Raw genomic sequence first — 72,089 nt, 5'->3', positions numbered from 1 at the left:
TTTACTACAAACAGCTTGGCAATTGTGGCATACCTGGGCAATGTAACCTCCTCTTCCCCGCAATTCAACACTCGCACGGGCACCCTCTCCTTCAGGACGCCGACTACCCCCCTGGCCGTTAATACCGTTGGCCAATGCTCTGACGGCAGGGGTTCTACCACTGCCTGGTAATCTTGTCCATGGGAGCCTACAGCTGCCCTGCACCATATCATCATCTCACTCTGCGGGGGCACTATAAGAGGGGCCACATCCATTACCCGTACACCACCTATTTCACCTCTGGAAAGATTTACCTGTTGCCGCTGCAGGAGTGCTCGGATTTCACGTTGCAGGACTCTCTGCCACCCTGCTCCTGCAGTCTCAGATAGCTGTTGAAGCAAAAACAACACTTCCCCTATACAGTTTTCAATAACATTTGTGCCAAAAATGATCTTAGGGTTCCGATCACTAGGGTCATTTTGCACGACTATAAGGCCTTGCCTTGCCAACTCTACCCGGCCCACCTTAATGGTCACCTCTTTGAACCCGATTTGAGTCTCTGGTAACCTATTGACAGCGTAGATGGTAATGCTGTCATCTGGTGGGGTGAGTTCATCATCCAGCCAAAACGTCTTATACAGTACATAGGGAATAGTTGTTACCTGGGAGCCGGTATCAAGGAGTGCAGAGGTCAGGATCTCATCCAGGGTGACGGAAAAGATGGGTCGTCCCCCCACATACTGCTCTCGTCAGTCTGCTGGGCCTTGAGAGTTTATTCCTGGGGATTGGCCCTTGGCCCCAGGGGTTGCCCGTTTAAAGGACAGCTCCGTGTGTAATTGTCAGTCTTATTACACCTTCTATAACAAACAGGTTGTCCATACCGGCCTCTGTTCCATCCTTTATACGCCGGGGTCCTTTTCCTCAATCAGGGGACATCCTCCGGGCAGATGGTCATTTGGATGTCTCTCAACGGGGTGGCCTTTGACTTGAATTGCATCGCCTCTAAGATCCTTGCGATGTCGCTACTCAGCTGCTGTACCTGTGAAGACAAATCGCTGGTTCTGCCCATGGGCACTATCAGAGGGGTTGGCTCCGGCAGTGCTAAGGCTTTACATGCAACGGAGAGGTGCCAGCTTGCCAGGACGGAAGTGGAGAGTCAGGAGCCTCCGGGGGCTGCAGGGCTTTGATCGCCCGCTCCTTCAGGATAGCAAAGTCTAAGGTGGGATGTTCCAGGGCCCACAGCTAGATCTGCTTACGGTCTTCCACTGATCCCATGCCCTGCAGGAACTGCTCCACCAGCATCTTGTTCCCCTCTGGCTCACCGATGTTGTTGATCAGTTTCAGAGTCCGTAACGCCGCTTGCAGTCTCAGGGCATAATCTCTAATGCTGTATTGGGGGCCCTATTTACAGCTGTAGAATGTCATCCTTAGCTCAGCTTCAGTGTGGGTCTTCAATGCAGCTCCCAGCCGTTTAAAGATGGCGGGTACCGAGACCTCCTCAGTCCATGTCTCTACTTCTAACTCAACAGCGCCTGTCAGCTGACCGAGAACCACAGACGTCCGTTGCCGACCGGTCAGGGCGTACATGTCAAGGACATTGCAGATCTTCCACTTGAACCCCTGTAGTGCACCGGGTCGGCCATCATACTGTGGGAGCCAGGTGGCGCCAGGCGCGTAGGGCAATGTGATCGGCATGATAGGCGCGACCGCCTCGGCCGCCAGTGCCGCCGCTCCTGCGGCCAGAGGAGGGCCTGCAGCATCCGCATTACCCTGGTCGGGTGGAGGTAGCACAGCCACGCTTCCATCATCTGGCGTGGATATTCTCGCGCTCCCCCTTGGTTTTTGCCCACCACTTACTGCTGTACTGTGGCCCTCTGGGAACTTCCAGTTCTGGGCAGACTCTCAGGATGAAGGGCGGGGCTCCTGCTTCATGTGCTTTTGGTCGAGAGGACAGCGTTTTGGCTCCAAAGATGGCGGAAATGGCGGGAAATGGGATTCTTGACTCGCGGTTTGATTCGCAGGTAAGTGGGTCCTGCTCGTATCCTGTTCATGACGCCAGAAATTTGAGGTGTGCCGCCCCCGTGGAAGCAGCCGAGCTGCTCGGATCCGGGTTCACTGTGGCTCGAGGGTCTCCAGACCCGGGGTCGTGCGGCAACTCAAATGAAAGGGAGTATTTACAGTGGAATTGATATACTTTGTGATGCCACCCGTGGTGTACGGTAATTTGGGAGTACCACCACTGCCATTGGGATTACCCGGGGTGATGAAGTGGGGCAGCAATGTGTCGTAGCCCTCCATGGGTAGGGGGGATGCCCCAGGACTCGGTGTGGGGTGCCGTGGGATGCAGGGGTGACTCTCATACTCAGTCAATAAGCAGACACTGACAACCGGATAAACCAACTCTCTGGGTGCCACTGCCGCAGAGGGGAGCTTGTCCGGGTCCCGTCCCCTATAGTGTTGCCTGGTGATCCGTGACCTGCCTCCTGGCACTAAGTTTAACTTCAACGTGGTGGCCCAGTAGTATGGAACTTGCCGGGCCCTGGTCCACACTGTGGCTAAGTGTGGGAGCTTGCTCTCAGGGCTCACGCTTGGGATTTTCTGGATCGTTTTGGATTGGAAAGTCCTATCCCCCTCGTTGCGCTAATGCTCCTATTCTGGAGCGGGTGGGAACAGATCATAAAGGCTCCTTTCTCCTCAGATGAATTGTCGGGTTGCCTGAAGCTACTCCCCGACCTAGGGTTCGTGTACCCCGTCGTGCCTTCAGTTCCGGACTGGTGATAGTGCTAGGTTGCTGGCCGTCCTCCTCGACAGATACAGGCACCTTGCCACAATCACCTGCGACCAGTGGTCTGACTCCTCTAGGCCCAGACCACCATCTGCAACCTAGACAGCTTCACTTGGGAGCCACCACTCCCAACCTCCTCTGAGCTCATCACACCTCGAGGGTTCCTCACTCTCACTATTCTCTTTTCTCTCCACACTACACTGACTATCCTCCTCAACTCCCCTCCCTGACCCCCCAAGTGGGTGACTCTATTCCACTCAAGCCATCCACTGGTGTGCCTGGTGGGTGTGGTGCTGGTGTATCTAGGATTTGATTTGCTGTTGGAGGCAACACTGTCAGATAGGGAACCAGAACCATGAGGGACTTGGAATACTGCACGGAAGGGCAGTTTGTGCAGTATCCTGTGACGACCTGATAGTCCAGGGGCGTCACACATGTCTCTGGCTCTCTGTGGTCTTGGCCATTACAATCTCACTCACGTCAATACCTGGAGTCCTGACACTGCTGATGTTTCTAAGACTGGATGACTTGACAAAGGAGTAGAATGAAATTCAAACAGGAAGTGACATTTCTGTACATGCAATATGTGAAAAAATCCAGCACTTGATATTACTTCTAAAAATAGTACTTTTACTGGCCTCCAAATGTAAATACCAGTTCTACCGGTAATTTACCAAACACGTGGCAACTGTATATGTCGGTGAAAGGCCCAAGAATTTGTGTGTTTTGTGTTTGTGTATATGTACATATAATTTGTGAATGATGTGTGTGTGTATATATATATATATGTGCTGCATTTTGGGTGTGTGCACTAGACATTTTGTGGGAGTGGAGAGACAGATGCAGTTCAGATGGCAAAAAACAAGAGTAAGGTGTGGCAATGTGTTACATACAGTGCCTTACGAAAGTATTTGGCCCCCTTGAATTTTTCAACCTTTTTCCACATTTCAGGCTTCAAACATAAAGATAAAAATTTTAATGTTATGGTAAAGAAGCAACAACAAGTGGGACACAATTGTGAAGTTGAACTAAATTTATTGCTTATTTTAAACTTTTTTAAAAAATAAATAACTGAAAAGTGAGGCGTGCAATATTATTCAGCCCCTTTACTGTCAGTGCAGCAAACTCACTCCAGAAGTTCATTGAGGATCTCTGAATGATCTAATGTTGTCCTAAATGACTGATGATGATAAATATAAGCAACCTGTGTGTAATCAAGTCTCCGTATAAATGCACCTGCTCTGAGATAGTCTCTGTGTTCTGTTTAAAGCGCAGATAGCATCATGAAGACCAAGGAACACAACAGGCAGGTCCGTGATACTGTTGTGGAGAAGATTAAAGCCGGATTTGGTTACAAAAAGATTTCCGAAACTTTAAACATCCCAAAGAGCACTGTGCAAGCGATCATATTGAAATGGAAGCAGTATCATACCACTGCAAATCTACCAAGACCCGGCCGTCCATCCAAACTTTCATCTCAAACAAGGAGAAGACTGATCAGAGATGCAGCCAAGAGGCCCATGATCACTCTGGATAAGCTGCAGAGATCTACAGCTGAGGTGGGAGAGTCTGTCCATAGGACAACAATCAGTCGTACATTGCACAAATCTGGCCTTTATGGAAGAGTGGCAAGAAGAAAGCCATTTCTCAAAGATATCCATTAAAAGTGTTGTTTAAAGTTTGCCACAAGCCATCTGGGAGACACACCAAACAAGTGGAAGCAGGTGCTCTGGTTAGATGAAATTAATATCGAACTATGTTGACACAATGCCAAACAATATGTTTGGCGTAAAAGCAACACAGCTCATTTCCTGAACACACCATCTCCACTGTCAAACATGGTGGTGGTGAGTAGAGAGCTGTGGAAAAGAAGCGCAATAGGGTTTTACCCCAATAACACAGGGGTAAAGACAGGGAGCAGTAATACTCACCAAATGAAGTTGTGAAAGTCACAACTACTATATAGGTGGTGGTAGCATCATGGTTTGGGCCTGCTTTTCTTCAGCAGGGACAGGGAAGATGGTCAAAATTGATGGGAAGATGGATGGAGCCAAATACAGGACCATTCTTGAAGAAAACCTGTTGGAGTCTGCAAAAGACCTGAGACTGGGACGGAGATTTGTCTTCCAACAAGATAATGATCCCAAACATAAAGCAAAATCTGCAATGGAATGGTTCACAAATAAATGTATCCAGGTGTTAGAATGGCCAAGTTAAAGTCCAGACCTGAATCCAATCGAAAATCTGTGGAAAGAGCTGAAAACTGCTGTTCACAAACACTCTCCATCCAACCTCACTCAGCTCCAGTTATTTGCAAAAGAAGAATGGGCAAGAATTTCAGTTTCTCGATGTGCAAAACTGATAGACACATGTCGCGGGCGGGGAGGGGACGCTGCGCTCACCCACTGCTCGGGTCCGGCTCTGCTGCTGCTTTTCTTGCTGCTCGGTCAGTGGCTTGAGCGGTGGGCCGGATCCCGGGGACTCGAGCGGCGCTCCTCGCCCATGAGTGAAAAGGGGAATGGTTTTGGGGATTTATTGTCCGTGACGCCACCCACGGTTGTGGTGAGGTTGTGACACCACCGCTGCTCTGGACGGGGATCCCGGGAGCGATGACAGGGAGCAGCTTAGATGTTGTTCTTCCCCTCCGTAGGTAGGGGGTTGGTTGTCCCGGGGCCCAGTGGGGGAGGAATGGCAGGTGGGTTACGGGGCCTGGTGAAGTGCATGGTCGCGGGGGCAGCGTGGTGCCGCACAGCACAGTGGTACTCACTCAGCCAATGATGAATGCAAAGTCTCCGGTAAAACAAACGGCTGGATGGACGGGTCCCACAGACGGCTGCGGTGGTTCTTCTCCCGGTAGGTTGGCGGTGACTGCCTTTCCCTGCACCTGTGTTATGTTCTCAGTTCTGGTGGCTTCCCACCGGTAACCCGCTCCCCAGCTTGGATGGATGCTGAGGGAGCCCCTTTTGCCCGCAGGCTCTGGCCCTGGGAACTGTAGCCTTGGCGGTGACTGTATTTCCCTTCACGGTTTGAGCGGTTGCCTTCAATCGGGTCTTGACTGCTGGGAAACCCCAGAGGTTCCCTTCGCTAACGGATTTGACTGGTTTTACGGCGACTCCAAGCCTGGTCGGGGTCCGTAGGCCCTGCCGAATGGTGCTGGCTTCTCTTCACTCCCCGATCCGGTACCGGCGGGCCACTGCCCGTCCCTGGTCCTTACGGTTCACGTCAATCAGCCCCTCCTGTAGACGGTCACCACCATCTGCCAACCTTGCTGTATGTGCCCGGGCCACGCACCCGGACACGGTCAGTCTGCTCCACTACCACCTCACTCTTCCACTCTCCAAACTGCACTCTACTCTCTCCTTCCTTTTCCCGCCTCCAGGACTGTGAACTCCTCGGTGGGTGGGGCCAACCGCCTGGCTCCACCCCCTGGTGTGGACATCAGCCCCTGGAGGGAGGCAACAAGGATTTTTGTCTGACTTTGATGTGCCTAACCGGGGTGTGGGGTGTGTTGTTGTAGTACCTGTGACGTCCTGGCTTGTCCAGGGCACCACACACATACTCCAAGTGACTTGCAGCTGTAATCGCAGCAAAAGGTGGCGCTACAAAGTATTAACTTAAAGGGGACGAATAATATTGCACGCCTCAATTTCAGTTTATAATTTTTTACAAAAGTTATAAATATCCAATAAATTTCGTTCAACTTCACAATTGTGTCCCGCTTGTTGTTGATTCTTCACCATAAGATTAAAATTTTTATCTTTATGCTTGAAGTCTGAAATGTGGGAAAAGATTGAAAAATTCAAGGGGTCCGAGTACTTTCGCAAGGCACTGTATTTTTCCTTTTTTCCAGTACACTATATAGCAGTGTCGTTCAAAAGTGCAACTTGTTCTACAAAAAGCAAGCCCTCATATGGCTATATTGATTGGAAAATAAAAAGTTATGGCTTTTGGAAGAAGGAGAGGGAAAAATGATAAACGGAAAATCGCCAGATGGTTAAGGGGTTAAGTATCACCACCAGCAGCTGTTTACACAGGGCTTTATTCAGCAACAGGTCACCTTTTCGGACAAACTGATGCCACTACTGATTCCTCTATGCTATTCGTTATTAAGTATATTAAGGGGTTAAGAGCAAAGTACATTTTAAACAATAAATCTTGGCATAATAGTATGTTCCACAATTGCATGTGTTATGGTTGTGTAATAGCTGTGTCTGACTGTACAGGGACATGGTCTAAACATACCACATCTCCTGAACAGGGGAGGGCACAAAAGATTATACAGATATTACAGTAAGGCATCACAGCTGATTCTTTCTGTGAGGTAAAGCATTAGCTGCTTGTATTTAAACAGGCAAGGAAATGTTTTGTCTCACAAAAAGCAGCAGTTGTGATCCAGTGCTGTCTTGCCTTTATACTCATGCAACCTCCCTTGTCCAGAAGATGTGGTAAGACCAGACCGTGTCCCTGTATGATCAGACTCATCCATTGCACAGCACATAGCAAGGGCATATTTATAAGATTATAACAGCACTAGAACATTTTAACACATCCAGTTGTGGAACTTATTTTTATTCCACCGTCAAAGGGTTTGTCCACTACTAGGATACTTATTCCCCATGTTTGACTTGTTAAATAAAAAAAGCTCATACTCACCTCCACTGCATGCACCGTTCCAGCCGTGTCAGCACTCACTCTCCCAGGGCGACTTTGAACAGAGTGTGATTTACATAATCAGCTCGATTCTTTCGGATAGGCAGGAGTTCCACTTGCGTATGACTCATGCGAGTCTTACATCGGTATCACCCGGTACGGCCGTACACTCTCCTGACTGGAGCGGGTCGGCTACATGTATTTCCATGCAGCTGAGACGCTCCTGTCCGGAAAGCATCAGGCTGTGCCAGGTGATACCGAAGCGAGACTCACACGAGTTATACGCAAGTGGAACTCCGGCCATAACAGTATATACAGCCATCTAACCTAAGCCATATATAGGCTTTGCTATCTAGGGCAGCATGAGCGGTAAATATGGCTCAGCAGGTTACTAAGGCCATTCAGTATCTGTCCACTCTCATCCATAAAATTTTTCATCCTGTGTCCACTGGCACAAACTGACATCTATCTTATTTGAGTATTAACCCCTTAACGACTGTGGCACCCCTGTGGCTTCTTGCGTCACAGCGTACTGCACCTCACCCGGGGTGTGGTATTCATCTTGGATACGGATGAGGTCATCGCCGGTAAACCACCACAACACATCCAACACACAACTCGGGAGCTCTGTCACTGGGACTGGGCCAGGGTAGGTGCCAGGGGTGGCCATCATGAGATATGGGACCTCTTGCCCACTAGTTCAGCAACCGGGGGGGGCGGTGCACCTGCAGGGGAAGTGAGGAGCTATCTCACACAGCGTTCAGTTAGCTTCTGGCGCAGCAAGCGTCAGGTCAGAGTCAGGAAGAGACGTTGCAAGACACTGCACAGAAAGAGGCCCGGAAGCTGGAAGCTCGACCCAAGATCTTAGGAGAAAGGGGGATCCCAGGGTTTGTGGAGAGTGCAGCAGGCACCCGTGACCCGTTCCACGGCCCAGGAGCTGGGGTGGAGGGAAGACCACTGGAAAGGACACACAGAAGGAAACACCGGCGTTGACCTCTGAACTATCCGGAATGAGCTGAAGCCCAACACAGCGGAACATGGCACTCCAAAGGCGGTGTAACTTCAGTGAGTAAAGAACTTGAACTGCACCCTCTGTGTCGTCCCATTATTGCCAGTGCTCCCATCATCGCTTCCCTGCGCCATAACCGACTACTACTCCCATCCTCTCTCGAGCCTAACTCTACCTGTGGAGAGCTGTAACAACCGAGCCGCGTCACCATCTGCCCCAGAAGAGAGAGACTTTCTGCAGCGGCGACTAATAATTAAATATAAACACACACATACACGCACACACCCTAAGGCCTCTTTCACACATCCGTGAAAAACCACCCACGTTTTCCATGGACGTGTAAAAGGTGCGTATGACCCTCAGTGTGCCGTGATTTCGGCACATGAGTGCTCTCCGTGTGTTGTCTGTGATAACATACGGAGAAAAGGGACTTTGTGCTCACCTGCCCTGGCACTGCTGTCCGTGGTGCTGATGTTTTCCACTCTGCAGTCTCTGACCCTGCTGACTCCCCACTACTGCTGCATCCAGTCCTCGGTGCAGTCAATATGCAATGAGCATAATGATCGGGTGTCGGAAGCAAGTGACAGCAGCGGCAGAGACATCAGGCTGGAGAAGGTGAGTATAGAAATTAATTTTATTTCACCGAAACGTGGTTTTCTCTGGTATGTGTCATACGGGTCACATCCGTGTGACACCTATGCTGCTTGAGAAAAATGGACATCTCTACTTGTGGAGCACATGGGCACACATATGCTCCACACGGACACACGGTCCATGGGAAAACACGCACGTGTGCACAAACCCATTGATTTTAATGGGCCTACATGTACCCGTGTCTCCGGTATGTATGAAAATGGACAACATACACGTACCGGAGACACGGATATGTGAAGGGTGCCTAAAAGATATATACAAAAATCCCCAAAAGCTGTATCACCTCTACAAACGCAGTTTTTGTGCAAAAATAAATAAAAAAATATACACCTAATTTGTATTGGTGTATCTGTAACGACCCGGACAATAAAACCGTCACATTATCTATTCAGGTTGGGGAACACAGTAAACAGAATTAATAAAAAGCATTGCAAAAATGTGGACACTGACACAAAAAATGAATGAAAAGCGATAAAAAAGTTATATGTAAAAAAATGACATTAATGAAAATGGCAAATTTTCCAGTAACAAAACAAGCCCTAATGTGGATCTTTTGGCAAAATAATAAAATACAATACAATTCTCAGAATATTGTGTTGGTAAAACAAATTCATTTTTGTAAAATATTCATTTTAGTGTGCAAAAGAAACAAAGCATAAAAACAATATAAATCTATATTGCTGTAATTGTTCTAACCAGAAGAATAAATCAGTGTTATCACTTTTACTTCATGGTGAACTGAATTGCTGGGTTTTTTTTTCAATCTGTGTCTGAAAAATCTGAGTACAAAGTGCTGAAAAAATGTCATTTACCCCAAAATGGTACCAAACAAATCTTCAATTTGTCCCACGAAAAATAAACCCGCAAAAACTATTTTTTATTAAAAAAAAAAAAGCAATATTACTGTGTGGTAGTAAAAAAAAATATAAAAACCTCAATAAAAATCTAGTATTGCTATAGTCGTGATGATCTAAAGAATGTAGCTGTCTTATCTTTTATACCGCATGGAGTATAAAGGGTGCTTTACACGAGACGAGCTATCGTGCGATGCATCGTTGGGGTCACGGTTTTCGTGACGTACATCCGGCATCGTTCACGACGTTGTCTCGTTTAGCACCTCCGAGCGACGCAGTATCGCTCACAAATCGTGAGTCGTGTACTCGTCGCCCAGTTTCAAAATATTGTTTATTTAAAATGGCGCCGGTTGTTCATCGTACCCGGGGCAGCACACATCGCTCCATGTGACACCCCGGGAACGCTAAACTCAGCTTACCTGCGTCCGGCGGCACCCGACGGCTATGCGGAAGGGAGGAGGTAGGCAGATGTTTACGTATCGCTCATCTCCGCCCCTCCGCTTCTATTATTGGCCGGCGGCTGTGTGACGTCGCTGTGACGCCGAACGTCCCTCCCCCTTCAGGAAGAGGATGTTCGCCGTCCACAGCGACGTCGCTCAGCAGGGAAGTACGTGTGACGGGGGTTTCATGACTTTGTGCGACACGGGCAGCGATTTGCCCGTGACGCACAAACGACGGGGGCGGGTACGATCGATCGTGAAATCGCACAATCGGTCGACTCGTGTAAAGCAGGCATTAGGCTAAGTTCACATTTATCCTGACCACTGAGCACTTAAATTAGTGTTTCCATATAGCTTCCTAAAAAATGTGATTCAGACAAAACTTCCAACTATTATGAGACAGGATAAGTCACTTTGGACTCTGTCTGGCCTCTGTTCTGGCTGTGTGGTAGACCACAGTTCTGTGCACACCTAAAAAGATGGGCAACGCTGGAACAGAGACCAGGCGAATGGAGTCCAAAGTGTCTCTTTCTTGGGAAACCCTACTCAGCGTAGATCACAATATTATGATCTCAGCCTTATACTTAGGCGGGCTTTGCACACTACGACATCGCAGGTGCGATGTCGGTGGGGTCAAATTGAAAATGACGTACTTCCGGCATCGCATGCGACATCGTAGTGTGTAAAGGCTCGATGATACGATTAACGAGCGCAAAAGCGTCGTAATCGTATCATCGGTGCAGCGTCGGCGTAATCCATGATTACGCTGACGTGACGGTCCGATGTTGTTCTTCGTTCCTGCGGCAGCACACATCGCTGTGTGTGAAGCCGCAGGAGCGAGGAACATCTCCTACCGGCGTCACTGCGGCTTCCGTAGGATATGCGGAAGGAAGGAGGTGGGCGGGATGTTTACATCCCGTTCATCTCCGCCCCTCCGCTCCTATTGGCCGCCTGCCGCGTGACGTCGCAGTGACGCCATACGACCCGCCCCCTTAATAAGGAGGCGGGTCGCCGGCCAGAGGGACGGTCGCAGGACAGGTGAGTCCATGTGAAGCTGCCGTAGCGATAATGTTCGCTACTGCAGTTATCACAAGGATATCGCAGTTGCGACGGGGGCGGGGACTATCGCGCTTGGCATCGCAGCATCGGCTTGCGATGTCGTAGTGTGCAAAGTGCCCCTTAGGCCTCGGTTCCACTTGCACATAACTTCCGATATGCTAATGACCCTCTGCTGAGAGTGTCAGCTGAGGGTCATGTGACTGTGATGCGATCTTGCGATCGCATCACAGCTGCAGAGAAGAGGGAGGGAGCAGTTTCTCCCCATCTCCTCCCCGGCTGCCTGTCTCTACGTATATCGCAGTGCACTAGGGTGATATGCGTGTACAGTGTGATGTTTCACGCACTCTCATAGACTTGTATAGGGGTGCATGAGCCGAGAATCGCTGCCAAACGCAGCATGCTGCGATTCATTCCGCATACCGCTATGGCATTAGAAATCACCCGCAGATGGACACTGCCCCATAGGTTTTCACTGGTAGGTTTGCACTGGTAAAACATTGGATTGCACTCGTACATGAAAATCGCAAGTGGAACAGAGCCCTAAAATTAAGAAAAGTTATGTACCTTAAAATATTTACCAATAAAAATCCTAACTTATCCCGCACATAACAATATATAGGTCTTACCACTTTACTGGTAAGATATAGACTCTGAAAAAGCAACATGGCTCCTCGTGCCCCAAAAAAAGTACAGTGAAATCTGAGCTCCTAAATCCACATGCCACCCTCTCTTCTGAGTTCCACTGTGCCTAAACCATAGTAAGTGGCCGCATGTTTGGTATTACTGTAGTGAGGAGAGCTCACTTAACAATTTGCGGGGTGCATGTCTCGAGAAGCACAAGCTGGGCGCAATGTAGAAGCACTAAACTGGCATATTTCCATATGTCCAAAAGAATGAATGACAATTCATTTGCAAAATGAAAAGACGTGTTGGGCCAAAATAGTCACTGCTGCCATAAATGAATTCATTGAGAGGTGTATTTTGTAACATGAAGTTTTTCTACTGCTCTGGTAATTTCAGGGTTCTGCAAATGTTGCCCTCAAAATAATCTGTGCTACAAAAACCAAATAGCACTCTGACATTCTCAGCCATGTCCTGTGACCCAACATTAGTTTCTAACAAAACTGGGAGCTTCAGTTTCAGATATTACTCTTGTGTAACTAAAAAAATTGAAGCAATTAAAAAATAATGATATTAACCACTGAAATGTTATATTTCCACATACCAAAGATATAATATTCTATGGGGCACCTGTGGATTGAAACTACTCACTGCACCCTTAGATGAATCTCTTAAGCAGTCAAGTTTCCAATATGAGGTCACTTGTGGGGGTTTCAGCTGTTCTGGCACCTCAGGGGCTGGACTAATGGGGCATACAATCTATTCTAACAAAATCTGTATTCTTAAAACCAAGTAGCGCTCATTCCCATCTGATTCCTGCTGTGTTGTCAAACAGTAGTGTTCAGTCACATAAAAGGCACAGCCACATTTCGTAAAAATTGCATACCAAATGTGTACTGTTCATTTTCTCCTTGTAAATTTAAATTTTGAGGCTAAAGTAACATTTTAGTGGGAAAGTCAATTTTTTTTACCTTTTTTTCCCATTTTTACAGCCCAAACATAAAATTCTATGATGAAATTTGTGGGTTAAAAATGTTCTCCACACACCTAGATGAGTTTCCTATGGGGTTTAGTTTGACAAGTGGGGTACGTTGTTGATGTTTATGGGGGGGGTTGGCACCTTTGGTGCTCTGCAAATGTAACATGCTGTCCAAATTCTTTTAGAACACTTTGCCAGGAAAGAAATATATTTTTTATAATCACTGCCAAATGTTATAAAGTTATGCAAAGCAGCTATGGGTTCATAGTGCTCAACACACACTAGATGAAGTACTCATGGGATCTAGTTTCCATTGTGCCATCACTTGTGGAGGTTTCTGCTATTTTGGTACCTTAGGGGCTCTGTAAATGCAACATTGTGTCTGCAATTTGTTCCAGCCAAATTTACATTCCAAACACCTAATAGTGTTTGTATCCTTCCGTGCCCTGCCATGAGCCCAATCAGCAGTTTTTAACCAAATATGGAATATTACTAAATTTGGGAGAAATTGTGTGCTGCATTTTCAGGTCCATTTTCTCCTATTGCCCCTTGTGAAAATGATAAATTTGCAGCTAAAACAATTTTGCTGTGGAAAAATGTAATTTTTCATTCAAATTTTTCTTTAGCTCCTAAAGGGTTAACAAGTTTCCTTATAGAAGGTTAGAATTAGGCTATGTGCCCACGGGCGCTCGTACCTGCGGATGTATCCGCAGGTACGAGCGCATGTTTCCCGCAGCTGCCCACCGGCGTCCACAGCTATTTTTAGCTGTGAGATTCCAGCGGAATAGCTGCGGAAAACATGCGGACATTCATGCGAATTACCTGCGGACGTCCCGGCTTCTATCTCCATAGCGGAGGGCCGGGACATCCGCAGGTAATTCCGCATGAATAATTGACATGCAATTATACGTACGGATGCGGACATCCGCAGCATGTTCGGCAGCTGTACTTTCCGCAGCGTGGACACAGCACTCCCCATGTCCCATAGGATAACATGGAGAGTGACTGTACATGCTAAAACCTGCGGATTTATCTGGAAAATCTAGAAAAATCCGCAGGTTTTCCGTGGCAAAATCCGCACAATCAAGCTCCCGTGGGCACATAGCCTTACTTGAGATGTGCAGATTTTAAAATGGTATCACTTCTAGGGTTTTCCCGATATAGGCCCCTCAAAGTCCCTTCAAACTTGATTATGTCTATAAAGCCTCTGTCACACATCCGTGTTTCCTTTATGTGTGATGTCCATTTTCACACGTACTAGAGAAACACACACATGTACCCCCAATCATTAAAATCAATGAATCTGCATTCATCTCTGTGTTTTCACACGGATGTGTGTCCGTGTGGTGCACATGGGTGTCCATGTTCTCCACACAGCGACATGTCTGTTTTTCTCTGGCATTTTAAATAAAATTATTTTCTATACTCGCCTGTCTCCAGCCCTCGTGTCTTCGGCACTGCTGTCACTTGATTCCAGGCGCATCGTTATGTTCATGCATATTCACTGAACCACAGACCCGGAAGCAGCAGCAGCACTAGAGACAGTAGCAGCGGGAACAGGTGAGTATAGGAGTTCATGCTGTCTATGTGCTATCCGGATGTCATACATCTAGCACACTAACACCACACGCTGAACACACACACACACACATATGCATCTACACCTTGGACCGTGCAATATGTGTGTGTTTTGCACGAACATGTGAAAGAGGTCTAAAAAATAGGATTTGTACATTTTCTTGAAAAAAAAATTGCTGCCAAGTTTAAAAACCTTCTAATATCATAATTAAATAAAAGGATGTTTGAAAAATAATGATGTAAAGGAAGACGTATGGGAATATTATTTATTAACTATTTTGTGTTGTATGACTTTCCGGTTTAAGGGTGGCTTTACACGCTACGAGATCGCTAAAGCGATGTCGTTGGGGTCACGGAATTTGTGACGCACATCCAGCCACTTTAGCGATGTCGTTGTGTGTGAAACCTATGAGCGATTTTGAATCATTGCAAAAACTTTCAAAATCGCTTATCGGTGACATGCCCCCCATGTTCTCAATTATCGTTGCTGCTGCAGTAACGATGTTGTTTGATGTTCCTGCGGCAGCACACATCGCTATGTGTGACGCCGCAGGAACGAGGAACCTCACCTTACCTGCGTCCATCGGAAAAGGAGGAATGAAGGAGGTGGGCGGCATGTTCCGGCGGCTCATCTCCTCCCCTCCTTTTCTATTGGGCAGCGATTCAGTGATGCTGCTGTGACGTCGCTGTGACGCTGAGTGAACCGCCCTCTTAGAAAGGAGGCGGTTTTCCGGTCACAGCGACGTCGCAGAGCAGGTATGTGCATGTGACGCTGCCGTAGCGATAATGTTCGCTACGGCAGCGATCACCACATATCGGCCATGTGATGGGGGCGGATGCAATCGCGCTCGACATCGCTAGCAAATGCTAGCGATGTCGCAGCGTGTAAAGCACCCTTAAGGCTTGCTTCAGAGTTTGAAAAGTTTTCTAAATTTTCATCAAATTTCAGATATTTTGAGAAAAAAAAGAAAGACTTAGGCTACTTTCACATTGCGTTTTTACTTACGTTCAGTGGTCCCATCGGGGAATCCGTCCAAACCACCCCTCCCCCACCTGGCAAAACTTGTTTCGCATGCGCCGATGGGGCCGTTGACTATGATGGAGCAGACTTCGTTACCGTGTGCTCTGTCTTGCACCATTTTTGCACATATATGTTTTCTGCCGGCGGACACGTGAACGTAGTCGACTACGTTCGGGTGTCCGCCTGCAGAAAACGTATATGTGCAAAAATGGTGCAGGACAGAGCACACGGTAACGAAGTCTGCTCCATCATAGTCAATAGCCCTGTCGGTGAAGGCATCCGAAATATGTTTTGCGGGGTGGGGGAGGGGCAGTTTGGACGGATGCCCCGACGGGACCACTGAACGTAAGTAAAAGCGCAATGTGAAAGCAGCGTTATCCAGCTAAATTTACTACTAACATAAATCTCAGAATCCTGGGATATACAGAAGTATTCCACAGTTATTACCACTAAATTGTCACTGGTCAGATTTGAGAAACAGGCCTTGGTCTGTAAGCTCAAAGTTGGCTTTTTTACTAAGGGAAGAAAGGAGTTGTGCCAAAATAAATATACAAATAAAAGCCGCAAGATGTCTAGGATCTGGGGGAAACGTTGAGAACCTCATCATCAAAATCGTGTGTTCCCCTCTTTGGTTGGAAAAAATCAGTGATGGTTTAAAATGAATAGATGACTAAATGTGAGTAAAAGCATGAAGCAAATGTGCTAGAAATAAGAAATACATTTTTAAAATCCGGTTAACTATACTAAGTGTTCACAGCTGGATTATAGCTTACACCTACATTACTAAAAATAACATTTTACATTATTCACACTGTAAGAAAACCTAATGAGACAAATGAATATACAACTAATGTGATAGCAAAATCTCCATAATAGCAAAACGTATTATGATATAATCCATATAGCACAGAACTAAAAGGTTGAACAACTATATAAATGCAATATCAAAAATTCTATTTCAAACAGAAATTCACAATAATATCAAATACAGTATAAACTATCAAATGTCATTGCCACAAAACATGGCAAAGTTGTATGTACTGTACAAGGCTGGAGTTACACTTGCGTATGCATCCAATATGATATGTTAATGACCCTCAGCTCAGACTCTGCTGTGAGCATCACCTGAGTGTCATTACTGTGATCTGATCTTGCAATCAGATCACAGCTGCAGAGAAGAGAGAGAGATTAATCTCTCCATCTCCTTCATTGCCAGCCTGTGTGTGTATTGCACTGCACTCGGATGTCAGCCGAGTGCAGTCCGATATTTCACACACACACCCATAGAGTTGTATGGGTGTAAGTGAGCTGAGACTCGTTGAAAATCACAGCAGGCTGCAATTTTTCTCCTCAGTCCTATTAGGGCTGAGGAAAAACTCTCGGATCTGAGTTGTGTGATTGATTAACATTGGGCAATGGGAGATTTTCTCTCATTGCACTTGTGTGAGTCATGCACCAGTGTGACACTGGCCTAAGAAAAGGTATAAAATATTTTTGGGGAAGCCCTTGGAAACAGAGTTATTTAACACCTCCACACTGTTAGACATCTGACCTAATGGCATTCACACTGTAAAGGAAATTTGTCATCAGATTCATGCTGCTCGGATCACGGCCAACATGAAGTACAATGGCATCCATTATTATTGTAGCCTTGTGTGTCTGTCATGTTGTGGTCTGCTCTTTACTCAACAGGTGTCATGGTGACTTCTGACCCTGCTGATACTGAAGAGTCTGACACGCCACCTGGTGCTTTTCAGTTGTTCACTAAGAGCCAGGCTTTGGCCACTGTTGTACTCACAGGTGATCAGTTTATCAGCAGTAATTTCCTGCTGTCCTGTGAATTGCTGCTGTGAGCACAGGTTTCTGAAGACCTATCACAGCCGCCTCTGCCCTTTAAAGATGGTGGAACCTGTTCCTCTGTGCCGACTATAGCTCTAGCAATACCGGTCTTCGTGCATTGAGATCCAGCTTTTGGTGAGTGTTATTTAGTGTGCTGGGGAAATATCCTTGTTGTTTGCTTATTTCCTCTCTGTACTATATTTCTCCCTGATCACATATTGTCTTTATTACTGTGCGTGCTTGCAATGAGTTTGTGCTTTGGTCTTCCTCTGCCATTCTGTTTCTGTGTGATTAATCACTCCTGTCACGGCCCTCCCCAGGGTGTGAGAGATGGGGTATTAGACCAGGGCCTGAGCAAAAGTCAGGGCTACGCTGGCGGTCCAGACCTCACCACCATCAGATGTACCTCTGGAATAAGGGTTAGCTTATGTCCCCTAGTCTGAGGGCCAGTCTAAGCGCCCGAATTCCTAGTTACCGTGTCACACACCATGATAGTGTCTTCCTATGAAATGTTGCTATGTCCAAAGAAACCATACTTTGAAAAGTTGGGTGTGTATACACACACACAACTGTCAATGTATGGTGGTGGGAAGAGGCCACCAGGGACCTGCCTTGGACAAAGCATCTGAGGTGTATAATCAGGGACGTATACATACACGGTGTGGCAGCACACTGCCCTTAATAAATGATATTGATGTAAACGTGAGAAATGTAGGGTACTTAGGTAGCATTTTTTTTTTTTTATCAAAGAGCGCAAAACGCAAAAGCCATCCAACAACTCCACAGTCTGCTTTATGATATAGATAATCATGTATTCATTAATCACAGTGTGCTGACGCACCGTGTATTTCTGTATATTGCCACATTGCGTATTTGTGCAACTCTACATTAATGCTAAAGGTGTCCAATAAGATGTTCGCCTCTGCTTATAATCTTTGGTGGGCTTTTCAAAGTGTGTGTTATCTGAAACACTAGAGTATTAGGGTAAAACGTACACAGCTACCATAAGGCAGCGTGAATAACATTCACCCTGTCCGTGGTTCAGGGTACATAATTATAACTCATCCAAAAGATCAAGAAAAGTAACAATTCATATGTTGTATATAAATGAAATTCAAAATTCATACATCAAATATTCATAAAATGTATTCCAATTATAGGTGTAGTATACAAAATTACCAGAAGATGGCAACAAATAGTCATCCACGAACTTTAACTGTGCTATAACCCAAAATACTGCAGAAAGTAGAACATTTGAACGATTTTTAGGTGCAAAATATTTGACATCACATACGTTTTAATGACATATTAGAACAGGTAAAGGACAGTTGATTGACACAATAGCCCTACAATGAATGTTAGGTTTGGTTTGCCTGATTATCATTTTGGTGCCATCTTGTGCTGATGTTAGATACTACATCTTTTAAGCAAACCATAGAAAGTATACAAGAAAAAAAAACACTTGAGCAATGCCTACTTTAATTCATTATTCTCTTTTAATATAATTGTGTTTCTTATTGCAACTATAGTTGTGTTCCACCCAATTACAGATTTGTAGGAAAGACAAGGGAAGTGGGTGGAGAGGTGTGGGGTTGAGATGTTAACGTTGGTACAAATAGATTTTTTTTTATATTTAAAGGGGTTGTTCTCTCCTTGTTTTATATTTTTCAAACTGGTTCATCATGTCGTAAAAAGAAAAACAAAAATACACTTAACCAAAAATCTGCAACTACTGATTGGCTGCAGTGGTCACAACGAGCCAACCCTGCCAAAAGAGGAAGAAAGGAGATTAGGTAGCAGTGCAGAGTAATGACAGGAAATCAGTTGATGAATAGAAGTGATTTTTAGACTGTCTAATGGAACTTTACTACCTATTATTTTAACTCTTTAACGACTGACGATACACCTTTTAACTAGAGTTGAGCGCGCTTCGCGGTTCGAGGTTCTCCAGTTCGCGTCTCGAGTGATTTTGGGGGCTGTTCTAGATCGAACTAGAACTCGAGCTTTTTGCTAAAGCTCGATAGTTCTAGATACGTTCGAGAACGGTTCTAGCAGCAAAAAGACAAGCTAATTACTAGCTGGCTTTCCGTTGTAATAGTGGAAGTCACTCTGTGACTCACACTATTATGAAATTTCAGTGTATAGTGTGCGGGAACAGCGCATTCAGATCACTGCTGTATGGATAATGGCGATCGCCATTTTTTTTTTTTTCCCTTGTCTTCCTTCCCTAAGCGCGCGCGTGTAGTGGGGCGGGCCAGCATGTCAGCCAATCCCAGACACACACACAGCTAAGTGGACTTTTAGCCAGAGAAGCAACGGCATGTGTGATAGGATGTCCATGTCACATGTCCCTGCATTATAAAAACGGACATTTTCCTCCAGCACGCCATTATCTGCCTTCTGCGTCCTTGGTGTCAGTCACCGTTGGCGCAGCGCCTATCTCCGATACTGCTGTGTACGCTCTATTCACAGCGCTGTACAGAATAGGGATAGCACTTTCTATCAGTCCTTTTAAGGGCTAATACCGGCAGAGTCAGAGCCATAGGTGACAGGTCCGTGAAAACAGAGTTTAACAGCTACACAAGATGACAGTGTCTGTGTAGCTAAGGTCAGGGATTTCCTCGCTGCATTTCCCCATTAGGAGGGATAGAAAGGCAGGCTTCCTTTCCTCTACCCAGACCCACAACCCTGCCACTGTACCCTCCTGCCCTTTGCACACTCAAACTCATTGTTACTAAGCCATTATACTAGCAAACACTGAGTGAACTTAGTGGCATCCTAAACGTGGCTGTTGGACTTCAGTATTGTCCCACTAGTGCAAAGATATTTGCAGCACGTCTGCCTGCATTGCACACTCAAACTCATTGTTACTAAGCCATTATACTAGCAAACACTGAGTGAACTTAGTGGCATCCTAAAAGTGGCTGTTGGACTTCTGTATTGTCCCACTAGTGCAAAGATATTTGCAGCACGTCTGCCTGCATTGCACACTCAGACTCATTGTTACTAAGCCATTATACTAGCAAACACTGAGTGAACTTAGTGGCATCCTAAACGTGGCTGTTGGACTTCTATATTGTCCCACTAGTGCAAAGATATTTGCAGCACGTCTGCCTGCATTGCACACTCAAACTCATTGTTACTAAGCCATTATACTAGCAAACACTGAGTGAATTTAGTGGCATCCTAAAAGTGGCTGTTGGACTTCTGTATTGTCCCACTAGTGCAAAGATATTTGCAGCACGTCTGCCTGCATTGCACACTCAAACTCATTGTTACTAAGCCATTATACTAGCAAACACTGAGTGAACTTAGTGGCATCCTAAACGTGGCTGTTGGACTTTTGTATTGTCTCACTAGTGCAAAGATATTTGCAGCACGTCTGCCTGCATTGCACACTCAAACTCATTGTTACTAAGCCATTATACTAGCAAACACTGAGTGAACTTAGTGGCATCCTAAAAGTGGCTGTTGGACTTCTGTATTGTCCCACTAGTGCAAAGATATTTGCAGCACGTCTGCCTGCATTGCACACTCAAACTCATTGTTACTAAGCCATTATACTAGCAAAAACTGAGTGAACTTAGTGGCATCCTAAACGTGGCTGTTGGACTTCTGTATTGTCCCACTAGTGCAAAGATATTTGCAGCACGTCTGCCTGCATTGCACACTCAAACTCATTGTTACTAAGCCATTATACTAGCAAACACTGCTGCCAGTTTAAGGGCCGTAGTTGCATTGTCAGGGATAATTATTGTTGTTTATTCTGCTGTTAATAAAGATAGACCACCGCTGAAATCTTCACCACCTCTCAATTTTTACTGCCACATTTTAAGTGCACAATCTTGTCGCTATCAAAATGAGTGGCAAAATGACAGATGCTGGTGGAAAGGGGAAGAGGCGTGTTGGAAAAGGAAAAAAAGGGTTTGTCCATGGGGAAGGTGGCAAAGCTCCATTAACATCTGCTGAAGATAGACCATCTTCCAGCAAAAGTAAGATGTCTACTACTTACCGTGGACAATCCGATGTGCTCCCTATTTTACGGACACAAACAACTGGAACAAAGGTAGATGATGGCCAAAAAAGGAAAATGCTTGAATGGATCTCAAGTGGTCCAACAAGTGCCCTCTCCGCCACCTCAACTACCGCATCCAAAAAACACCAGTCCTCTGAGTTGTCATCCCAATCAAACTTGCTTTCTCCCAGCTCTGAAGTCTCCATCCGCCCTGCACAGTATGGTGGAACTGAAATGGCTGAGTCTGCAGAGCTGTTCAGTCACACTATAGCCTGGGAATCAGAGGTCTGCTCCCAAGCTACAGTGAGTACAGACCAGTAAATGGTCTGCGGTGATGCCCAGAACCTTTGTGACTCTGATTCAGGCCGTGAGGACCAAGTTTCTGAGCATAATGTTGACCCTTTTTCACAAACTGTAACACCTGTTGTTATAGACAATGAGGAACATACTTAGTTACATAGTTACATAGTTACTTAGGTTGAAAAAAGACCTAAATCCATCTAGTTCAACCTTCCTCCACCAGTTGTACATTTAGTCACTAAGTCATTTATAACCAACAATGTTGTGTGTACTGAGGAAATCATCCAGCCCTTTTTTAAAAGCTGTTATAGTATCTGCCATTACTACCTCTTGTGGTAGGGCATTCCACAGTCTGACCGCTCTAACTGTAAAGAACCCTTTCCTATTTAGGTGTCGGAATCGCTTTTCTTCCACTCGCAGTGAGTGCCCCCTGGTCCTTAGTATTGTTTTCGGAAGAAATAAGTTATGTGCCAGTCCTTTATATTGACCACACATGTATTTATACATATAAATGAGATCTCCTCTGAGACGTCTTTTTTCTAAGCTAAACATATCTAACTTTTTCAATCTGCCATCATATGGGAGGCCTTCCATTCCTTGTAATAGTCTAGTTGCCCGCCTTTGAACTGACTCTAACTTCTGAATGTCCTTTTTAAAATGTGGAGCCCAAAACTGGATCCCGTATTCCAGATGTGGCCTTACAAGTGATTTATAGATGGGTAACAATACGTTGGGATCACGGGATCTAATCTCTCTTTTTATACACCCTAGAATCTTGTTTGCTTTAGCAGCTGCTGCCTGACATTGAGTGCTGCTGCTCAGCTTATTTGTAATGAGAATACCCAAGTCCTTCTCCTGTTCTGTAGTCCCGAGTTTACTTCCATTTAGGAAGGCGCTGATGATGATGATGAGACGCAGATACCAGATTGGGATGACAACTTAAATATTCGGTCAGGGCAAGAAGAGGCTCGGTCTGAGGGTGAGGGGAGTGCAAACACAACAATTGATGAGGAAGTTCTAGATCCCACCTACTGTCAACCCACAGTCAGGCCCTCGAGGAGGTCAACAGAGACGGTGGAGGAGGATGCAACTGACGACGAAGTTAACTTGCGCCTTCCTGGACAGAGTAGGAGTACTGGTAGCACGTCTACAACTGCATCCTCAGCCACCACTGTGCCTCTGAGCACTAGTCGGGGTGGATCAGCAGGTCGCATGCCCTCTAAGCCTTGCCTAGCCCGGTCCTTTTTTGACATAGCAAAAGATCGCCCAAATTATGTGATCTGTAAAATTTGTCGTGATTCTGTTAGTAGAGGGCAAAACCTCAGCAGTTTGACAACTTCTTCCATGAATCGTCACATGAATAAATATCATATGTCCCAGTGGGAAGCTCACCGTGCTGCAATGCGGCCTAGCGGAGCGAACCATCCACCGCCTGCTCCTTCTAGTGCATCTGCGCGCTCTTTATCTTCTAGGACTGTGGGGACAGCTGTCACACCTGGTTTTCCACGCACAACTTCCACCACTGTAACCGCAACAGGCAGTTTGCTTGGTAGGTCGTCAGTTGGTTTGGAAGGGGAAACAAGTACGTGTGTACAGCTCTCTCAGACATCGATAGCACCAACGTTGGATGAAGGCGACATCATGTCTACGCCTGCACTTTCCTCACAAAGCTGCATTTTTCCAGGGACACCCTACTCAACACCGTCTACACACAGCAGCCAGATCTCTGTCCCTCAGATGTGGTCAAATAAAAGGCCATTTCCTGCGACCCATGACAAAGCTAAGAGGTTGACTTTATCCCTCTGTAAGCTCTTGGCTACCGAAATGCTGCCTTTCCGCCTGGTGGACACACAGGATTTTAGAGACCTTATGTCTGTCGCAGTGCCCCAGTACCAGATGCCCAGTCGCCACTACTTCTCTAAGAAAGGTGTGCCCGCGCTACACCAGCATGTCGCACACAACATCACCGCTTCCTTGAGAAACTCTGTGTGTGAATGGGTGCATTTCACCACCGATACTTGGACCAGTAAGCATGGACAGGGACGTTACATGTCGCTGACTGGGCACTGGGTAACTATGGTGATAGATGGTGAAGGGTCTGCTGCACAAGTCTTGCCGTCCCCACGACTTGTGTGTCAATCCTCTGTCTGTCCAAGTTCCGCCACTGCTTCTGCCTCCTCCACCTCATCTGGGTCCTCCACCTCCGCCCCAAGCCTGCCTCGTCAGGCCACCAGCGTTCGCACTGCGCAGAAGGAATCACGCTCCCCTCATTACTATGCTGGCAGCAGAGCGCAACGGCATCAGGTGGTCTTTAGCTTGACATGTCTTGTAAATAGGAGTCACACAGCGGCTGAGTTGTGGGCAGCTCTGGAGACTGAGTTTAATAAATGGTTGTCTCCACTCAACCTGCAGCCTGGTAAGGCCGTGTGCGACAATGCTGCAAACCTGGGTGCGGCCCTTCGCCTGGGCAAGGTGACACACGTGCCTTGTATGGCTCACATGTTGAACCTTGTTGTCCAGCAATTTTTAACACACTATCCCGGCCTAGATGGCCTTCTGACCAGGGTACGAAAACTGTCTGCTCACTTCCGCCGTTCAACCGCCGCAGCTGAGCGACTTGCATCGCTCCAGAAGTCTTTCGGCCTGCCGGTTCATCGCCTGAAATGCGATGTGCCGACATGCTAGAATTCGACTCTCCACATGTTACAGCGACTGTGGCAGCACCGCCGAGCCCTGGTGCAATACGTCATGACGTATAGCCTTGGCCAACGAGATGCAGAGGTGGGGCAGATCACCCTGATGGAGTGGTCTCAGATCAAGGACCTATGCACCCTTCTGCACAGTTTCGACATGGCGATGAATATGTTTAGCGCTGACAAATTCATTATCAGCATGACAATTCCAGTCATTTACATGCTGGATCACACGCTAAACACTATTCGGAGTCAGGGGGGGAGACAACAGGAAGGGGAGGAACTACAAGAGGATTCATATGCGCAAGACACAACAACATCACCAAGGTCCAGACGTTCATCATCACCAACATGGCAGGCATGGGACCATGGGGGACAGGGAACAACAAGGGCGCATGGTAGCAGGCGAAATGTTGAGGAAGGTGCAAGAGAACATGAAGAAATGGAGGATGAACTGTCCATGGACATGGAAGACTCAGCGGATGAGGGAGACCTTGGTCAAATTTCAGTTGAAAGAGGTTGGGGGGAGATGTCAGAGGAAGAAAGAACGGTTAGCACCTCTATGCCACAAACACAGCGTGGACTTGGTCCGCATGGCTGCGCAAGACACATGAGCGCCTTCTTGCTGCACTACCTCCAACATGACCCTCGTATTGTCAAAATTAGAAGTGATGATGACTACTGGCTTGCCACACTATTAGATCCCCGGTACAAGTCCAAATTTTGTGACATAATTCCAGCCATAGAAAGGGACGCACGTATGCAGGAGTATCAGCAGAAGCTGTTACTCGATCTTAGCTTGGCTTTTCCACCAAACAACCGTGCAGGTGCAGGGAGTGAATCTCCCAGTTGTAACTTGACAAACATGGGACGGTCTCGTCATCTTCAACAGTCTACCCGTACCAGTAGCACCGTATCTGGTGCTGGTAACAGCAATTTTATGGAATCTTTTCATAATTTTTTTAGACCGTCCTTTGCAAGGCCACCAGAGACAACAAGTCTGACACATAGTCAATAGCTGGAGAGGATGATACAGGAGTATCTCCAAATGAACATTGATGCCATGACTTTGCAAATGGAGCCTTGCTCATTTTGGGCTGCAAATCTTGAAAAATGGCCAGAGCTCTCAACTTACGCCTTGGAGATTTTGTCGTGTCCAGCTGCCAGCGTTGTCTCTGAACGTGTCTTCAGTGCTGTTGGGTGTGTGCTGACAGATAAGCGCACGCGTCTGTCCAGTGACAATGTGGACAGACTAACGTTCATCAAAATGAACAAGTCATGGATCCACAAGGAATTTACTACCCCTGTGTCATCCTGGGGAGAGTAAATGCTTGTGGATTTGGAATGTGCTTGATGCAAATCAAAACATCCTGTTTGCAACTAGGGCACAAGTACTGCCACTGATGGGGTGAGTGTCTGTGGGGCACAATTTTTGGAAAAAAAGGGAGACTCCGCTTGGAGTAACCCTTGCTTGCTGTGTTTTTTAAAAGGAGCCAAGATGAACAAGTCATGGTTCAGCAAAGACTTTGCTACCTAACCCGGGGTCATCCTGGGGACGGTTAAGTATGGTGTATTTTTGAATGTGCTTGATGCAAATCAAAACATCCTGTTTGCAACTAGGGCACAAGTACTGCCACTGATGGGGTGTCTGTGTGGCCCAATGTTTGGAAAAAAGGGAGACTCCGCTTGGAGTAACCCTTGCTTACATTGTTTTTAAAAATGATCCAAGATGAACAGAGCTGGGATCAGGAAAGACTTTGCTACCTACCCCGGTGTCATCCTGGGGACGGTTAAGAATGGCGTATTTTTGATTGTGCTTGATGCAAATCTAGCTGTGAAGTGTACAACTGGGGCACAACTGCTGCCACTGAAGGGGTGGGTGTGTGTGGGGCCCAATTTTTGGAAAAAAAGGGAGACTCCGCTTGGAGTAACCCTTGCTTACATTGTTTTTAAAAATGATCCAAGATGAACAGAGCTGGGATCAGGAAAGACTTTGCTACCTACCCCGGTGTCATCCTGGGGACAGTAAAGAATGGCGTATTTTTGAATGTGCTTGATGCAAATTTAGCTGTGAAGTGTACAACTGGGGCACAAGTGCTGCCACTGAAGGGGTGGGTGTGTGTGTAGCCCAATTTTTGGAAAAAAGGGAGAACTCCGCTTGGAGTCACCTTGTGGTGTTTTACATGATTTTAGAAGGGCGTGCCATGCCTATATCTGTGTCTCCGCCTCTATTTTCCTTGTCCAGCTCTTTTGTTTTCGCATGAGTATATGTCCTTGTCACTTTCCCATGTGTTTGTGTTGTGTTGTGAGTTGTTTGTCACCTTTTGGACACCTTTGAGGGTGTTTTCTAGATGTTTTTATGTGTTTGTGATTGCCTGCCATTGTTTCCTATGCGGTTCGAGTTCGGTTCGTCGAACGTTCGACGAACTGAACTCGAACGAGACCTCCGTTCGACGAACCGAACTCGAGCCGAACCACGACCGGTTCGCTCATCTCTACTTTTAACGGCACTCAGGAAAAAGGGTATAGTGCCCCCAGCATCGGAAAATCTCTGGGGTTTTAGCTAAGGAGAGTAGCTGAGACCCTGAAGATCACGATCCAGGTTGATTTTTCCGGTCCCCGGTCACATGATCACCACTATACACCGTATAATAGTGGCCATGTGAAAGTTAATGCAGCGTCGATAAAAAAAAGGATTTATCTCCCACCTGTCATGATCAAACATGTCAGATATGAGATAAATGTCCTCTCCCAGTCCCCCAGTGTGGCCATAGTCTCCCCCCGGTTCCCCTCCTCCTGCCAATCATCTAAAATGGCGGGCGCACGAGTGGCGCACCGGCTGCATTCATCCTCCTCTGCTTTCTGTCTCATCAGCTGGCTATCAAAAATGGGGGGGAACCCACAATCGTTTTTTTTTATTATTTAGTTATTTATTTATTCATTCATTCATTCATTCATTCATTCATTCCTTGGCTAAATACACAACTAAATACCCTTTACTGCCACATGGAAGTCACTAAAGGGTGCCCGCTTAGAATATGTTGGGGGGTGGGACATTATATATGTGTTTTACCTCTATTTATCTACCTATCCTAGCTTTTTAAGCTTGATTAGGGTTTGCAGCGTTTTGGACGTAGAGGAGTTTCACTGCTTCAAAAATGCTGTGTTGTACAGTAAAGCACAGCGGAAGGTTTTTTAGAAATTCCACTGTGCTTCTTTTCTCTGTAGTATAAAGTGACATGCGGTGTAGCTTTCCGAATCTCAGCATGTCAATTTATGCTGTTGAAATGTGGGGGCTCTCTGTGGGGAGAATAGAGCTAAAATCCGCAGCAGCCCAAACCATATCATGGGCATGGGCAGCTGCGTTCTCACGTGGACAACACTTGCATCTCCGCAGGAGGGCTGATGCCCTAGACACCGTGTCGTTGGATTGTGGGCACATAGCCTAAAAGTGAGAAATTTGCTGCTACAGCAACATTTTTGTGAACTATTGGTGGGTTCAATATGCTCACTATACCCCTGAACAAAATCCTTAAGGGGTCTAGTTTCCAAAATGGGATCACTTTTGGGGGGGTTTCTGCTGTATATGTACCTCTAGGGGTCCTGCAAATGTGACTTGGTGCCCAAAATTTATATCAGCTTTTCCAGAATTCAAATGGTGCGCCTTCCGTTCCCAGCCCTCCCATTTGTCCAAATATAGGTTATTGACCACATGTAGGGTATCCCTGTACTCATAAAAAATTGGAAAACAAACTGTGGGGTCCACATTTTGGTGTTTAATCTTAAGAAAATGAGAAAGTTGGTGCTAAATCAACATTTTTTGGAAAAAATGAAAATGTCAATATGATGACCTAAGGTTGTCAAATTCTGTGAAGTAGCTGTGAGTTCAAAATGCTCCCTATACCCCTGAATAAAATTCTTTAGTAGTCTAGTTTCCAGAGCAAGGTCACATGTGGGGGAGCGCTACTGTTTAGACACCTCAGGGACTCTCCAAACACGACATGGCGTTCACAAATTATTCCAGCCAATTTGCAGTTAAATGGTGCTCCTTCCCTTCTGAGCTCTGCCGTGCACCCAAACAGTTGATTTCCACCACAAATCAGTGCACTCAGGAGAAACTGCACAATAAAATGTATGATGCATTTTTTTCTGTTACCCTTGTGAAAAAAGCTATCTGGTTGAAGTAACAATTTTGTGGTAAAATTTTTTTATTTTCATGGCTCGACATTATAAACTTCTGTGAAGACCCCGTGGGTTCAAGGTGATCAAAAACATCTAAACAAATTCATTGAGGGATCTGGTTTCCAGAATGGGGTTACTTGTGGGGGTACTCCATTGTTAGGCACCTCATGGGCTCTCCAATCGCGAAATGGCATTCGCTAATGATTCAAGGGACTTCCCTTTCGAGCCTTGCCATGCTCCCAAACAGTTGGTTTCACCATATATGAAGTATCAGCATACTCAGGAGAAATTGCACAATAAATGTTATGGTGATTTTTTCCTGTTACCCTTGTGAAAGAAAAGTTATCTGGTTGAAGTAACAATTTTGTGGTAAAATTTTTTTTTTTTTATATTCATGGCTCAACGTTATAAAATTCTGTGAAGTACCTGAAGGGTTAATAAACTTCTTGGATGTGGTTTTGAGATCTTTGAGGGGTGCAGGTTTTAGAATGGTGTCACTTTAGGGTATTTTCTGTTACCTTGGCCTCTCAAAGTGACTTAAAAATGATGTGGTCCCTAAAAAAATAGTTTTGTACATTTTGTTGAAAAAATTGGAAATTGCTGATGAACTTTGAGCCCTTCTAACTTCATAACCTTAAACATTGACGCGTTCCAGAGTTATAACCTCCTAAAGTGACAGTACTGACATTTGTAAAATTTTGCCTGGTCATTAGGGACAAAATTGGCTTTGTCCTTAATAGGTTAACCATTCAGTTGGCTTTCATTCCCTCAGAAATTTTCATCAAAATTTTGGCACGTTGGGCTCCATTCATTATTGTTTTAATGCTATTTTTGTCAAGTTTTTGGTCTTATCTGCCTTGTTTTTGCATCTAAATCTTTTGTTAGTTGGCGCATTTTAACTTTATTTTATGTGTTTGCCTGTTAATTTTTGTTGTCGTCATGATGGGCATAGTTTGGAATTTCCGAATGTTTTCACATGATTCACGAATTGCGACTTTTTAAGTCACAACATTTGGTACAAATGTACTCCAGTCCATTCCAGTGGAATGATTTCATTTTAGCCAGGTTTTTTTTACACACATTTTTTACCAGTTAACTAAAGGTGGATCTTTTTGCCCTACCAAGTTGAAAAACAGGCCAAAAACAAAAATGGGGAGCATTCTTGATGAACTGTGTGTGCCATTTTGCTAAATTTGGTGCAAAAAATGGCATTACATTCCATAAGACAAAGTGACTTAAAAAAAAAAAGAAGAATGGTGGCCATAGTGTTTTCCTTCATGCATTTTCTCACTATGCCAAACCCTGTTATAGGGTGAATCAGTACAATATCACAAAAAGTGCTGTAACAAGAGATCAAAACATTATTTCTATCCCAATAAAAACATTTTCTCACCAGCAAAAAACCAAGCCCTCATATGTGTATGTGGACGGAAAAATAAATTAAAAAAACTTATGGCTCTGGGAAGAAGGGGACAAAAAACAAAAAAAGTTGGCCTCGTCATGAAAGGGTTAATGGCTTTATGAATTAAGCGCTTCTTACAACTGCCGTGCAGCTATGACAGAAATGTTATTACAGTCAGGGACTGAAGCACCAGTAAGGCTATGTGCACACACTGCGTTTTTGATGCGGTTTTGGTGCAGTTTTGTCACAAATTTGCATGTCAGCTATGCCAGCTAAGCGGTTTTGCAGAAAAGAAAGAGCTGTTACATTTGCAAAATTAAATTATTGTTTAATATGAATTTGAGCAGCACAGGGGCTACTGGCTTGTGCACCTATCGCCTGCATTGTGACTGCATCATGGCCGTGTTGTGACCTCTACAGCTGGCTCTACGCTCAATGCGCTTTGTTACCTTCCATTTGTGGCACTTCTGGATGGTTTTATGTCTTATGCATATTATGTCTTAATTCACACATCAGTTTTTTTGTTGTATGTAGTCTGCTCAAACATTTTAATTAAAGGGAATCTGTCACCAGGTTTTTGCCACCTAACCTGAGAGCAGCAATAACATAGGGCAGAGATACTGATTCCAGCTCAGTATATGACACATCGCTAGAATCAGGGTCTCTCTCTCTACATTATACTGCTCTGAGATTGGGTAGCAAAAACCTGGTGACAGATTCCCTTTAACATTTATTAGACCTTGTCCCATATCACACAATCAACAGAGCAAGAGATGGGTGAACAATTCAAAGATCCTTTATTTCATGGAAATTGGAAGATCTATAAAATAATCCACCACACAAAGGGTAAAATAGTTCAGGAACCCGGTTATAGTCCAGTAAGGAATAAATGTCCGAGTCTCTCTGGGGAGCTGGCCTTCCTCAGCTTCAACCACAGAGGTAAATCTTCCTGCTTCTCTCTTGACGTTCTCAGACAGACTCAATAATCCTCCAGGTAAACAGAGAGTTTGGGTGGATTCCAGGCCCACCCTCATACCTAGGGACAGAAGCACTGCAGGGGTTATTAACCTTCAGACAGAATAAATAATGCATAGAAGGAACAGAGCACCATGCCTAAAATACGAACTTACACAAAATTATACACAACTCACAATATCACACCATCACAGACCTTTTCACACATAAGGGTTTTTTCCACCAAAAGATCTGCATGGAAAATCTATAGACATGTTCTACTTTGGTTCTATTTGGTCTATTTGCAAACCAAACCCTTCAATTCACATGATGGGGTTCACAAAAAAAATGTCATTACGCAAACTGACAGTACATGGAATGAAAACGGAAGTGGTCTGATACTCCGCTCATTAACACTGGGCCTGCCTGCATGGTCGCCGAATATGCACATGGAGGTGGTGTCAGAATGAATGGCAGTGCAGTTTGACTTTCAGGTTCCATATCTCACTGTCCATTACAGCTTCTAATTTGATACTACCTTCATTTTATAGACAATCCTCCTAGCTATCTCATACATAAATTTGTCCACGTGATTTGTTTTGTCCTGATGAAGGAGATTGATGCTGAGAAACGTGTTGACAAATACAAAATTGTCAAATCACCATCCTTGGATCAGTAGTTTTTCAGCGGCAGCGTGGTTTTTCAATTTCATCCTCCAACTCTGATCATCTGACTTCTGTGGGAAAGCTTTGGTTATCATTATACCGGTATTACGGGCTTTGGGTGTCGCTACATTGAGGGGGCGGGAGCTGTAGGATGTCACTACTCAGAGAGAGCAGGAGGTCTGGATTTGGCTTGCGACCCTCTCTCTGACCTAAATATGGCTCTTCAGGTAAGAAAGGCTAGAGACCAGTGTTCTAGATCTCTACAGATTCAGACTAAACACAAAAATTGCTTGTAGTCTATAAGAATAAAGACTTGAAGGTATACGGAGCCATCTACACAATACGGTAAGTTTTACCATAGGTTTTGCGTTTTATATAAGAAACATTCGAAAATTTGAGCTATTTTTTTACGTGTCAGAACTAAAAAAAGAGCTCAAATAGCAACTTACATGTGATGCATTCTGCACACTTAGAAAATCCGTTTGCAAATCCATTAAGCTTATTTCTTTAAAAAAAAAAAAATGAAAAATAAAATAATTGTACCGTGAACCAACACTTATTCCTCAAGGGAAGTTCAGAATACTGGTCAGTCTTATTTAATCCTTTTCTTATTACACTAAAGCATATCTGTCGTTGTCAGTTCCCATTTCTGCTTTGCCTGATTGGTTTTATTTTTATGCAATGAAAATTCATTGAAACAGAAAATCTGACCATAGGTTTTACTTCTTGTGTCATTTTTCATTTTAATGACTATTTGTGCTGTCGCCGGACTGCTGCTGTGCAAATTAAATACAATGGAACGTGAATTAATCTATTGCCATGTGCTGACTCATTGCTATCTATCGGTTTTAGGATGCGTTACATTGCCAATGTGTTCGGCTGGAGATTTTTACAATATACAATTAATTATCAATTCCTACTGATATTCACATCCCGACAGCAAAAAATGGAATAATCTGTGCAATAAAACGCCAGACAATAACCCGGAAGAAAAACATTTCAAAGTCATAAAAGAGAGTTCATTATTTTCCTTGCAACATATGTCCTACTGTTCCAATTACATTCCCCACTTATTGTGCTCGCTAAAAGTTTCCTGTTTACGGAATGTGGAAAAAAAGAGTGTAAAAAAGCGCTCATTATAACGACGCCGAGTGGAAAAGCATAGCAACCTGATGAGAGCTTTACGAACTTACCGAGAACTTGCTAAACCTTTGCCAATTGCTGCCTTCAGTTTAGTGTGGAGACAGGTATCAGTCCTCAAAGGACCTATGTGGATCGCAGGTCGAGGACTTGGAATAAGTAAAATAAGGTAGGGTCTCTTACCCATAGATGCCATTTTATTTTCATTTCAAATAGGGTTATAACCAAGCAGTCTGACCTACAGGGATCATACATTTATCACCTATCCTGAAAATAGGGATCCGAAAATCTCATGTAAATAAGTGAATGGAGTAGTGGACGAGCATGCGCACCTGCACACTTGGGTCTTTGGTTCTCAATATTCCCTAGGGGTCCCAGCAATCAGAATCTCTGCCATCATACTTTTATCAATTTCACAGGGATCCTCATGCAGTGTTATCCGCTTTGAACATGCAGGTGGTGCGGGTGATGAGTGGCTGGGACGGAATACTGGGGATAAGTCATACATTTATTTAGTTGGAAAACTCCTTTAAATTTTTCAGTCATTTTGACCTACATATTTCTGAAAAAATACATTTAAGGCTAGTTTCACACTTGCGTTCAGCGCATTCCGTCACTATGGAGAATAGCGCAGTCCGTTAACGGACCGCGCTATTCTCCATAGAGTTGTATGGACGACGCACTGTAACGCAAGTGTCTGCGTTGCATCCGCTAGACGACGCAGCGGCGTTATTTTGACGCTGCGTCTAGCGAATTGAACGCAGCATGTAACGTTTTTTGGAGCGTTAAAATAGCGCACCATGACGGATTCCGTTGGAATCCGCCACGGTGTCTAATGATTGTCTGTGGTGGCGGTTTCCGCCGCTATGCGCTAAGCGGCGGAATCCGCTGACGGATTTCGTCACGTTCTACTGCACATGCTCAGCATGTCCAGCAGAACGATTGAAATCGTTTAAAATCACTCCTGGTCTCTGTCCCCCTCTCCCCTTCTCTCTCATACTCACCGATCACCGGCGCGGCGCTGCACGGCGTTCACACTGCTCCGGCGGCTTTTCCTCTTTTGAAAAAGCCGGCCGCCCATTATTCAATCTCGTATTCCCTGCTTTCCCCGCCCACCAGCGCCTATGATTGGTTGCAGCCAGACCCGCCCCCACGCTGACTGACAGCTGTCTCACTGCAACCAACCACAGCCGCCGGTGGGCGGGTCTATACTGTGCAGTGAAATAAATAATTAAAAAAACTGGCGTGCGGTCCCCCCCAATTTTAATACTAGCCAGATAAAGCCATACGGCTGAAGGCTGGTATTCTCAGGCTGGGGAGCCCCACATTATGGGGAGCCCCCCAGCCTAAGAATATCAGCCAGCAGCCGCCCAGAATAGTCGCATCCATTAGATGCGACAGTTCTGGGACTGTACCCGGCTCTTCCCGATTTGCCCTGGTGCGTTGGCAAATCGGGGTAATAAGGAGTTATTGGCAGCCCATAGCTGCCAATAAGTCCTAGATTAATCATGTCAGGCGTCTCCACGAGATACCCTCCATGATTAATCTGTAAGTTAAAGAAAATAAACACACACCTGAAATAATCCTTTATTTGGAATAAAAGACAAAAAAACACCCTCTTTTACCACTTTATTAAAATCCCCAAATACCCCTCCAGGTCCGACGTAATCCAGAGGTCCCGCAACACATCCAGCTCTGCTACATGAAGCTGACAGGAGCGGCAGTAGAACACCGCCGCTCCTGTGAGCTCCACGCAGCAGCTGAAGTGAATGGCGCTGTCAGCGGGGACGTCACTGAGGTAATGCCGGTGTGTGTGTGCGGTGATGATGGGTGCGGTAGTGTCGGGATGTGTGCAGGAATGATGAGGGCTGTAGTGTCGGGCTGTGTGCGGGGATGTCGGGCTGTGTGCGGGGATGTGTGCGGGGATGTCGGGCTGTGTGCGGGGATGTCGGGCTGTGTGCGGGGATGTGTGCGGGGATGTCGGGCTGTGTGCGGGGATGTGTGCGGGGATGTCGGGCTGTGTGCGGGTATGTCGGGTTGTGTGCGGTGATGTCGGGCTGTGTGCGGTGATGTGTGCGGGGATGTCGGGTTGTGTGCGGTGATGTGTGCGGGGATGTCGGGCTGTGTGCGGGGATGTCGGGCTGTGCGCGGGGATGATGGGTGCTCTCTCTCTCGGCCCAAAGAAAACTTAACGCAATGCGTTATTTCACTGGAATCCGTGGCCTTTATTATCACACTTTTTGCAAGGCATCCGTCACATGCGTTACACAACGCAATGTGACGGATGCCGTTTAACGCAAGTGTGAAACTAGCCTAAAATGCATATACACTAACCAACTTGAAAGTATAAATTAATCACATAGTCTGTAAGGAAAGTAGTTTAAATGGAAAAAATTGCATCTTTGCCTCCTTTCTGCAGAACCTGAAGTTAAATAAAATATGTTAATTAGGGTGGTTGGTGCAGCTTTGGTGTGGCCAGGAGGCTCGGTGCAGGTTTGGTATGGCAATGAGGCTTGGTGCACCTTTGATGTGGCAATGAGGCTTGGTGCACCTTTGGTGTGACTAGGAGACTCGGTGCATCATTGGTGTGGCCAGGAAACTCGGTGCATCTTTGGTATGGCAATGAGGCTTGGTGCACCTTTGGTATGGCAACGAGACTCTGTGCACCTTTGGTATGGCTAGAAGACTCGGTGCATCTATGGTGTGGCAACGAGGCTTGGTGCACCTTTGGTGTGGCAACGAGGCTCGGTGCACCTTTTGTGTGGCCAGGACAGTCAATGTAGTTCTCTGCCCACTGTTCTGTAAGCTTTTTCTTGATTACTGGTGATTGACAGCACTAGCTTACAATGAGCAAACACATTTTGCCGAGAAAGCGCAGTCAAGTCAGCGCTTTTCAATCAATAGTGAGGGAGGTAGGCGCATGCAAAAACAGTGGGCGCAACAGTTCACTGGACTGTTCATCCACACCACAAGAAAACCCTAATTAGTATTATTGATTAACCTTCAGTTACTCGAGAAAGGCAGCGATTGGAATACTAAAGATATATTTTTATTTTTTTTAATAGGGGATATATCACCCACCAAGGTAATGTGCTTATCCTACACAATGACACAGTGTAATTTGTCATGTGCTATTATTCATCTGAGGTCGTACTTACCAAATTTTAAGACCAGGACCAGAGTTATTTTTACTATGTTCTGACATGTTAAACATAGACCTCAGATGTTCCGGAATAGGGATGAACGGACCCATAGATGTTCGGGTTCGCCAGGTTCAGTCAACTTTAATTAAAAGTTTGGTTTTTGTACCCGGATTTGACCCAAACTTTAACCTGGACCCCGAACCCTATATAAGTCAACGTGGACCAAACTTTGGTGTTGTAAAATGGCTGTAACATGCTCATTGTAAGGGCTAGGGAACTGCAAAAGGAAGCAAAGTAGGGGTAAGAATGGGGCAATTGCCCTGTAAAGAACTGTGGACAGGAAATAAATTAAAAAATGAAAATGATGTAAGGTCCCCCTATTTTTGATAACCAGCCAAGGTAAATCAGACACCTGAAGGCTGGTATTATAAGGCAGGGCATGTCGATGACTATTTGTCCCTTCCCAGCCTAAAAATAGCAGCCTGCAGTCGCCCCAGAAGGGGCACATCCATTAGATGCGTCAATTCTGGAGCTTTGCTCAGTACTTCCCGGTTGCTCTGACACCGTGGCAAGTGGAGTAATAATTTGGGGGTTGATGTCAGCTGTGAATTGACAGCTGGCATCAAGCACGGGGGGGGGGTGTCTATCAGACACCTCCATTACTAACCCGCTAAGTGTAAAGAAAAATCCAGACACAGGAAAACATAGTTTATTTAAATAAAGACTCCCCCACACTCCCTTGTTCACCAATTTATTAAATAAAAAAATCCTTTGAATTACGTCGGAACTTCGAGGAAGCCTCATGGATCATGCCGGCAGCATGAAACCTCAAGCTTCTGACAGTGCAGCTCGATCCTTGCAAGACGGTGTAGCTGCGATCAGAGCAGTGCAAGGTAATGTCCCATAGAGTGACAAAGTAAAAAAAAATAACCTAAAAAATATAAAAATATTTAAAAAAAAAAATAAAAAATATTCCAATGAATAGTTATGTAAAAAACAAAATAAACAAAAAAGGACACATATTTGGTATCGCCACGTCCGTAACAACCCGATCTATAAAACTGTTACACTGGTGAACCCCTTCAGTGAACTATGTAAGAAAAATAAAAAACGTAGCAAAAGCTGTCTTTTTTTTCATGCAGCTGACAATAAAAGAGTAATTAAACAGGATCACAAATTCATATATAAATAACAATGGTACTGCTGAAAAGGTCATCTTGTTTCACAAACAAACAAGCCACCATAAAGCCCCATCAGTGAAAAAAAAATAAATAAAAGCTATAGCTCTCAGAATACAGCAATGCAAAAATGATTTTTCTATAAAATAGTTTTTATGTTTAAAAGCGGAAAAACATAAAAAAACTATATAACTGTGGTGTTACTGTAATAATACTGACCCAAAGAATAAAACTGTCTTGTCACTTTTATAGCAAGGTGAATGGCATACAAAAAAAATAATAAAAATAAATCCATAATTGCTGTTTCTTCTTGATTCTGCCTCATAAAAAGCGGAATAGAAAGCGATCAAAAAATATTATGTTGTCCAAAATGGTACGAATAAAAACTCCAACAGATCCCGCAAAAACAAGCTATCAAATGACTCTGTTGGCAGAAAAAAAAGAAAAAAATGAAACCCTCCAAAATTCTGTAATGCAAGAAATCTTCATTTTGTAAAAAAGTTTTTTTTTTAGCTTGATAGTAGCCAAAGCTAAAAAAAAGATATAAACCCGTTATCTCAGTAATCGTACTAACCTTTGAAACAAAGTCGTATCATCACTTATACCGCACAGTGTGCGACATAAAAAAATATATAGATAAAGCCAATTCTTCAACTGCTGTTGATTTTTTTCATTCTGACTGCCAAAAATTGCAGTATGGCATGGCTCACATTTATCCTGCATTCTACGCTGAGTGCTTACACCATGGGACTATGTTTCAATCTCTGAAAAATCGTGATTCGGATAAAATTCAAAATGGAAAATTCACTGTAATGAGGCAGAGGGAGACACTTTGACCTCACATCTGGCCTGTGGTCCGGCGGTATCCATCTTTTTATGCATCTATTCAGGCGTCCACAAAAGTATGGCCAACAACAGTTTAGTTCATCTTTAAAAAGCCAGACACCGCTGAACACAGGCCAAATGGAGTAAAGAGGAACTCTGCTTCCGTATTAGTGAATGGATCTGTCGGGGATTTCACCTGAATCACGTATTTAGGAGATGTAGATGGCAACCCTGATTCAAGTGCTCAACATAGAGCACAAAATAAATGTGAACTGATACAAAATGGTCTGTACCTCAAATTGTCAAAAAAAAGTTCCCACTCAGGTCCATCATCTGTTAATGGAAATATAGAGGGCTTCCATGTTATTGGAAGCCCAAAGGCTCTGGAGAAGCGCTATGGATTTGTCACATGGAGTTTTGCTCAAAACTCACCGAGTGTCATGGCTGCATCAGATGCTGTTCACACTACAGAATCTGACACTCTACACTATGGTTTCTCTGGTGTTACTTCGTTACACAGGGTGGGTGTTGACCAACTGTGTGCTCATTAAAGGTCAGTGTAACAAGAGTTAACCTCTGCTAGCCTGCTGGTTAGCTCTAGGATCAGATGTTGTTGGAAACCTATCGCATTTACTCCCCGCCTTTTTAAGATGGTAGAATCTGTCTTCCCACGCTGACTATAGTTTATTGCTGTGTTGGTCTGTGTGCTGTTGTGTCCCAGTCCTGCTGGTGATTATACTGTGTGGAGCTTGGAGTTATTGTGAAATTCTCTCATCATATTGTTGTTTCTTCTCTGCTATTATTTTCCTCCTCTTGTCTTATACCTTTGTGTAAGCGTGCTGTGAGATAGAGTTTTGTTCTCCAGTTTGTCGATCTCTATTGGTTTTATCACACTCCTATCCTGGCCCTCCCTTGGGGTGGGGGGAGAGGTAGATGATCAGGACTAGTCAGGAGCAGGGTCAGGAAGGCAGCTCAGACATCATCCCCTTTAAAGGTAACTCTGAGATAAGGGATAGCTAGGGTCCCCCTAGTCTGCGGGCCAGTCTTCTGTTTTGAGGCCCCGATACCCTGCTCTCCCAGATCATCGTGACAGGATTGCTCTCATAAAAGAGGACATTTTTGTAGTGAAAAAAGCCAGCTTAATTTATTGGGTGTAAGTCTCCAGAAGCACAAGCTGGGCACAATGTACGGGAACTACAATGTACAGGGCATGACAAGGATAGGAGGTACCTGTTGAAGTGTGCTGTGGCACACGAAACGGCCGTCGTCCGTTTTATTGTTCCAGCTGCTCCCCTTTTCATACTTTTTTAAGATGAATTTGTGAATAAAGAATTGACCTTTTAAGGACGTTGAGTGCTACTCCTTTTTGCACTGTTTGGATACTGGGCATGACAAGGGCTTATTTGCAATTTTTAATTTTGCAGCATTCACTGCGTTTGACTCCATGGGTGGTTTCCAGACACTAAATCGTCACTACAGCAGAAGATGAACTCACAGAGGTGTAATTTCCAAAATGTGGTCACTTGAGGGGGTTTCTGTTGTTCTAGCACTTAGAGGCTCTGCAAATGGAGTCCGCAAACTATTATAGGGCACTATTATAGGGCACTGCTTCCCTCCAGAGTCCTACGGTGCAACCAATCACATGTGGGGTATTGCCACGTGCAGGATAAATTGTTTAACATTTTTTGAGGCCTTTTTTTTTACCTATTCCCCTTGTGAAAAATGGAACCAGAATAGTAAGAAAAGGATTCAACACTACTCACATACATAAATTGGTGTGATATAAGACAAATTTCCTCACACAGAAAGATATGATTCCAGTAGTGTTCAACTTCCAAGTGGCATCTAGTATTTCATGAAAAGAAGAAAAATAGAAAAACACCATCCTTAAATTATTTTTTTTTATTCATAGTTCCTTAAAAAACAATGGCGCATAGAGACGCAGGGAACATATGGACGATAGCTACATGGATGTGGACGACATTGTGTTATATAGATTATACTTCAACAGATCCCTCCTATCACAATGACGTAACTACTGCGAAAAATGGAACTTTGGGGTTAAAACATTTTAGTGGTAAAAAATGTAATTATTTTTTCTTCACTGCTCAAAAGTATAACATTTTGTGGCACAACTGTAATGTCAACATGCTCATTGTATCTCTACATGAATTCATTGAGGGGTGCAGTTTGTAAAATTGTGTCCCTTGTGGAAGGTTTCTGTTGATCTGGGAACCTCAGGGGCTTTACCAGTGTGACATGGCATCCCCAAACCATTGCAACTATATCTGAATGCAAATATGGTGCTCCTTCCCTTATTTACATTGTACTATGCCTCAAAAGTAGTTTTGGGGTTAGGCGTACTCAGGAGAAATTGCACAACAAATTCTATGGTCCATTATCTCCTGTTGCCCTAGAGAAAATGAAACATTTGGGGTTAAAGTAACATTTTTGTTGTAAAAATGTATTTTTTCATTATTACGGCTCAATGTTATAAATTTCTGTTTAGCACATGGGGATTCAAGGTGCTCACCAAGTATCTAAATAAAGTCTTGAGTGGTCTAGTTTCCAAAATGGGGTCTCTTGGGGGGAAATCTCCACTGTTTCGGCACATCATGCTCTCCAGTCCTTCTGAGACCTGCCATATGCCCAAACAGTAGATTGCCGAAACATATGGGGTATTGCATACTTAGGATAAATTGCACAACAAATTATATTGTGCATTTTCTCCTGTTACCCTTGTGAAAATCTAACATTTGGAGTTAAAGTAACATTTTTGTGGGGAAAAAAGTACAATTTTCATTATTTCCTCCCACATTGTTTTAAAGGGAACCTTTCACCAGTTTTTTCAGTATTGAACCAAACGTATCACCTTCTGCAGCTCCGGCGCTGCATTCTATGAAGGTACACCTTGTTCCTGGACTTCCCTTGCAGACCCCACAAATAACTTTATAAAATATGACCGCCACGTATAAAATTACCCGTTCTGGTCGGATGGGCGTGCTCTTTTTCGGCTCCTGCCCCCCCCCCTTCTGCCGCTGTTTACCGTCTTCCTCTGATAATTGATGTGTCTGACGCCTCCGTCATCATCCACGTAGCTGGACTGAATATCGCTCTGTGCAATCATTCCCGGCTCACGCAGGCACACATCGCTCTATCCCATTGCAGCCAGAGCAGAAAACATAGGTGCACTTGCACGAGCCCGTGAGCTCGCTCACAATCTCGCGTCTGCGCAGAGAGCTCACAAGCTCACGAAAGCGCGCACAGACACCAGCAATTTGACTGCAACCAATTACAGATGCCATCAGAGGCTGGGCGACAGGACCAAGGAATATTCATAAGCTTTAATGAGCTGATGGGGAAACAGAGTGACAGCTGCGCGAAAACTCAGCAAGTATAATTGTCCTGCTTCAGTCCTCATTTTGCTTCCTTTTTTAATTTTTTTTTCTCAGGGTGGCCAAACCAGAATCGTAACATGGACTTCCCTGAGAAATGCGTGTTCAGGGTTCGTGCATGGACACTACAGGTGCATCTCAATAAAAATTAGAATATCATCAAAAAGTTAATTTATTTCAGTAATTCAATACAAAAAGGGAAACGCATATATTATATAGAGTCATTACAAACAGAGTGATCTATTTCAATTGTTTATTTTTGTTAATGTTGATGATTATGGCTTACAGCCAATGAAAACCCAAAAGTCATTATCTCAGAAAATTAGAATAATTTTAAATGGTCCCTTAGTCTGGTTCAGTAGGCTACACAATCATGGGGAAAACTACTGACTTGACAGATGTCCAGAAAAAAGTCATTGACACACTCCACAAGGAGTGTAAGCCACACAAGGTCATTGCTACAGAACCTGGCTGTTCACAGAGTGCTGTGTCCAAGCATATTAAAGAAAAGTTGAGTGGAAGGGAAAAGTGTGGTAGAAAAAGGTGCACAAGCAACCGGGAGAACCGCAGCCTTGATAGGATTGTTAAAAAAAGGCCATTCAAAAATTTGGGGGAGATTCGCAAGGAGTGGACTGCTGCTGGAGTCGGTGCTTCAAGAGCCACCACACACAGACATATACAGGACAAGGACTACAACTGTCGCATTCCTTGTGTCAAGCCACTCATAACCAATAGACAACGCCAGAAGCATCTTACGGGAGCTAAGGAGAAAAAGAACTGGATTGTTGCTCAGTGGTCCAAGGTGGTATTTTCAGATGAAAGTAAATTTTGCACTTCATTTGGAAATCAAGGTCCTGGAGGAAGAGTGGAGAGGCCACAATCCAAGCTGCTTGAGGTCTAGTGTTAAGTTTCCCCAATCAGTGATGGTTTGGGGTGCCATGTCATCTGCTGGTGTAGGTCCATTGTGTTTTATTAAGACCATAGTCAGCGCAGTTGTTAACCAGGAAGGTTTAGAGCACTTCATACTTCCCTCTGCTAACAAGCTTTTTGGTGATGTAAATTTCATTTTCTAGCAGGACTTGGCACCTGTCCAAAAGTACCAATACCTGGTTTAATAACCACAGTATCACTGTGCTTGATTGGCCAGCAAACTTGTCTGACCTAAACCCCATAAAGAATTTATGGGATATTGTCAAGAGGAACATGAGACACCAGACCCAACAATGCAGACGAGCTGAAGGCTGATGTTATTTTATATTCTAATTTATTGAGATGCATCTGTAGGGGTATCTGGTATGGACTCCCAACTTTTCAATTCTGGTTGGCCCATCACTAATCAGAATGTGTCAAGTTGGTGTGCAACTGAAAGTATGCAAATTGTACATAAGACACAATGTCAGTGCTGCAGCCAATACCAGACACTAGGAGCATCATTGGAGACTTATTGGTGGACCCAGGGCAGGGAGCAATGTCGGACTAGCTACCGGAGGAACCGCCAGTAATACCAGTCCTGCCTGCGGTTACCTGGGTTGAACTCCGGAGATCTCACTGAGCTCCGGAGTTCAACCTGGCCTGTCCGCAGCTGTGACATTAACTGAACCGCAATCGCTGTGGAATCATTCAGCACTCGTGGTTCAGTCTTGCAAACCCTGAGTTCAGTCCAGGCTGCACTCCGGAGCTGAGTTGAGACCTCCAGAGTTCAATGCAGGTAACCGCAGCCAGGACTGGTACCGTGTTTTTCCAAAAATAAGACCTCACCCAAAGATAAGCCCTAGCAGAGATTTTCAGAGCAAGGCTTCAATATAAAGCCCTAGTCGCAGTTCAAAAATGAAGTGTCCGTGCAGCTAAAAAAGTTACAGATACTGCAGGACACTTCATTATAGAGAGCGGGCACCCCTCAATCACACTCACAGACGCCGAGTGGGAGGACCTGCAGTGATCGCACCCCCGCACACATCCGATCTCACACACACACAATCAGATCTCACACACACACAATCAGATCTCACACACAAACATCAGATCGCATACACAATTCGAGCACACACACAAACAATCAGATCACACACATAATCAGATCACACACAAACATCGGATCACACCCACATCAGATCGCACAAATACTCACCACATCCATCGACACCGATTTCTTCTCGCCGGCAAAATCCTGAGAGGCAGTGCGAAAAAGCACAAGGACCTGCCACAATGCTTGCTTACAGGACCTGCGGACAGACGTAACTTCATCCCATCATTCCCTGCTGCCGGAAGCATTATTTAATGCTGGATGTGATGTGTGTGTAAGAGTGTGAGAGATCTGCTGTGTGTGAGTGTGTCAGCCAGCAGCAGGGAAGGACGTCATTCAGCACCCACCTGAGATCACAGGGAGGACCTGGAAGCCATGCAGATGTCCGGGTCTGGTAAGTATGAGTCTCCTGGGAAGTGGTGGGTCTGCTTTTTTGAGGGGAAAACTTACCCCCCAACCGTGTTTCTCCAAGAATAAGACCTCGTCAAAAAATAAGCCCTAGTGCTTTTTTGGGGGGCAAAAAAAATATAAGACAGTGTCTTATTTTTGGAAAAACACAGTATTACTGGCGGTTCCTCCGGTAGCCAGTCTGATTCTGGCGGGAGTAAAGTGCAGTATTTTATTTTTTATACCAACACTTAGGGGATGAACATTAAATGAAAGCGCGCCGCCCTTTTAAATAGCACGGTGTCCAATGTTACAATGAGAAACTACAAATATTGCACACTATATGGTAGTAAACATAAAATAAATGTTTTATTATGATAATACATATAAAAAAACATACATTAAAACCAGGATAATAGAGAGGGCACATTCACATGAGCTGCAAACTACATGGGTAAGTAGAAATATACAGTAAATAACACTGACCGGTACATTATAGAAGGGCAATGTGATGTAAAGCCCAGCCAAGAGCAAGGAGAGTGAAAAAACTAAATATACAGTCATGGCCAAATGTTTTGAGAATGACACCAAAATTATATTTTCACATAATCTGTTGCCCTCTGGTTTTTAATTGTGTTTGTCTGATGTTTACATCACATACAGAAATATAATTGCAATCATATTATGAGTACCAAAATGTTATATTGACAGTTAGAATTAGTTAATGCAGCAAGTCAATATTTGCAGTGTTGACCCTTCTTCTTCAGGACCTCTGCAATTCTCCCTGGCATGCTCTCAATCAACTTCTGGATCAAATCCTGACTGATAGCTGTCCATTCTTGCATAAGCAATGCTTGCATTTTGCCAGAATTTGTTGGTTTTTGTTTGTCCACCCGTCTCTTGATCTGCCCACAAGTTCTCAATGGGATTAAGATCTCTGGAGGTTCCAGGCCATGGACCCAAAATTTCTATGTTTTGTTCCATGAGCCATTTAGTGATCACCTTTGCTTTATGGCAAGGTGCTCCATCATGCTGGAAAAGGCATTGTTGGGCGCCAAACTGTGCTTGGACAGTTGGGAGAAGTTGCTCTTGGAGGACATTCTGGTACCATTCTTTATTCATGGCTGTGTTTTTAGGCAAGACTGTGAGTGAGCCGATTCCCTTGGCTGAGAAGCAATCCCACACATGAATCGTTTCAGGATGCTTAACAGTTGGCATGAGACAAGACTGGTGGTAGTGCTCACCTCTTCTTCTCCTAATAAGCTGTTTTCCAGATGTCCCAAACAATTGAAAAGGGGATTTGTGTCGCCCTGGGCAAGCCAGGGGACACAGGTCACACACCAGCACACCCTACATCCCAGGTAGGAACATCTCAGCTAACCAAAAATCCTTGTTGCCTTCCTCCAGAGGCTGATGATTCACACAAAGGGGTGGGCCAGGCGGTTGGCTCCGCCCACCGAGGAGGTCACAGCTCTGGAGGCGGGAGAAACCAGGCAGTCAGCTCAGGGAGGAGCAGGAGTGAGGAGCTAAGTGAAGGAGTAGACAGCTAAGATGAGCTAAGGAAGTGAAAGTGAAAGTAGAAAAGTGGAAAAGGAGGAAAGCAAGTGAGGTGACAGGAAAGAAAGAAAGCCTGAAGGGTCCAGCTGTGTGTAGGACCAGGTCAGCAAGGTCAGCAACGGCGGTGACTGTCTGGAGGGGGACCGTTTGGAAGTTCCTGGAAGGACCCCGTAGGCTGTGTGCCCGGCGGTCTGGAGCAGTGTTCCGAAGGACAGTCAGCACCAGGGCAGGGGCCTCTCGGACCCCGGCAAGGCTTGGAGTCGCCATAATTTGCCAAATCCGTCAGTGACGGGGACGTAGATCCCCCAACAACCAAGTCCGGATTGAAGGCAACAGCCCAACCAGAGTAGAAGAGACATTGCCACCGCCAAGGCACCAGTTTCTTAGGGCCATCGCCTGCGGGCAAAGAGTAGAGCTCCCCCGGTCCAGCTTGAAGCCGGGGAGCGGGTTACCGGTGGGGACCCATCGCAACCAACAAGTACACAAAGGTGCAAGGAAGAGGGACATCACCGTCACCTACCGGGAGAGCAAGTGCAGCCGTCCGTGGGACCGTCTTACCAGCCGTTTGGTTTACCGTAAACTGTGTCAACGTCTCAGGCTGAGTGAGTACCACAGTGCCGCAAGGCACAGCGCTGCCCCCGCGTCCCTGCGCCCACCGGGCCCTGCACCTCCCTCACCATCACCGGGCCCCGGGAACACCAACCCCTACCCACGGAGGGGCAACACAACACCTGGCTGCTCCGCATCACCATCCCCGGGAGCCCCGTATAGAGCAGCGGTGGTGAAATCACCACAACCGTGGGTGGCGTCACGGACAATAATCATCCCCACACCCAACAACCCCCCTTTCACTCACGGGCGAGGAGTGGCGCTCGAGAAGCCCCCGGGATCCGGCCCACCGCTCGAGCCACCACTGAGCAGCAGCCGCCGGACCCGAGCAGAAGGGGTGAGCGTAGTGTGCTGACACCCTCCTCCCCGCCCGCGACAACTTGGCGTCACGAACAGGATCTTACCGCTCTGCCGTCTGGTAGAGGTGCGCCTTGTTACCGCCGGAGGTATCCGGCAGAAAAATTTCAGAAGCCGCCATCTTTGGCGCGAAAAGTTCCCGCTCGAGCGTCTTCTCGAGCAGTAGAGGCGCGAAGGCCAAAACCCCGCCCCGAGAGAGGAGGGGCCGAAAAAAGCTAAGGGGGACGTGATGGCGGCTGGACGCATGTAAGTGTGGCGTTGCAACAAACACACTGGGACCCCCCGGTCCATCGACCCTAACGGGAAATGTCCGCTCCACCTAGTTCTGCAGAGACTACCGAGCTGGTGTCCGGAACTGCGGCATGGCTGAGGGCCCGGGCGGCGGAGATCTGCCGTCACTATCGGAGTCAGATCGGCGGCCTAATGGAGCAGTGGGCCGCGGAGGTGGAGGCCCTAGTTGCTGTGGCGCGAGTGTATGGAGTGGAGGCCGTGATGGAGGAGCTGGAGAATGACCCACGCCCCTGTGTCCCCGAGGGACCGGTCGCTGCGGCTGAGGGGCCCGGTCTGCCCCTGGCTCCTGTGTTACCTCCGTCTGATTCACTCGCGTGCTGCACCGCATCTGGCCCATCGGGTGTGCCTCCCTCTGTGACTGCGGCGGGGGCAGAAGATAGCGACTCCGGGCCTGACACTGAGCCTGTGTCAGAAGAAGAGGAGGGGGTCGTCGCCCTGCCTGGCATGGAGGCCACCTATGTTCCCCGAACCGGGGGGCAACGGGTATCGGGCGGCCTTTCCACGCCGTGCTTGCTATGCACTGGAGGGGCTGGTGCCCGTGTCCTTTCACCCCGAGCCGGGTGAGGAGGACGAAAATACCCAGTAGGGCAGCGGATGCCCGTTGCACCGTCCCCGTTGGGACCACCAGTCAGCATGTTTACAAGTTTGTTGTTTGAAAAAAAAAAATTGAAAGAATGATAAGAAAATGATACCGAAGTTTCATCTGATTTGCTTTGTGATTTGCAACCGGCTGGAGCCGGCACCGTTGTCCCCGTGGGGACCGTTAAAAAGTTTTGCATGGGAACTATCCATGGACAAGCCCGGGAACTTACAGGGCAACCACAAACGTTAAGTGGCTTGTAAATAAGTTGTTTGCCGTTACCGTTTTCCGCAATGCCGCCTCCGGAGAGGCAGGTTGGAGGGAGGGCCCTGAGCAGAGCAGGCTGGGGCCTAGCCACCAAAGGAACCGGTGGCTACCCTCTGGAGGGGAAGGACAGATCCCGCTCGGGTAACTTGTGCTGGACTGTGGGTCAAGGGGTGCTGCCTGGGCTTTAGGGGCAGCATCAGGGCCAGGTTGCTTGGGTGGGAGAGAGCGGAAACCGTAACCGTAAACCGTTATGCAACGTTTAAGAAATGTGCCTCCCGTTAAGGGAAGAGTTATTATTAAAAATGTAAATATGTTATATTACTATGTTATCTTTTTCAGAAAAATAAAACCGGTGTTGGACGGCAGCCCGCGGACGGTCTGCATTTTGCTAAGGGGGAATGTGTCGCCCTGGGCAAGCCAGGGGACACAGGTCACACACCACCACACCCTACATCCCAGGTAGGAACATCTCAGCTAACCAAAAATCCTTGTTGCCTTCCTCCAGAGGCTGATGATTCACACAAAGGGGTGGGCCAGGCGGTTGGCTCCGCCCACCGAGGAGGTCACAGCTCTGGAGGCGGGAGAAACCAGGCAGTCAGCTCAGGGAGGAGCAGGAGTGAGGAGCTAAGTGAAGGAGTAGACAGCTAAGATGAGCTAAGGAAGTGAAAGTGAAAGTAGAAAAGTGGAAAAGGAGGAAAGCAAGTGAGGTGACAGGAAAGAAAGAAAGCCTGAAGGGTCCAGCTGTGTGTAGGACCAGGTCAGCAAGGTCAGCAACGGCGGTGACTGTCTGGAGGGGGACCGTTTGGAAGTTCCTGGAAGGACCCCGTAGGCTGTGTGCCCGGCGGTCTGGAGCAGTGTTCCGAAGGACAGTCAGCACCAGGGCAGGGGCCTCTCGGACCCCGGCAAGGCTTGGAGTCGCCATAATTTGCCAAATCCGTCAGTGACGGGGACGTAGATCCCCCAACAACCAAGTCCCGATTGAAGGCAACAGCCCAACCAGAGTAGAAGAGACATCGCCACCGCCAAGGCACCAGTTTCTTAGGGCCAGCGCCTGCGGGCAAAGAGTAGAGCTCCCCCGGATGGAGATGGAGAGCTTCATTTCTCCATTGTCTATGTCGGTGTAAATCGGACCACACTCGGATCTCACCTGAGCACTGTCCGTTTTTTATTGACCCATAAACTTCCATTGCTAAGTTTGAGCAGACACTCAAATCCATATCGCACAAGTCTCCACACAGAGCACTCGTTCTACAAAAAAAAAAAATCATGGCTGTGTGAACAGCGCCACAGACTAGTGGAGGTGTGACCTAGGAAAAACTGAGGTGTGAACGAGCTGTATACCGCACCTGGGGGCAACTGTTGTCTGAGCAACAAGAATAGAGGACAGGTTCATAGTGCACTTTAGTCAGAAGAGGAAAATCCGGCTGGGAGGTGATCGCACGCTGGGACCCCGCAACACGGAGGGGCAAACTCAACTGTGTAACAAGGTTGTGTCCTATACAGGCACTTTAGACAGAGACTTTCTTATTGGGCCACGTGCACTCGCTGAGTATTTGGTGAGCTTTTTACCTCAGTATTTGTAAGGCCACGTGCACACACTGAGTATTTGGTGAGTTTTTACCTCAGTATTTGTAAGGGCTGCTTCTCACCTGCGAGTTTCTCGCAGTAGAGCAATGCGAGAAAATCTTGCATTGGAATCGGACACATGTTAGTGAATGATTCAGCTCTCATCTGCGATTTTTTTCTCAGTCCAAATCGGACTGAGAAAAAAATCGCAGCATGCTGCTTTTTTGCAAGTTTCTACTGCGAGTCTCTCCAATGCAAGTCTATGGGAGCGTGTAAAAAATCGGATGTCACGGGACGGCATTCACACCATCCTAGTGACATCCGATTTTCTAAATACATTTCTCGCATGTTTCCTAAAACACTGGAAACGAGCGATGTCTCCCAATGTCTGTCAATCACTATTCTCTGTCAGTCGGTCTCTCCCTCTCGGTCTCTATTCTCTCTGTCGGTCCGTCACTATCTCTGTCCTTCTCTCACAGTCTGTCGGTCATTTTCCCCTCCACTCTCATACTCACCGTTCCCCGATCCCCGGCGCGGCGCTGCACGGCTTTCTCACTGCTGCAGCGGCTTTCACTATTGTGAAAAAGCCGGCCGCTCATTAAACAATCTCGTATTCCCTGCTTTCCCCGCCCACAGGCGCCTATGATTGGTTGCAGTGAGACACACCCCCACGCTGAGTGACAGGTGTCTCACTGCACCCAATCACAGCAGCCGGTGGGCGGGTCTATACTGTGCAGTGAAATAAATAAATAAATAATTAAAAAAAACGGCGTGCGGTCCCCCCCAATTTTAATACCAGCCAGATAAAGCCATACGGCTGAAGGCTGGTATTCTCAGGATGGGGAGCCCCACGTTATGGGGAGCCCCCCAGCCTAACAATATCAGTCAGCAGCCGCCCAGAATTGCCGCATACATTATATGCGACAGTTCTGGGACTGTACCCAGCTCTTCCCGATTTACCCTGATGCGTTGGCAAATCGGGGTAATAAGGAGTTAATGGCAGCCCATAGCTGCCACTAAATCCTAGATTAATCATGTCAGGCGTCTATGAGACACCCTCCATGATTAATCTGTAAGTTACAGTAAATAAACACACACACCCGAAAAATCCTTTATTAGAAATAAAAAACACAAACAAATTCCCTCATTACCAATTTAATAAGCCCGAAAAAGCCCTCCATGTCCGGCGTAATCCTGGATGTTCCAGCGTCGCTTCCAGCTCTGCTGCATGGAGGTGACCGGAGCTGCAGCAGACACCGCCGCTCCTGTCACCTCCAAGCAGCAACTGAGGTGAGTAGCGCGATCTGCTGAGGTGTCACTGAGGTTAATCGCGCCCACCGCTGGATCCAGTGGCGGCCACCGGGTAACCTCAGTGACAGCTCAGCTGATCGCGCTACTCACCTCAGTTGCTGCTTGGAGGTGACAGGAGTGGCCGTGTCTGCTGCAGCTCTGGTCACCTCCTTGCAGCAAAGCTGGAAGTGACGCTGGAGGTCCGTGGATTACGCCGGACATGGAGGGCTTTTTGGGGCTGATTAAATTGGTGATGAGGGAATTTGTGTTTTTTATTTCTAATAAATGATTTTTTCCATGTGTGTGTGTTTATTTACTGTAACTTACAGATTAATCATGGAGGGTGTCTCATAGACGCCTGACATGATTAATCTAGGATTTAGTGGCAGCTATGGGCTGCCATTAACTCCTTATTACCCCGATTTGCCAACGCACCAGGGCAAATCGGGAAGAGCCGGGTACAGTCCCAGAACTGTCGCATATAATGTATGTGGCAATTCTGGGCGGGTGCTGACTGATATTGTTAGGCTGGGGGGCTCCCCATAATATGGGGCTCCCCATCCTGAGAATACCAGCCTTCAGCCGTATGGCTTTATCTGGCTGGTATTAAAATTGGGGGGGACCGCACGCCGTTGTTTTTAATTATTTATTTATTTCACTGCACAGTATAGACACGCCCATCGGCTGCTGTGATTGGTTGCAGTGAGACACCTGTCACTCAGCGTGGGGGTGTGTTTCACTGCAACCAATCATAGGCGCCTGTGGGCGGGGAAGGAAAGGGAATACGAGATTGTTTAATGAGCGGCCGGCTTTTTCAAAATAGTAAAAGCCGCCGGAGCAGTGTGAATGCCGTGCAGCGCCGGGGATCAGGGATCGGTGAGTATGAGAGAGGGCTGCTAACTTCAGTCACTCGGGGGATTAGCGGTCACCGGTGAGTCCTTCACTGGTGACCGCTAATCAGGACGCGGCACAGAGCCGCAGCATGACAATGAAGTTGGGTGAAGTTCACCTGAGTTCATTCTGACAGTGCGGCTCTGTCTGTGTCTGCTGTCAGCGGCCATGTAGCAGAGCTGAATGGCAGATGACATAGTAAAAAATACGCATTGCACACGCTAGTAAAATCATTAATTTATTCAGAAAAAGCATCGCACTTGGGTTGCACTCGGACCTAACGTGAACTAAAATCAGCCGAGTTTTTTCAGCCCAGTCGGACCGATTTTACTCGCATAGATGTGTTTCCACCCTTAGGCCATGTGCACACGCTGAGTATTTGGTGTTTTACCTCAGTATTTGTAAGGCCACGTGCACATGCTGAGTAAGGCTACTTTCACACATCCGGTTTGAGCCCTGCGGCTCAATCCGGCTGTGAAAACTATGCAACGGATGCGGCGAAAACACCGCATCCTTTGCATAAGTTTTTACATGCGGCCTGTGAGGCAAATCCCGGGATATGAAGATGAATTATGACTCCAGTCATAATCCCTCATCACTCCCTGGCAGTGCCCCCTCCCTTCTTGTTCTCAGTGTTCCACTTACACCTCCATGGCCATGTCCTGTGATATGGAGATGAGGTGATGTGGGAACAATGGACACAGGATGACTCCCTGCCGTCACCCTGTAACAAGAGTTGTATCTCATTAGCAAGGCTATGGAACTAGCTAGACAGAACGACTCCAGTAAAAAATGGTTCATATCTCGCAAGCCATATTTCCGATAAATATGGCAACCATAAAAATGGTGTCTCCGCATGCGGACGATGCCGGCACACCCTTTTTATGGGAGCAGGACATTGGGAAATGCCCCAGGCGTGATATCAGCCAATGGGGAACTGGCAGACAGGTCATGAGTCCCCTCGTTCTGTAGCTAAATTCATAACTGTCACAATGAGAGCATTGGCGTCCGCCTACGACGCTCCCAGGCAAAGTTATGGCCCATATTCCATGTTGTGGATTGTCCATAACTCAAGCCAGGGGTGGAGCAGTGCTCCCTCTGAGGTCACTAAGGTAGGAGGGGACCTGGATTTGCCCAGGTTGATAACCCTACTTCGGCCATTTTCCAGTGTTCTTTTCGCTGGGGGCACGTGTAGGAAACATCTGTGGGAAGGATCCTAGAAACCTGGGTACAGCGCCCCCCTGTGGCCAGACGCAACAAGGTAACTGCTGGAACTGTGTATGCCTGTTTGTAACCCATGCTTTGATTGTAACTGTACTCTGACATATGTATATTCTGTAGATTCCCTATTGTATATATTGTAGTTTCTAGTGTGCTTTAGGCTGATTAAATTATATAATTAATCTTGGGCTGTTCTGTTATCTCGATCTTGAATCCCACGTCTGTGTGTTCGGCTAATAGTTACCGTAAATCGGTTGGTGGCAGCGAATTGTGCCAAGGATTATTGTGGGGAGGCCAGTGAGATTCGGGGAGGTTTTATATATTCCGCCCGCGGAGGTCGGGGGAATATATACCTTACTCTCACCGGGGACCCTTCAATAATCGGCATAAGTAGTATAGCGGCCTCCTTGCTTATTGTCGGGCAATTCCATAATTGGCCTGACTATAAGAGGGGCGCTAGAGAGCGCATCACGTGCTCTGTCTGTCGGTCGGGAGGTATAAAGGAGGGGTGACCCCCACTTGTTACCCCCCGATTGTGACGTACTGGTAGCCAGCGCGGGGGATTTCTGAGTGACCCCCCCGGTGGTTTGTGACACGGCCCGTCCGTTTTTTTCCGGTTGCGGCATGCTACTGAGCATGCGCAGTGGAAAAAACCGCATGCGGCGACCGGATGCGTTTTTTTCCGCATCGCGCCGCATCCGGCCTCCATAGGTATGCATTGAAAAATGCGCCGCAGCGGCCGGATGCGGCGCGATGCGGTGTTTTTTGCCGGAGCAAAAAACGTTGCATCGGACGTTCGATCCGGCCGCCGTATCGGCTAAATCTGCCGCATGCGGCCAAAACCGGACCGAACGCAAGCCCCTGCGGCACAATACGGCACTAATGTAAGTCTATGCAAAAAAAAAAACCGCCACCGGCGTTACAAAAGCCGGTGGCGGTTTTTCTGCAGAACGCCGTATTGTGCCGCAGAGCAAAAATCCGGATGTGTGAAAGCACCCTAAGCCAAAGCCAGGAGTGGTAAAATCAGAGGGAAAGTATAATAGAAACACGTCACCACTTCTGTATTATTCACCCACTCCTGGTTTTGGCTACAAATACTGAGGTAATAAACTCACCAAATACTCAGTGTGCACGTGGCCTACAGGGCACCTGTTATCCGCTCATGCCCATGAATGCAGAGCCTAGCTGTGCCACTGTCACTAGCACCGGGGAGGGTCACTTAGGTTGGGGTCACAGGGCTCCACCACGCACGACCCCTCCCCGTCTCCATGTTACTTCCTCCCAGGCTACTCCTGAGTGGACTACGCCTATGTCAATCTCATTTAGTCACCTCCCCTCATACGTCACTGTCACATGACAGACCCGGGCGGAAAGGCGCACACTGATTGGCTGTTTGTTGTCGGTCAGTCTCGCACCGGGAAGACGTCCTCTGTCCTGCTCGGCTCAGTCAGGGGATGCGGCTCTGCAGGGTCGGTCTGTGGTAACCGGGCTCGTGTGATCGTCTGCGGCTATGGCTCCTCCAGCAGCGCTCGCCTTCCTCGCTGCGCTCCTAGCAGGTAGATGATGGCTTCCTCCTCCCAGCCTATGTCAGCTGACTGGGGCCCATCTTGTGCAGTGGGCGCACTGTATATGTGATGGCTATGACGTCACGATCGTTATATAGAGGGGATATATGTGGTGATCCCTGCTGGCAGGGCACGATCGTGGCTGTGAGCAGGGAGGGGGTTTACGTGTCCGATGCCTCCAGCACAAGGACATGTCATGTGACCAGCGCTTCCCTCTGCTATTAACCTCTTCCTGGCCAGTATAGCAGCCATGGTGCGGCTTTGTGATTGCTCTTTGCCCATTCCAGAGATATAGTGGTGTTATTCCCCTGCTGTGGGCTCAGCTGCACTGTGCCTAATTCTGGCTCCAATTCCTGCAGATGTCCAGTGATCACCTTCTGTACACAGCTCTATGGTGGCCACATGTGGCCTGTGGTAGGTGCTTGTCCGTACTGGGCTCCCATTCCTATGTCACACGTGTCCGTCGTCTCCCTGATGGTTCCTGGGCCTCACAAGTAAATGGACATTTCTGTGATGGCCAGAGATCCAGTAATGTGTAGCGCAGACACCACTGCGGGGTCCGGCACATGACTGCGATCATCAGGAGTGGGGCAGATGAGTCTTGTCCCGCTCAGTTCCTCATTCTTAGGCAGAAGGATTTGGCAATGTTTCCAGTATTATACTTCCCATTTCACAGAACAGTCACACAAGGAGATTTTACAGCTCATCTCCCCTGAAAACAAAAGATGGGGCGTAATAACATCAGCTGGCGGCTTCTCCTCCCCTAGATCACTGCCATTGCAGAGCCAGAGGGTCCCATACACGTCAGGTGGCCATCCTGTCCTGCCAAAATCGCCTGACTCTTATGTAGCCTGTATGAGACCTATATGTGCTGTCAGTAGGTGATACCAGGCAAGATCCAGCGGTGTCCCCCATTGGTGTGATACTCGCTGACATCCATTATGCATTGATGACCGTATCGTTATCAGATTGGTGGGGCTCTCTGGCATCGGGTGGATGTAAACACACCGTGCAGCTCCATACAGTGGCCGGATACTGCAGGTCCACTTTTATTCATTCGGACAGGGGCTATGTACCGTATCTGGCGCGTACACCACACTGACAGATCTGTACTGTTCAGCTCTGTAGCTGCTGACGTGCAGCCAGCCCTGAGAATGGCTGACCGGTGAGTGATCGGGTGCTTGACCCCACAGATCTGATATTAATGACTTATTCTTGGCATAGGTTATCAATATAAAGGTAGTAGTGATAAATGGGCACTATGCTCGGGTACTCTGTACTTAAGAGCAGTTGAATCCTCAGTTGGGCGCGACTCTAGTACCAAGTATAATGGATGTCAATGGGAAACTTGTGCATTTTTCCGGAAGAGTTCCTGGAAAAATGCTTGAGTTTCCTATTGACTTCCATTATACTCTGGTGCTCTACTTTTGCCCGTCCGAGGATCCAACTGCTCTTAAGAGAATCTGCACATTGTGGCAGAAAAAAAGCATCAAAAAATGCATGCAATTTTTGGTGTGATTTTTGGTGCCATGTATTTTTTTTTTTTTTTTTTTAGTGGAATCAAAACACAGGGAAAAAAAAAAAATGCACCAACAATTGACATGCTGCTCCTTTTTTCTGAATCCCAAATCTGCAAGGAAAAAAGAAGCAGCGTGTGCACAGCACTTCAGAATTCTCATTAACTTTGCTGGGAGAAGGACAGACATGCAGATTGGGGCCACAAACTGCACCAAAAAACGCAGTGTGCGCACAGAGGCTTAAGAGCACCCGAGCATGGCAATGCTCGCTCACAACGCAATAGTAGTAGAGCAACGCTTTGTTTCTGCCCAGAAATCACAATCCTTGTGAAACTTCCAAGCAGTCGAAGTATTCAGAGAGGATCTCAGGAATGAAAGGAAACAAAGAATCATCTCTGGCCTGGAACTTTGTGTATGACGAGCTACAATTAGCAGCGGATGGTGACTGCATGTGGAAATATCAATGATCACATTCTGCAGACTATCGGCACCATCCGTGACCTGGCAAATCTCTATAAGGCTTTGTTCACACTACATTTTGTGCGCACTGTTGGACGCATACACCCCGGAGGTATGTGTCCGACACCATGAACTGTCAGGATGGTATCCGGCCACATTAAAGGGCTGTATTACACATGAGGTCTGACCCTCGGTCTGGTTGGGACGTTACAGGACACATGAGGAAAGTGCCCAGTGTATCCAGTAGGCTGCGTGCACAGAGGCAATACCTTCTCATCACCCCCCCCACTGATATTGTGTATTCTGCCAGCAGTAATCATCTGCATCTCATGGGGCGCCACTTATGGCAACCATATGTCAGGGTATTGCTAGCCATACAGGCCACGTTCCCAGCAGAGCTGCAGGACGATAATGTATAGTGTAAAGGTGATTAGAGGGGCAGTGAGGAAGAAGATGGCACTGGTTTTCTTCCAGGATACAGATAGTGAATGCCTGTGTTGACTGTAAAGCTCTGTGTTTACTGTCAGCGTGTTGTCAGCGCTCAGTATATGGAGCGGTCGGGGAGAGCCGGTCTGTAGCAGTGTACAGTAAACAGATGGACCGCTTCAGATGGGGATCCGGCTAGGAATTACCAGAATGAGATGTCCCAAACCACCTCTGTGTGTCCTCGACACTCAGTCTGGAGAGACAAGACGGTAAAAGGACATCAAACCTGTTATCTGCGTATATGGTGCCTGTGAGCTGCTATGTGACTGATGCGGGCGGCTGTGGCTATAACCTGCGTGCCTTGTGCATCCTGATGTCCTAGCCTAAGGTGTAAGGGGGTATTGACTCTTCTGACACGTGAAGGGTCTGACATGTTTAATTCCCTCCAGCTGATCGTTTTGTTTTTTTATTTTCCAGGAGATAAGCTTCTCTCTTAGAGAGAATGAGTGCTTACTCAAGCCAAGCATTCCTGTGTATCGGGACTCGGGCGAGACAGCTATCTCGTGTGTATGATGGGTTTAAAGGGAACCTGTCACCAGATTTGGGGCCTATAAGTTGCGGCCACCACCAGTGGGCTCTTATATACAGCATTCTAACATGCAAGAGCCCAGACCGCTGTGTGGAACGTAAAAAACACTTTATAATACTCACCTGAGAGGCGGTGCAGTGCAGACTGGTCGGATGGGTGTCTCTGGTACTGGCGCCCCTTTTTTTGCCATCTTTGTCCTACTTTTTCTGAAGCTAGGGACGCGTCCTACGTCATGCACACAGTCCGGCATTGAGGTCCTGCGCAGGCGCACTTTAATCTTTTAATCTACCCTGAGCAGGGCAGATCTAAGTATTGTAGTGTGCATGAAGACGCGTAGGACGTGTCATGCACCCAGGCTTCAGGAGAAGGACGATAAAGATGGCAGAAAGAGGAGGTACCAGAAAAAAGAGACACCCATCCAGACCAGCCTGCACTGCACCGCCCCTTAGGTGAGTATTATAAAATGATTTTTACATTCTACACAGCGGCCTTGGCTCTTATATACAGCATTCTAACATGCTGTATATAAGAGCCCACTGGTGGTGGCCGAAGCTTATAGGTTACAAATCTGGTGACAGGTTCCCTTTAAGAACAGACATGCTTTATTATTATTTTCATTGTTTCTTATTGTAGTATTTTAGAAAACTACCCTATTTGTCCTCTTCTCATAAACCACCCTTAATCAGGTGGTATTGTCAGGACGTGGCGATCATCTATAGTAGTATATTGCGGCTAGTGGAAAAAAAAATGGTCTCATAAGGCAAATGGACATCCTCTTTTATATGTTTTATGATGACCACACAGAGGACTATTTCTACTAATAAAGCCAGTTTCACACATACGTAAACTGCAATGCGTGGACCAGCCACAAGGCCCCTGACCCATACTCAATAGTCCTCATAGGCATACATTAGTCTGTTGCGTTTGGGCCAGAAGTCGTGACCGGTCTATACATCCTGGTCCGTACTATGGCCGGCTTCACACGTGTGTTTCAGTCTTAATTCTTTCTCACCGTGGCGTAATATGATTAGTTTACTGTATGTTCTTTTTTTCTTGTGTCTTTTAGTTGCAGCTGCTGACTTTAGTGTCTTGAAGTGCCCCCAAAACCAGATCTTCACACCAGGAAACTGGCCGGTTCCTGGAGAGCGAATTCCAGATGTGATTGCCCTGCAGATGGGCTTTTCTGTAGAAGAGGTGGGTCTGTGCAGCTGTATGGACACTGTATCTTGTAGATGTCCTCTGCTTTCTTAACCCCGTTAGTCCTGGCACTGGTTAATATTGTATAGTTATGTCCACAATTTTTATATTGCTTCAGTTTTTGTGTGTTTGGGATACCCGCCTATGTGTGTATTGCAGAAGAGAAGGCCTGGTGTTGTATGTGACTTTCTATACATTTCGCTTTTGTCTTTCAGGATTTGTTGTGGCAAGGGCTTGGAGTTGGCAATATATTTCAGCGTCCACGTGCCACTATTTTGGTAACTGTGACCGGTGTGGACAAACTTCCTCTGTCAGACAACAAGATTTCTTACCCAGTAGAGAATGTGAGTATCTGTGAGATAATGAGACATTCAGAGACACAACCAAATACTTCTCATGATGGAAGTGATTGTTCATCTTCATCTATCAAATACTGTAATGAGGAGTATTTCTGATAGGTGGATTAGATACCTGCACCCTCCATGGCCTGATAATGAGCCCAGTTAGGGGTGGAACGATCACTTTTGCAGGGATCGCAACTATGACCGGGCCCAAGGGTGCAGGGGGCCCGCCAGCCCCTGCTTCATCCGGATATGCGTCCAAGGGCACACATCCAGCTTAAATGCATCACAGCGCAGAGACCTGTCGGGTCCCTACACTGCGATACACTGTGCTGACAAACAGAAGCCGGCAGCGTTCCCGTGACTGATGCGGCGCATGACAATAGCATCATGTGTTGCCATAGCATGGACGTCTGCTATAGAGGAGAATGCTGCGCGACGCGGCAGCTGGGATGAGTGACTATAGTATATACCAGGAGGGGGACAGTATAGATCAGTGGGGTCCCAGGAGTGGTACAATATATACCAAGATGGGGGGCATATATATCAGAATGGGGACATATTTACCATTATTACATGGGGGTGGGGGGGGGGGGGCGGCGCAACTCGTATGATTTTAAAAGATTTAGAACGCTAAATCTATACGTTCATATACATCTGCAGGGATAGGGGGGACCCAGGTCCAAACTTTGCATCGGGGCCCATTGAACTCTAGTTAAGCCACTGGGCCCAGTCATGGGGATGGGTACGACTATTTGACCCTTTGTTGCCAAGTGGAGTGACCACCTAATAAGAAATCTAGTGTCCTGTAATACCATTTGCAGAAAAACTTTGGCTTCTTGTATAATACATTATTAGGCGGCTATAGGAAAGTGTGTAAGAAGACCTTTTAAAAGGCAGCTCCATTGTAAAGTAGGTGACCGTCCGCTAGAGACAAAGGGCTCGGCATTACTTGGTGGGAATCTTTGTATTTTATTTTTAAGCTGCTTTTTGATGTGAAGGCTCAGCTCTCACCTCTTACATGAATGTTATTTCTCCCCAGGCCGTTCCTTACAGTGTAGACGGGGTTGTGAACTCCATCCATTCTCTGTTCTCTGAGGAGATGCCACTCGTTCTAGAGCTAGCCCCCATAGAAGAAGTAAGTGTATACAATCTCTGTATGAACAGCCGTAATATTAACCCCTTCACCCCAGGCGGTTTTGCGTTTTTATTTATTTTTTTTTTTCCCCTCTTTCTTCTGAAAGCCATGACATTTTTTTTTTTCTGTCAATCTTCCCATATGAGGGCTTGTTTTTTGCAGGACGAGTTGTACTTTTAAATGAAACCATAAGTTTTACCATATAGTGTACTGGAAAACCAGCAAAAAAAAGTGTGATCGCACAATAGTTTTTGTGATATTTTATTCACCATATGGTAAAACTGATCTGGCAGTGTGATGCCCGAGGTCCGTGCGACTTAGTAGACACCAAACATGAATAGGTTTACTTGTATCTAAGGGGTTAAAAAAATTCACAAGCTTGTCCAAAAAAAAGTGGCACGCGTTGTACGCCATTTTCTGAAGACTGTAGCGTTCTCATTTTTCGGTATCTATGGCTCAGTGATTGCTTATTTTTTGTGTCTCAAGCTGACATTTTTTTACCTGTACCATTTTTGTGCAGATGCTACGTTTTGATCGTCTGTTATTGTATTTTGCGCAAATTTTGCGGCGACCAAAAAACAGAATTTTGGCGTTTGGAGTTTTTTCACCGCTACACAATTTATCAGATTAATTGATTTTATATTTTGATAGATCGGGCATTTCTGAACGCGGCGATTCTAAATGTGTAATTTTTTTTTTTTTTTTTTTTTTTTTTACCCTTTAATTTTCAATTGGGCGAATGGGGGGCGATTTGAACTTTTTAGGTTTTTATTTTTTTTTTTTTTAATTTTTAAACTTTTGTTTATTAGTTTACTAGGTCCCTTAGGGGACTATAACGATCAGCAGTCTGATCGCTCTTCCATTTCTCCAGATCACAGCTGAGGTCTGCAGATCTGCTGCTTTAGGCCGGCGTCACACTTGCGATTGTATAATCGGTCCAATTCTCATGCCTGAGAGTAGGATGCGCTCTATCAGAGTGTTGATCCGTGTGCAATGCAACTGCAATGCGAGTCTGTGATTTTTCTCATAATAGTAGTCCGTGAGCAATCTGTATGTGATCAGTTTTTTTCCTCAGCACCTATTAGTCCTTACCGTCATGTACAGGAGCATTTAGTGTTCTCTGCTACATGATAGAATTGTATTTAGAAAAACTGATGTTACTAGCATGGTCCGTGTGTCGTCCGTTTGACATCAGTTTTTGTCTCGCACCCATAGACTTTCATTGGAGAGTCTCGCACGAGAAACTCTAGAAATCGCAGCATGCTTTTTTTTTTTTTTTTTTTTTTTTTTTGAGTCTGATTTGGACTGAGAAAAAAAAAATAGCAGATGGGAGCTGCCTCATTGATTAACACTGGTCCGAGTGCAATGTGAGATTTTCTCGCATTGCACTCGTGCGAGTTAATCGCAAGTGTGACTCCGGCCTTACTCTCACATACTGCCCTCTGCCGCCATTGAGAGAAAATGACTCGTGATGTCAACAGGCGTCTTTACACGACCCTATGCTACCATGCCAACCATCGTAAGTCACGCGACTTCCGATGGGGGTGGGTAAGTCATCGTTATGGCTGCCTGCTACATTTTGGCAGTGAGATGTAAGGGGTTAATAGTCGTGGGTGGAACGCGATTCCACTCGCAATTAACAGGCACACATGCCAGCTGTTGAAATCAGCTGATGTGTGTGGATCTTCACGGACTGGCCACGGCAGCCCCACGGGGATTAACCTCACCTGATCAATGATGTACCCGGTACGTCATTGGTCGTAAAGGGGTTAAATGGGGTTGTTCTTTCCTAGGACAACGTTTTCTCATTCCACGTGTTCCCCGCTAGTTGAAATAATTAAAAAAAAAAAAAGCTTCTACTCCTCTGAGCCTGCGCCATTCCAGCAGGGTTTGGGCTCGCGTTTCCGGGTCTGAGCCCAAGCACTGCCGCCTTCTCTCTTAAACAGTAGGAAGTGAGAGCTGCGGATGGCCACTCACTTCCTGACGATTACTCATGCATCCGAAGGCTGGGAGAGAGAAGCCGGAGGTGAGAGAGAAAATTTAGTGTAACCATATATTTTTCTTTTTTTTTTTTCTTTTCTTCACCAGAGAGTGTACATGGTTGGAAAGGCCAACACTGTGTTTGAAGACCTCCCAGTCACCCTACGACAGCTGAGGAGCCGCTTGGAGCAGGATAACTCAATTCTGGCCTCTGTGTCTTTAGGATCGTTGTACAAAAATGATGAAGTAAGTTCATGCCGCTGAACACAAATGTTACTTCATGTATCATTTTTCCCTTTGTTGGGGTTTATATTTATTGGCTAGGTATGCATGTTTTCAACTATACGGGAAGTTCGTCAACCGCCATTTTAGATACATAATTTCTGGCCGTGGTTTTACACTGATTGTTTGGAGCACATGATGTGTTCCACCCAATGAAATGTCATTTCTGGCCATGGCACTCGCATTCAGATCAAGTGGAGATCATCATACATCCCACCACTTCAGGCGCTTCTGGCTCGGCCCCAAGCCTTGGGCGTGTCATCAGTGTCTGACGTCACAGATTCCCGTTTTTGCACGGTGGCACACTTGTTCGTACGTGTGTATCACCCCTTAGAAGCATAAACTATATGATTTACATGTGAACTAGTTTGGGCATCACTTTTAGGGTATCCTACATATATTTCTATTACGATTTCTGATTTGCCCCCTTGGCTATGTTCACACGTTGCGTTTTTACTGTTTTTTTTTTTTTTTTTTTGTTTTTTTTTAGTTCACAACTTTTTCTTGAGTTTTAGGCAAATTTAGTTACTTTTTACAGTACCAGCAAAAGCTATGAAATTGGAGAACTTTTATTGACATTGACTTTTATTAACTTTCCATGACTAAGATGGAAAACTGCTGCCATTTTGAAAGAAGCAGCATGTCAATTCAGCGTTTTTGCAGTAACTTTTCACCCTTAGCAGCATTTTTGTGATCTCATTGCTTTCTATCAGTTTTTGCAACATTTGTGGGGAAAAAATGCAGGTAAAGCAGGATATAAAAAACATTTATTTTTGTGATTTATTTATTTATTTATTTATTTTAATCTAATAGAAAAGATGACTTTCATCATTTTGCATGTATATTTAGTGCTTACATTCTTAATTCCTCTTATACAGATTGACAGACTTTTTCTCTCTGAAATGCAAAGTCTTCAAGACATTCCAAGTTTGGTAAGTGTCTCCTAAACTAATATATTCTGTAAGGAAAAAAAATAAAATTATTAAATAAAAATGTAAAATGTAATGTTTATTATTATTTTAAATTAAAAGGATATATTGGAGTAATACCATAAATAGCCACTAGGTGGCACAACAATACCATGATACAAAAAAATGTCCAATACTGTATAGGTAAGTTTGAGTAGTAATAAATAGCTATGCAGTGCACATATAGTAGTACTATAATGGTATAATGTACAAGACGTATACTGCTCTATATATACAGGAAGGAGCGGCACATCCAGGAATTTAAAAGCTAAAACAATTTCTTCTTTATTTCCACATAAGTTAAAAAACTTTAACTTATGTTGCAATAAAGAAGAAATAGTTTTATGTTTTGACTTCCTGGATGTGCCGCTCCTTCCTGTATTCTAGTCCTCCCGGTGGACTTTTCATCGCAGCGCTCCACAGATGTATGGTGACTCGCATTGTCAAGCGTGTTCAGCTTTCCTCCATCTTCCACTTTGCTCTATAAACAGTGTTAGTAGTAAAGCAATGCTAATATAAAGGGAATTAGTAATATCTTTTTCAGGAGAGTGGTACCACAGGACCCAATGCGTGTTTTGGCTCTGTGCCTTCTCCCAGGAAGGTGGCCACCAACTTATCATTTGTTTGTGGTCAAAAGGCCAATAGGGGGAAGTAACAGGTGAAACGCCAACTCTTATTGGTGCACGTGACTGCTGACCCACACCACACCATGTGACCTCCCACAGCGTGTCCTAGATGATGATGCGGGCGCCCCAAGACCCAACCATGCCAACAAGTCACGTAAGATGGAACTGGGCCAGGCGATCGTAGCATCAGCTGACACTGGGCAGAATGACACGGAGGATACATCTGTGCACAGATTGGTCTATGTATGACCGCATTACATAGTACATACATGGTTTCTATAAGGCTATGTGCCCACGCTGCGGATTTGCCGCGGATTTACCGCGGATTTCCCGAAAATCTGCAGCAGCGGCACTTCCAAGCCATTTCAATGGCATTTTGGAAATGCTGTGTCCATGCTGCGGATTTTTCCGCGGCGGATTTGCCGCGGATTTTGATCCGGAAAAATCTGCAGCATGTCAATTATTGTTGCGGATTTTGGTGCGGATTTTGGGTATAGAATGGGGGGGGGGGGGGGGAAATCCGCGGCAAGTCCGCAGCCGCGGATTTTCATGCAGAAAAATCCGCAGGCACATTCTACCGTGGACACATAGCCTAAAAGTGCTGGTGCTGTGGGACTAAAGGGAAGTGAACAGTGACTGATTGAAACCATACACGCTGCTAGACAAAAGCATATCCTAGCTAATAATTGCATATCCTATGCTGAAATATACACAAAATTAGGACTGAAAGAATAGAATTGATATTATATAAATCATACAAATCTAAACAGTAATGTGTGTGTGTGTGTGTAGATAGATATAGATATATATATATATATATATAGATTATATATATATATATATATATATATATATATATATAATATATATATATATATATATATATATATATATATATATATATATATATATATATATATATATATATATATATATATATATATATATATATATATATATATATATATATATAATAAGTATGTATGTATATATGTGTGTATCTCTATTCTCTAATCTCTATTCAGGGCTGTATTACTGCTATACAGAATATACTTAGAAAATGAAGGTACTTGGCACACAAATTGGCCAATTCATGAGACCTCACCAGCCATGACCAACCTACCTTTCTTTTGATGGGGCCCTAAACCTAATGTTTATCAAATACGATTTCCTCACCTGAAGTGTGTGTATAGCTCTATATCCATTAGAATAGAAAGTTTCCATCATTTGGAGCTTCACAATGCTGAGTAATGACCTGAAAGCAGATTATTTTTTTTTTTTTTTTTTTTTGTATCTATTAATTATGTATTTTTGTGTTTAATCAATCAAAATAGCTTTCTCGGCATAAGCACCTTGCTAAAGACAATGTTCCAGATATTTATGCCTTGGAATTTACTGGGCTGGAGGAGATTAAGAAACGTTATGGAGAGGACTCTGCGAAGTTTAAGGACGCCGTCAGAATTCTGACAGAATGTCTACAGAAAGTAAGATGCCATATAAGTCGAACATTGCGTCAAGGATACCTAACAGAATAAAATTGAACATGTATTTTTATAGTTTTTCCTCTTTTAGGCCCTGTACGCACACTGCGTTTTTTTTCTACCACAGGTTTTGCTGCAGAATTTCTTGAGAAAAAGAATGAGCATGTCACTTCTTCTTCCACAGGTACCTGCAGTTTTTGCCATAGATAATGGTAAAACACTGCAGGGACCAACCCTCGGCAAAAATGTGGGTGTGTTTTTTGCCGAAGGTACGGTATTCTGCCACAGGGTGCGGATTTTTATGAAAAGTGAATTTTCTAGTGTGCACACAGCCTTAGGAAATATTCATTGCCCGGACGTAGTTTATTTTAAAAAAAAAAAAACAAAAACCCCTAATCAAGCTATAATTGCTGGCCCCGGGTCCACCATTGAGTCTTCGACGCTGCTTCTGCTGTCCAGGATCAATGCTGCTTATGCTGTTCAGCATCGACCATGCTACCAATGTTAATTTGGCAGCTAATCATTGACCTCACTGGCTCTGCCGGTGTAGATGCAACGCCCCGATCAGGGCCGCTGATCTCTGACTGTCAAAGTGATTTCCGCATTGAAGGCAATGCTTGATACTTTAATCAGTGATGGAGATTCACGGGTGGACCAATCTGCGTTGTTATTTCATAAGACTGTGTTGGGATGATAATACCTTTCATCACTTGTTCATTCCATACTTTACTGAGAGAAAAAAAAAAGATCATATCCAGTGGAGAGATCGATTGCACACTATGTAATCAAGTCTATCTCTTATGTTATCTTATAACCAAAATAAGCTTCTTTTTTAATATATCTTACAGAAGAACTTGTTGAATTGTGCTTACACTTTTAAAACCACAGTCTGGGATTCATTGTCTCTTTTCAACCTCATAGGTTTTGAATGGAGCTGCAGCAGCAAGATGCATCTGTAATTACGACTGCATTAAACTGGCTCTTTTAAAGGCTGCTTTACACGTTGCAATTTCTCGTGCGATCGCCTCCGCCCCCATCGTTTGTGCGTCACGGGCAATTTATTGCATGTCGCACAATGTTGTAACCCCCCGTCTCACGTACTTGCCCTCCTAACGACCTCGCTGTGGGCGGCGAACATCCACTTCCTGAAGGAAGAGGGACGTTCAGCGTCACAGCGACGTCACACAGCGGCCAATAGAAGCGGAGGGGCAGAGATGAGCGGGACGTAAACATCCCGCCCACCTCCTTCCTTCAGCATTGCCGGCGGGATGCAGGTAAGCTGCAGTTCATCATTCCCGGGGTGTCACACGGAGCGATGTGTGCTGCCTCGGGAACGATGAACAACAGGACGTGCGATTTTTAGAAAATGAGCGACGTGTCAGCGATGAACAAGAAGGTGAGTATTTCTGCTCATTCACAGCTGTCATACGCTACGATATCACTAACTATGCCGGATGTGCGTCACGACGTGACCCTGCAGACATCTCGTTAGATATATCGTAGCGTGTAAAGCCCGCTTAAGGGTATGTACCCATGGTCAGGACTCCCTGCATCCTGCACGCAGCGGGTCCTGGCCTGCGGGGCCACGAGTCTCTGCATACCCACAATCCGGGTTCAGCGGTCTCTCGCTTCTGTTCTCCCTATGGAGGACGCATGCGAATCCGGAGCAAACAATTGACATTCTTTGGCCTGGAAAGACACCCCGCAGGTCAGTGTTTGCTGCGGAAAAAAAACAAGATTTCTAGAAATCCATCCATTGTGCTTGTACTGTAGAATGCAGCGTTTTGGATGCAGCGAAAACACACTACCTCAGAAATGCTGTAAACACTGATCGTGGGCACACAGCCTTTAGGCCCTGTGCGCACTAGGCTATTTTACCCGCGGTTTTGCTGCTGAAATTTCTTGAGAAATGTTTGAAATCTTTCTGCAGACATTTCCCAGCAAAACCTATGGGAACAAAAAATAGCTGTGCGCACACTGCGTTTTTTTTTCTCAAGAAAATTCTTTCTGAAGATTTTCTTGAGAAAATGTGCATGTCACTTCTTTTCCGCAGGTACCTGCGGTATACCCCCAGTATTTCACTCCATTCACTGTAATGTAATCGCGAAATACCGGGGGTATACCGCAGGTAGCAAATGATGTGCGGTACACCCCCGGTATAGCTGCGATTTACCTGCGGTAATGTTCATCGCTGCCTGCAGTTTTGCAGGAAGTGATGTCATTATGACAGCAGAGGAAGCGGAGCAGAGTAAACACACACGTCACACTCCCTGGACGCCGCACAGAAGGACTTCCGTGTGACCTCCAGGTGCCCATGCAGTCTGTGTCCTGCTGCAGCCCTGCAGCTGCACGCACAGCAGTATCAGTGTCTGCCCGCAGTGTCAGCAGCTTGTCACCCTGCAGTGCGTGCAGCCGTGGGGATGCCGAGAGCTGCTGTCAGGAGGTGAGATGAGATCATTACCTGCTGTGACTATCTCCTGCCTCCTGACGTCACCGCTGTCACTGCCGTCTATGCCCGCGGCCCAAGACTGTCACTGGCTCTCGCGATACTGCTGACAACGCGGCTGGTATAGAAGGCAGTGACAGCGCTGATGGCAGGACATCACAGCAGGTAATGATCTCATCTATCCTACTGATGGCAGCACTCGTCATCCCCTGCAGTGACCTGGGCTGACCTATTGATGTTAGCTCAGGTCACTTCATTAATCTCCCAGCCAATGGGGAACATTCTGTTCTTCATTGACTGGGACAGTGACTATGGTATGGATCGTCATGGGAAACCCTTATTGGATTACGCCGGACCCGGATTTGATTGTTTTTGTCAATAAATTGGTGAAAGAGGGAATGTGGGGAGTGTTTTCAAATAAAACTTTTTTTTTGTTGTCTATTTTTTATTTCTTACTGACTGGGTTGGTGATGTCGGGTATCTGATAGACGCGTGACATCACTAACCCCAGGGCCTGATGCCAGGTGACATTACACATCTGGCATCAACCCCATATATTACCCAGTTTGCCACCGCACCAGGGCAACGGGATGAGTTTGGGCGAAGCGCCAGGATTGGCACGTCTAATGGATGCGCCACTTCTGGGGCGGCTGCAGCCTGCTATTTTTAGGCTGGGGAGTGTCCAATAACAGTGGACCTCCCTAGTCTGAGAATATCAGACCCCAGCTGTCCGCTTTACCTTGGCTGGTGATGTAATATGGGCAGACCACACGCTTTTTGTTTTAAATTATTTATTTAATGTAAAATAACAGTGTGGGGTGCCCTCTGTTTTGTATTACCAGCCAAGGTGAAGCTGCCAGCTGTGGTCTGCAGGCTGCAGCCGTCTGCTTTACCCTAGCTGGCTACAAAAGATGGGGGGACCTCACGTGTTTTTTTTTTTTTTTATATATTTATTTTTCGGCTAAATACAAGGCTAGGCACCCTTTAGTGCCACATGAAAGTCACTAGCTTAGAATATGCAGGGGGGTGGGACATTATATAGGTCTTTCTCATCTATCTATCTATTCATCTATCCCTCTATCCATTATCTGTCTATCTATCGATTTATCTATCAGCTATATTATTTATTGCAGTTCAGCATAAAAAAACCGCAGGGACCAACCTGCGGCAAAAACGCATGCGTTTTTCCTGCGGTTTTTTTACCGCAGGTGCGGTAATCTTCAACTCCCAGAAGTTTCTCAAGAGATTTTCTTGAGAAAAATCACTTTTCTAGTGCGCACACAGCCTAGAGATTGCTACCAGTCATTGAAGCCGAGTGACTAGTGATATGTGAATAGTAACTATTCGGATTATTTGTAGCAAATCCCAAAGTATTCATCACGAACAACAAACCTAATGAAAGTCAATGGGGAACAGGAGCATTTTTCTTGTGACGAATACTGGAATAGTACCCGGTATCCGGTAAGCATTATCTGAACACTAATAGTTACTATTCGCTCATCACTAATTGTTACCTCTCTATAAATCACTGGTAAGGCCACATCTAGCATATGGGATCCAATTTTGGGTTCTGCATTTTGAAAAGGCTATTCAGAAGATCAAAGGTGGCATCTAGATTATTACGTGGGATGGAAGACCTCCCATATGACAGGTTAGAAAAGTTTTGTTTGTTTAAACGTGGAAACAAAAGCTTCAAAGAAGATCTCTTTTATATGTATAAATACATGTGGATAATACCAAGGACTGGCACGTGACTTATTCCTTCCAAAGGACATGGGGACAGTCATCACCTCTAGAGGAAAGCCAAATCCAGAATAATAGTGGGGGCTAAGCACTTACTGTTCATAAAATCATGGAATGCTGTAATTTTTATCAAGAGGCCTTTTTTGTTAGAGTGTAAGCTTGTAAAATTATAAAGAACCTAAAATATAGCAAATGGTAGGGTCCGAGCCCTGAGACCCTCACTGATTTTTCAGAAAGTCGCTCTGCAGTTCACTTCTTTAGCAAGCGGGAGTTCTGCACACGTGCACATACATAGCGGTGCTTATGCGCTAGAGACTTGTGTACATGCTCATAGACTTCCTATAGGGCCTGTAACCTCCTCTGCATGCAGAGCTTCTGCCTGTTGAGCAGTTGAAGGGGATGTTAGGACCCCGACCCCCACCTATCATTTAGTCTTTAAGTATTTCCACTAACACACACAGTTCGGTCATATCCTCTGGATAAGATTGCATTCTGTTTCTCTTTTCACATTGAATATTATTGCCTTCTTATAAATTTACCTGTTTTGGCTTCCTGGGAAGCGAACAAATTCCCTCTTTTTAGATTCTTGTGGTTCTAATCTAGATATCTACATATGACATCTCGGCTCTTTCCATCTTTTACAGTTTGCTGATGACATGTACAGTATTTATGGGGGTAACTCCATAGTGGAAGTTGTCGCAGTGGAAACATTTGAGACTCCCTTGACGAGGAAGAGCCGTTCAATCCTGGAAACTGCAGCTGCTGTAAGTGCTTCCATATGTGTATACGCCATTCCATTCCATAACGTGTATACTAGTCAGACCTGCCGTAGGCTCAGTACCAAGGCTCAGCCTTGTGACGCTCTGGTGGTTATCTGGAAGGTTTGGAGGAGGCCACCAATAATGGAATTTTGACGTTGCTATGGTTTTCATTTTATTAACAAATCATTTTCCATGTCTCTTTAGAGTACCAACCCCAATATATACAACCTGGCCTATGATTATAATTTTGACTATGCGGTCGTCTTCAACATCATCCTGTGGATCATGATTGGCCTGGCACTTGCAGTTATTGCCATCTCGTACAACCTCTGGAACATGGACCCTGGCTATGACAGCATAATCTACAGAATGACCAACCAGAAGATCAGGATGGATTAATGTTGAGATCTAGTAAATTATATTTAAATATAAGATTTTTTATTTTTCCCCAAAAATGAACCTACCACCCTCTCGCTTAGTGATAAGTTTGGGTGACATCAATAAAGATATCCTGACTGGTGGCCATTCCCTGGTAGACAAGACTTGATCTGTGTTTTTTTTTTTTTTCTTTGTTTTTTTTTTAATGTGGACAAATGATCATTAAAGACCTGATTTCCTATAGGAACATGTAACTCCTAAGTATCTCCTACTGAGCTAATGCCCTTATACTGGCACAGAGATTCTAGGGGGCAATTATGGTAAGGTGTACATGGCACCATTCAATAAACTACCAGTAATGGCAATCTGTGATCCTGATGGGTGGATGCAGTGTCTATTTTATACCGCAGGTTGTCTGTTTCTGGGAAATACATCTGTATGACAAGATCATTAAAAAATGACCACCTTTATAAATTGTAAAAGTGTATCATGTGTATGGTGACCTCCTGTTGGCCCATTGCCGATGATGTTACTGTGACTGCCCTCCACCATGGTGACTGTAATATGCATAGTAGTGTTCAGTTTTAGAAATCCTGATTTGATGAATAAATGTGAGCGCATTTGTTGATTTTATATTTTTGTGGAGGTAATCTTGTGGTGCTGCTAAATATCTGTATATTAGGATCCTGATGGCGCTCGCCCCTCACATTCCTCTAGACATGGCTGTGTTTTATTCTACTAATGTGAATATAAATATATATAAAATGATATATGTCTACCTTTATTTCCTATCGTTTTCACACATCTCATAACATTCTGTTCCCTAAATGTTTTCATGGATGTAACCTGAATCCCATATACATACTAGGTAAATAATTCCGAGGCCGGTTCCAGATGCCTGTAAAGGTGTAATCTCATCCATGTACTTTACGACAAATTGCGTTCTTTTTGTGATGCCATCTTTTTGTTGTGTTTAGATGAAACAAGTAGTGAAAGCTTAAAAGGCAAAGTTATCAGATTGTGGTAGATCCCAATAAAATGCAGTATGTTTGTTTGTCCTTTCAAGGACAATATTGATGCTGTATGGTTTGTGGAGACTGTCCCTAAAGGGCACTTTACATGTTGCGATATCTGTACCGATATCGCTAGCGAGCGTACCCGCCCTCGGCGGTTGTGCGACATGGGCAAATTGCTGCCCGTGGTGCACAACATCGCTTACACCTGTCACACTACTTACCTGCCTAGCGACATCGCTGTGACCAGCGAACTGCCTCCATTCTAAGGGGGGCGGTTCGTTCGGCGTCATAGCGACGTTACTAAGTGTCCGCCCAATAGCAGAGGAGGGGCGGAGATGAGCGGGCCAAACATCCCACCCACTTCCTTCATTCCTCATTGCCGGCGGGACGCAGGTACGGTGAGTTTCTTCGTTCCTGCGGTGTCACACAGTGATGTGTGCTGCCGCAGGAACAACAAACAACCTCGCTACTCGCCTGTCAACGCTTTTTGGTGTTGGAGCGACCTCTCCAATACCAACGATTTTTACCTCTTTTGCGATCAGTTTAGGTCGCTCAGAAGTGTTACATGCTGCGATGTCGCTAACTATTCCAGATGTGCGTCACAAACACCGTGACCCCGACGATATATCGTTAGCGATGTTGCAGCGTGTAAAGCACCCTTTTAGTCTAGCTATATTTTCCCATGATTCACCAAAACAAAGTCATGGCTTTATATAATGTAAATTATTTATTAGAACAAGTAGACATGGGTAAAAAGATGTGCAAAACCCTGGTCCA

General features: G+C 45.7%; 1 protein-coding gene across 1 annotated transcript; it reads left to right on the top strand.

The window, feature by feature from the left end:
* The first annotated feature begins 53,776 nt into the window (after nt 1-53,776).
* ATP6AP2 (ATPase H+ transporting accessory protein 2) lies at nt 53,777-71,064 on the top strand. The gene is made up of 9 exons (XM_075335500.1): nt 53,777-53,955; nt 58,022-58,149; nt 58,368-58,496; nt 59,536-59,631; nt 61,720-61,857; nt 62,772-62,825; nt 64,822-64,971; nt 69,802-69,921; nt 70,123-71,064. Exons 1-9 carry the CDS (start codon nt 53,910-53,912, stop codon nt 70,315-70,317), a joined length of 1,056 nt encoding a protein of 351 aa, XP_075191615.1. The 5' UTR covers nt 53,777-53,909; the 3' UTR covers nt 70,318-71,064.
* Nucleotides 71,065-72,089: the final 1,025 nt, after the last annotated feature.

The sequence above is a fragment of the Anomaloglossus baeobatrachus genome, chromosome 2 (genome assembly GCF_048569485.1).
Source record: "Anomaloglossus baeobatrachus isolate aAnoBae1 chromosome 2, aAnoBae1.hap1, whole genome shotgun sequence".
Classification (NCBI taxonomy): Eukaryota; Metazoa; Chordata; class Amphibia; order Anura; family Aromobatidae; genus Anomaloglossus; species Anomaloglossus baeobatrachus.
This window is presented reverse-complemented; position numbering and strand designations above follow the sequence as displayed.

Coding starts and splice junctions, on each gene's coding strand:
- ATP6AP2 (XM_075335500.1), top strand. CDS start 53,910: ATGGCTCCTCCAGCAGCGCTCGCCTTCCTCGCTGCGCTCCTAGCAG. Junction 59,632..61,719: donor AGCTAGCCCCCATAGAAGAA/GTAAGTGTATAC, acceptor TTTCTTCACCAG/AGAGTGTACATGGTTGGAAA. Junction 69,922..70,122: donor TCCTGGAAACTGCAGCTGCT/GTAAGTGCTTCC, acceptor ATGTCTCTTTAG/AGTACCAACCCCAATATATA.